This window comes from Chenopodium quinoa, unplaced genomic scaffold (genome assembly GCF_001683475.1).
Source record: "Chenopodium quinoa cultivar QQ74 unplaced genomic scaffold, ASM168347v1, whole genome shotgun sequence".
NCBI classification, from domain to species: domain Eukaryota; kingdom Viridiplantae; phylum Streptophyta; class Magnoliopsida; order Caryophyllales; family Amaranthaceae; genus Chenopodium; species Chenopodium quinoa.
In genome coordinates, this window is record NW_018742359.1 from 2,064,378 (window position 1) to 2,136,466 (window position 72,089).

Genomic DNA, 72,089 nt, shown 5'->3' on the forward strand with positions numbered 1-72,089 from the left:
AGGAACAGACGGCATGCCCCTCTAAAGATAAAGAGTGAAACTCAATGGAGAGTAGCCGACTGTAAAGGTACAGACGGCATGCCCCTCGTAATACAATATTGAATAGTAAGTGCAAACTTTTTTAAAGTAGCTCTTTACTTTACATCATTCAGAAAAAATATTTTTTAAGGTTATCTACGTTCCAGGTTCGAGGCAACGGTTGTCCGTCTGGTGTTTCCAGACGGTAGGTACCGTCCCTGACTTCCGCATAGATTCGGTAGGGTCCTTCCCAGTTGGGAGTTAGTTTTCCAGACTCATTGGCCCTACCAACTGCTTCCATTTTTCTAAGTACAAAGTCCCCTACTTTGAGTGGACGCCTGTGTACTTTCTTGTTGTATGATCTAGTCATTCTCAGGCGATAGATCTCATGGCGTAAAACAGCATTGCCCCTCTTTTCAGGAAGTGAGTCTAATGCCAGGCGCATAGCTTCCCAGTTTGCCTCTTCGTCATATAGCATTACTCGAAGAGTCGGCTTGTAGTGTTCTATTGGAAGAACAGCTTCTGCACCATAAGTTAGGAGGAAGGGAGTTTCTCCAGTCGCCCCTTTTTCAGTCGTCCTAATGGCCCAAAGAACATGTGGTAGTTCATCTGCCCATAGGCCGCCTGCTCGTTCAATCTTTTTCTTGAGACCGTCTGAGATGATTTTATTAAAGGCTTCTACCTGGCCGTTTGCTTGTGGACGGCCGACAGATGCAAAGTAATGTGCAATTCCTTGGTCTCCCAACCAGCTTTTGAGAACAGGCGTCTCAAATTGGGGACCATTATCAAAAACCATAGACATGGGAACCCCGAACCGAGTGATGACGTTTTTCCAAATGAATGAAATTACATCTTTCGTCTTGATTCCCTTTACAGCCTCCGCCTCTACCCATTTAGTGAAGTAGTCAACGGCAACAAGTATATACCTTTTGCCGCCTGTAGCAGGCGTATATGGACCCAGAATGTCCATGCCCCACTTAGCAAACGGTAGTGGGCTGTGAATGGTAGTGAGGTCAGTAGCCGGACGGTGAATTAATTTGCCAAACCTTTGGCACTTGTCACATTTTTTCACCATCTCCATTGCATCTGCTTCCAAAGTAGGCCAAAAGTAGCCCTGCCGCCTTGCCCTTTGAGCAAGCATCCTACCACCTATATGGGAAGCGCAGAAACCAGAGTGAAGATCATCTAGTATCTCTCGTCCCTTTTCAGGAGTAACACACTTTAAGAAGGGTTGAAGGTGCCCCCTCTTGTGAAGTTCTCCCTGTATCATTTCAAAACAGGAGGCTCGTTTTTTCAGTGCTGCCGCCTGTTGAGGATCATCCGGCAGTGTACCGTTTGTCAGATATGCCCTGATTGAATCCATCCAGGTTGAGCTTCTGTCTAGAATTCCAATAGGATTTTCCTCGATGCTTCTCTTCTCCATTACTTCCCAAAACACAGTTCGAGGAGTATCGGAGGAGGCGGATGATGCTAATTTCGAAAGTGCATCTGCCTGGTTGTTTTCTGATCTTGGCACTTGGATCAGATGGAAATCCTCAAGGGAGCCGACTGCTTGTCGGACCGCCTGTAAATATTTTATCATGGCCGGATGTGTTGCTTCGTATTCGCCATTGTACTGACTCACTATCAGTTGTGAATCAGAACAGGCGTCTATTTTCCTTGCCCCTGCCGCCTTACACATGCGGATCCCGGCTAGTAAAGCTTCATATTCTGCCTCATTGTTTGAAGCCTGGAAACTGAAGCGTAGAGCATACTCGAACCTGTCGCCCTCTGGAGATTGACATACGACGCCTGCTCCACAGCCGTTTGAAGTAGAGCTTCCGTCCACATATACCTTCCAGACTTGGTCTGGAACTTGAGAGTCAGGAGGACGAGTCATCTCTACAATAAAGTCAGCAAAGGCTTGCCCCTTCACTGCTTTTCTAGGCTCGAAAGTAACTTCGAGACTCTGCATTTCTATGGCCCATTTGATCATTCGTCCGGAGGACTCCATGGTGGTAAGGGGCCGCTTGATCGGTTGGTCTGTATACACGACGACTGCATGTGCCAGAAAGTAGGGCTTCAATTTTTTAACAGCCATGAAGAGTGCAAGACCAAATTTCTCCACTAGGGGATACCTCAACTCGGCATTTTTCAGTACGTGACTGACAAAGTAGACCGGAAGTTGACAGCCGTCCCTTTCAGCAAGGAGCACCGCGCTTAACGCATGATCAAAGACGGCCAGGTACATGTAGAGATTTTCTTTGGGCAAAGGGCTGACCAGCCTCGGCAAGGAATGCAAGTGAACCTTTAATTTCTGGAAGGCGGCCTCAGCATCCGGCCCCCATTCAAACCTTGCCTTTTTCTTAATTGCCTGGAAAAAGTATAGTTATTTGTCGCCTGATCGACTTAGGAATCTTCCCAAGGCCGCCAGACAACCTGTTAACTTCTGAACCTCTCGGACGGTACGAGGCGACTGCATGTCAATGACCGCCTGTACCTTCTCAGGGTTCGCCTCTATTCCTCTCTGGTTGATAAGGAATCCGAGAAATTTCCCAGACTCAACTCCAAATACACATTTCTTGGGATTGAGCATGACATGGTGCCGCCTGAGTGTGGCGAAAGTTTCTCGGAGGTCCGTCAGATGATCTTTCTGAAGTTTAGTCTTGACAATCATATCATCAATGTATGCCTCGACGTTTCTCCCAATCTGATCAAAGAACACTGTGTTTATCATTCGTTGGAAGGTAGCCGGGGCATTCTTAAGACCAAACGGCATGACCGTGTAACAGTATAATCCCTGATCAGTGACGAAGGCCGTCTTCTCCTGATCTTTCTTCCACAAAGGAATTTGATGAAAACCAGAATAGGCGTCCATAAAACTCATCAAGGCATGGCCGGCTGTTGAGTCGACCAGGTTATCAATTTTAGGCAGAGGGTAACTGTCTTTGGGGCACGCCTTGTTCAAGTCTGTGTAGTCTACACACATTCGCCAGGTGCCATTCGGCTTTTTAACAAGTACCACATTTGCAACCCAATCTGGGAAGTAACATTGCCGAATGAACCCTGCATCAAGTAATTTTTTGACTTCGGCGGCTGCCGCCTGACCTCTTTCTTCACCATGGTTCCGTTTCTTTTGTCGTACCGGCTTCTTTTTCGGATCCACAGCGAGTTTGTGTACTGCCAGATCAGGACTAATGCCTGGCATTTCATGGACTTCAAATGCAAAGATGTCCTTGTATTCTTTCAACAGGTTGTGAAAGTCGTCACCAAGGTTTCTCAGAGCAGTCGTCCCTACTTTGACTGTTCGGTCAGGATTGGAGTCGTCTAATATCAGGTCCACATGCTCACCAGCCGGCTGAGGGCGGAACTCATCCGGCCGGTCCTCTGCCAATGATTGCTATTTTCTTGCTTTTTTTGCGGACTCAGTCTGGGGTGCCTTTCTCTTTTTGTCGCCTGTTTCTTGAACAGGCGCACTTTCCTTGACATTGTCAAGGTCTGTTTTTTCTCCACTTGACCCAGTGGCCATAACAGTGGGCTTGACATCCGAGAGATAGCACTCTCGGGCCATCCTCTGATCTCCCCTTAGGGAGCCGACTGTTCCATTATCCCTTTCAAACTTAAGCAGCATAAGTGACGGGATTATAACAGCCTTGGAATTATTCAGGGTTGGTCGACCCAGAATCATGTTGTAGGCCGAGAGTTCCTCTACTACTAGGAACCGGACTACCATGTGTCGTCCTTCCCCTTTTTCGCCCAAGCGAATGGGTAGATCCACTCGTCCCAGTGGGTGGACGACTCCTCCTCCAAAACCTATTAAAGGGTGGGAGGCCGGATGTATGCAGTCCGTCTGATATTTCAGTTTTGACAGACATTTGCTGCTGATGAGATCTGAAGAGCTCCCGGTATCTATGAGGATTCGGCCAACTCTCTGGTTAGCCACTTTACATTCAACAACGAGAGGGTCGTCATGCGGTCCCTTTATTCCTCCTAGATCCTCTTCAGTGATGACAATCTCAGGAAATGTATATTTGGACGGCCGTTCTTGGTGAACGGAATTTACATCTAACCGCCTTATATTATCTTTGTTGCCCCTAATAGTGGGGCCGCCTCCTGAGAAGCCGCCTGCAATGGTGTAGACGACTGCATCATCTGTATCGGAACTGTCGGCCTGTTGATTCTTTTTGGCCGACTGCTTTTTTGAGGAAGTATTCCCCGTAGATTTCTTGACATAAGTGTCAAGATCACCTTGCTCAGCCAGGCGGTCTAGGTACCGCATGAGACTGATGCAGTCATTGGTGTGATGACCAATGTCATCGTGATAAGCACAGATTTTGTCTTGGTTCCGGTTGCTCACAGAACCCTTCATGGGGAGCGGCTTCTCAATTGAGAGCCGTCCCTTTATTTCTTTTAGGATAAATTGGTTATCCTTGTTAAACACATACTTTGGGGAGTATGGTTTGAATTCTTTTTTCTTTTTCTGGGCCGGCTGTTTAGAGGAATCAGCCGCCCAAACCTCTTTTCTTTTTTCATCTTTGTTGGACGACTGTTTCTGTCGTCCCTCTCTTTTGTCGAACCTCTTCCCGTCCGACTGTTTCATTGTACACAGATCAGTCGCCTATATATAGGCTTCTGCTTCAATCAAGGCCTCTTGAAGAGTCGCCACCCTTTTTCGAACTAAATCAAATTTGAAGGTAGACCCGTCTTTGAGACCTCTAAAAAAGTCAGTATAAGCTACCTCATCCGGTAACCCTTGAATCTGTATTCTCATCAGGTTGAACCGCCTGATGTAGGAACGAAGCCCCTCCTTTTCACCCTGCTGAATTGTTCCCAAATCAAGGGTCGTTTTCTTCGCAGGGATGTTCATAGCGAAGTTGGAGGCAAATAAGTAAGCAAGTGTCCTGAAGCTGTTTACACAACCAGTCGGCAGGTTGCCGAACCATTGCTGTGCAATTCCCTTGAGAGTCGCTGGGAAACACTTGCACCAGGTGGGATCATCCAACCCTTGAAGGTACATCAGGTTGGTGAATGCCATCAGATGGTCTTCTGGGTTAGTAGTGCCATCATAGGCGCCTACTAAAACATTTTTTACTTTGGCCGGCTGAGCGGCTTCAGTAATTTCCTTGGAGAAGGCCGACGGCTGTTCACCAAGTCTAAGCAGCCGTAGCTGCCAGTCCATAGGTTGGACGTTTTTTGCTGCAGGTCCACCAAATGGAGGTGGCTGCATAAAATACTGTTGTTGCGGCACAAATGGCAAGTTTGGTACCGCCTGGGCACTATGAAAGCCGGACTGACGGGAGGTGCCGCCTGACTGACTCTCATGGTACGACTGAGTTGGCCTCATCGAGGCATTTCGCAAACTGTCCTGAAAATTTGAAGTAGAAGCCGACTCTGATAATCGGTCACTCTTCTTCTGCTCTAGCAGGTGCCGAGCATCTGTGAACGTTTGCTTTGACCCGTCCGCCTGAATATGACGAACCGGTTTCCTATTTCCCGTAGGATAACGGAGTTTTGTGAAATCAAGAGCAGACGGCTCCCGCTTCTTGAATTTAGGATGGGGAGTCGCCTATCGCCCTTGAACTGGCTTCCTCTTTAGTGAAGTGGAAGGTTTCTTGGCCGACTGCTCCTTGACTGAAGCAGGCGGTTTTTTGTTGATCAACTCTTGGATCTCTCCCTTGAAGTCCCTCATGAAGGTCATGAGTTCGTTCCTTGTGATGGGAGCAGACCCATCAGTCGGCTGTTGCCGAGCAAGCGGTGCGCCTGCTGGCTCGCTTCCTGTTTGAAGATACTCCCGTTCCCTCATTTCGGTATGACGGGTACGTCGGGCCCTTAGGGTCCCGTCTGGAGCTGTATGAGTTTCAACTTCAAATTCACTTTCGGTATCATGGTCCGACTGAACTTGAGAGTCGTCTAAGGGACGCCTCTCTTCTGGAATCGGTACAGACTTGGATGCCATCTCTGAAGTACTCTCCCCACAGACGGCGCCAGATGTTTCGGGGTTTTCTGATGTCCTGCGGGAGAGTTACAATTCCGAGACTGGAACCGGACGCCTGTACCTGCAAAATAACGGAGACTCCTGAGAGCTCCGCCTCCAACGGTCAAGTTAGTATCCGATTAAGGAGTAATCAATACAGCAATTAAAGTAATTAGATCTCTCTAGGTGAGAGTGTTTAGTGTTGGTAATCTGCGTTGTTAGCGTGATTAGCCGGTTGTCAATAACTCTGTTCTTCTCTGCTTGATCTCTTAATTATTCGGTCCCTGATTAATGAGGATTAATCGGGTATTTATAGCCTTGGGAAGCGTGCAACTCTCTAGGTTTAAGGTAAACCTAGGGCTGATCGGGCCTCTAGACTGAATTGGGCCTTGATGGCCGGTTGTCCCATTTGGCATGGGTGGACACGTGGCGTGTCTTAAGTGGTCCATGGAGGACGTATCTGTGATTGACACGTGGCAAGCTCCTGTTGGCCTTTGTGAAGGACACGTGGTGGAACCTGGTGGGTCCACTTGTCAGACGGTGATTGGTGGATAAAAATCCCCTAATCACCCACCTTTTTAAAAGTATGACTAAACACTTTTGAATAGCGTTGAGACAATTACGCCCCTTAAAATGTTTATTACAAATTTACCCTTATACTTTATATTTGTTAAATTTTTACGAATAGTGTTGACACAATTATGCCCCTTAAAATGTTTATTTACTTATTTACCCTTAAATTATGTTTGTTCTATTTTTATAAATAGTGTTGAGACAATCATGTCCCTTAGTATGTTTATATACTTAATTATTTGCCCGCATTAATATTAATTGGCTCTTTTTAATTTTTTTTTAAATCTTATGAATAGTGTGCAAAAATACGCTAAAAATATTTAGTTACATATTTCCTTTTACTAAAGTTGTGACATAAAGTCAAACCAAAAGAGCTCTCAAGTAAGGCTAGCAATGGCACGCGCATCGCGCGTATTAGCTTCCCTAGTAACTTAAAATGTTTAAGCAAACTCTTATGAATAGTGTGTAGACATTTACCTCCCTTAAATATTTGTTAACTTAATTGTCCTCATTAATGTTAATTGTCTCTTTGTTTGAACTCTTATGAATTGTGTGCAGACATATATTAACACATGAAATATTTGCTTACATATTTTCTCTCATTAATGTTAACTGCTAACAGCTACATTTGTTGCATAAGGCCAAAGCCAAAAGAGTTCACTGGATATGGCTAACTATGGCGCATACATTGCACGCGTTTTCCACTCTGGTTATTCAAAAGTTTGTGAAAAGTATAATCATTATTTCAAAACTAAGGTATTAACATTTACTTCTTCCATAATTTTTTTTATTCACATAACATGTTTGACTTAATTTTTTTTTTAATTATTATAGTTATATAATACTCCCTAGGAGTTGTTAAAAATCGCCCACAATTCTCTACTCAAAGCCCACAATTTTTACAACTTTGACACTTTTGCCCTTTTTTAATTTTTACCCAAAACGAAATTTTCTCTCACAAAAAATGTGGAGCAGCACTGGATCTCCGAGGGACACCAAAGAGCCGTCACCGTCGCCGGAAAACGAGGTACTTTGCGTTTAAAAATTACGAATTGGTGGCGGACGTTTGGCCTGGACGCCGCCGCCATGAGTGTGGCGCCTGACGGGGACATCGCCACCGTGGAGGTGGCGCCTGGCCGGGACGCCGCCACCGTGGCTGGGGCGCCTGGCCAGGACGCCGCCACCATGGTAGTGGCGTTTGGCTAGATCGCCCTAACCATGGTGGCGGCGTCTTGGCCAAGCGCCCCAGCCACGGTGGCGGCGTCCCGGCCAAGCGCCACCGCCACAGTTAATTGATTTTTTTTATTTAAAGTTTTGTTTTTGTTTATGTTTTTTGTTTTGTTTTGTTTTTTTCTTTTTTTTTTGGTTTTTAAATTTGATAAATTTGAAATTAAATATGTGTTAATAATTTAAAAAAAAACAAAATTTAATTTGAAATTATGTTTTAGATATGTGTGAATAATTTATAAAAAAAATAAAAAAAAAACAAAATTATGGTTTAATTTGAAATTATGTGTTAATAATTTCAAAAAATAAACAAATTTATAATTTTGTATGTGTGTGAATACTTTTGTATATAATTACGTGTTAATGTGTTAATTATGTGTAAATTTAGAAATTAAATGTATTATGCGTTATGTATAGAAATGAAATTTAGAAATTACATGTGTTAATTTTTTTTTTTTTTTGTTTTTTAACTTTGATAAATTTGAAATTAAATATGTGTTAATAATTTTATTATAAAAAACAAAATTTCATTTGAAATTATGTTTTAAATATGTGTTAATAATTTATAAAAAAAAACAAAATTATGGTTTAATTTGAAATTATGTTTTAATATGTGTTAATAATTTCAAAAAATAAACAAATTTATGTTACAATTTTGTATGTGTGTGAATACTTTTATATATAACTACGTGTTAATTTTGTGTTAATTATGTGTAAATTTAGAAATTAAATGTATTTTATAGAAATGAAATTTAGAAATTTAAAATTTAGAAATTACTTCTGTGTTAATTTTGTATCAAAAGTATTAATTTAATCCTTATGTAATTATATTTATATGTCATTGTTGCAGGATTATGGTGGAGACGGAAATGATTATAGTGGGATTTTTGTACATGATGGTCCGTTCGAAGATGCTCAACACACGATTGATTGGGCAAAACAGGTTGCAATTAGATCAGGTTTTTGTTTAGTAGTAGCAAGTCATAAATCTCAACGGGAAGGTAGAATGGATCGCATTTTGAGATGCGACCGTTATCGCAAAAGGGAGGAACGAGATTTCAGTCAAGCGATTCGGTTTGATACAAAGCGGAAAGGTTGTGGGTGTCAGTTCAGAATAAAGGTTCGACAACAGCAAAGTCGTGACGGTTGGGAAGTAAAGGGTTACGGTAAATGGGGGTATCACAACCATGAGATGATAGTATATGAAGTGGGTCATCGACAGCTAAGCAGCCTAAGTCCTGCTGCGAAACTAGTTGTAAAAGAAATGAGTGATGCTCAAGTGAAGCCTGCTAAAATATTAGCATATGTGTTAGAGAAATTTCCTGAAGACCAGCCAAACCGAAGACACATCTACAACGTCAGACAGAAATTGAGGTTTGAACAGTTAGAGGGAAAGAACCCTATACAACAGCTTCTACACCCCGCACAAGCACGTGGTTACCTATTCTGCAGGTTTAAATCTGATGAAGACACATCGGAGGTGACTTATTTATTCCTTGTGCATCTTGATTGTGCTAATATGATCACGTCTCGGCCATCTGTGATTTTGATCGATTCAACGTACAAGACAAACAAGTACAAGTTCACACTAGTTGAGATGGTTGGGATGGCTCCAACGAACCAGAACTTTCTGATTGGTTATGCAGTCATCAAGGATGAGACGGCTACGAGTTACTATTGGGTGTTGGAGAAGTTGAGATATTACATCGGCCCAAATGTTCAGCCATCAGCCATCGTCAGTGATTGTGAGGGAGGTCTCTTTACCCCTATAGCGGAGCTGTGTCCGGAGTCGAGCCATTTACTGTGCACATGGCACATCAACAACTGTGTGAAAGTCAAAGCCTACAACTTTTTCAACAAGAATTTAGATTCAGCAGAGAGATTGGTAAATGGTAAGTGGCGGAAGATCCTGCAAGCTACCACGGAGGCAAAGTACGATCGAGCCTTGGAGCAGTTTAAAGATGCGTACCAATGGTGCCCGGGAATGGTAAACTATGTGATGCAGCAGTGAATACCTCAGAGGAAAAAGTTTGTCAAATATTGGACAAATCAAGTTCTTCATTTTGGAAACACTACAACATGTAGAGCGTTCATAGAGGTTTGAAGGACTGGATTGATTCTTCCACCTCTGCTCTGGATACACTGTTCGAGAGAATAAACAAGGCAATTGACACTCAAAAGAACGGCATCAAGAACTCTCTCGAGGACTCTAGACGGCGACATGGCATGATGTATTGCCATTTTATATTTAAGATTCTCCATGGTCGTGTGTCACACTACTGCTTGGGGTTGATTCTGAGCGAGCACAACAGGATGAGGGAGTTGGGTGATGAAGTGGCTATTCAGTGCGGATGTGCTATATAAGTGACTCATGGACTACCTTGTGCATGCACCATTCACCGCGTAATTACGCAAGATAAGGCGTCGTTACATGTTGATCAGGTTCATCCATTCTGGCGTACGATCGTTATTGGAGAGCATGCTGTTCCACAGACGGTCCACCATGAACAGGAGGAGTTGGAGCAGTTTCGTTCAATGTTTGACCAAGTGTCCTCCAGTCACCCTTCAATCATTCGTGATGCTACCCACGTACTTCATGACATGTTCAACACACCATGCTTGGATCACGAGGAACCTGAAGGGGTCGAGCGACCTAGAGGTCGACAAGCACGGCGGAACAGGAGTGCGTTTGAGTACATTCGTGGTCGTGGTCGTACATCGTCATCAAGTGGTAGCTAATCTTCTTCGTCGGTGAATATGCCCGGCACCGGTACAGTACTTTACTTTAATTTACTTTTTAGAATGTTTGTTTAGTTTACTGTTGACTTGTTAATTGTGTTTATTGATATGTGCAACAGGAAGAATGGACATTGAACAGTTTCCACATAAGGGCAGGATCCCTAACATCATCATGGCATACTTGGACGGGTGGAATGATGTGGTTGCAGATGGTAACTGCGGATTCTGGGTTATGGCTGATGTGTTTCAGATGGGTAAAGACAACTACGGTTTAGTGCGTCAGTTGATGTACAGTGAAATCGCCTCAAACCGAGATGTTTATCACCATGTGTACGACCAAGACTTGGATAGGTCTCTGCAGCGTATCCGGTGGGGAGGAGGACCTTACGATCAAAATTATTGGTTCGACGCGCCAATTGATCTCTTTGCCGTTGCAAACATCTACAAGTGTGCAGTCATGCATTTCGGGCTTGGTTTGCATAGTCGAGCTTATTATCCATGTACCACGGTTCTCCCTTGGTGTTCGCGTGAGACCGTCACCAGACCGGTAAGAGAGTTTGCTATTGCATTTCTGGGGTCGTCATACAGACATTTCATCCGATTGGACCTGTCATCCGATTTTTCGGTCCCACCGATCATACCTCCGTGGTACACCATTCTTAGAACAAGCGTAGAGGGTTGGGATGCGCTGTATCATGACCGGATGTAGCAGTGGAACAACCTAGCTGCCTTTTAGTTTTTCACGCGTATACCTACTTTTTCTACGTAACCTTGTATTTTTATTGCTATTTTTATTCTATTTATTTATTTTTCGTATTATAATTTGACTAAATTTATATCTTGCATGCACACTAATTAGATCTTACGCGTTACAAACTAAAAAGATAATGTCAAATTTTAAAACTTAAAACAATAATTTCAAATGTTACAAACTAAAAAGATAATGTCAAATTTTACAAACAACTATGATAATGTACAAAATGTTCTATAAATAAACTGCCCACAGATCAGTAATTCCTCTGTGATGCCCACTGCCTCTACTCAAGGGCCCGTTCCAGATCATCAATAACAGCTCTGCCTGATGCAGTCGTCATGTTGTCCCTCTCCTCAAAAAGTCTGTGTCCCTACTGCATCATCTTTCCCATCCACTACACACAACAAAACACATGAAATTCAATAACGACGTATTATATATAAAAAAAGCACAACAACAAATGTTTTATGAGACATACCGCATCCACGGAAGTGGGTGGTGGCACCTCATCATCATCGATGTCGTCGCCGTGGTGGAGGTCTCTGATCAACCTCGGGTGCAAATACTGGTTGTACCATTCTATGTAGTGCTGGTCACACATGGCAGTCACCTCAGTTGGCGGCCGCTGCAGCTCCGCCGTCCATAGGCGGGAAACCATTGGAAACTGCTCCCACGTGGCAATCATGCTTCCCGGCCATTGGACGACGTACTCCTTCGACGACGTAGATCGGACCGCCTTACTAGGCCATGCTAGTGGAGGAGGAACAATTTGGACAAATCCAAGCTGGCGAAGACATCGCTGTGGCATGTACGCCTCTACGATCTCACGATACTGAATCAGTCCCGTGTAGAGGGTCCTGGGTACCCTATTACTAGGGTTTTGGCCGAAAGGCATCCAGTTCACCTGCACATTTTTTCAAATTAGTAAGATTCGTATAATAAATGCACCAAACTATAAAATAATTTAAACACTTTACCTCTAATGGGGACATCCTATCAAGCAATAACCGTATCGATCGCATGTGGTCAATGGACTTCGTTTCGAACCGCGGACTCCACGCATAGGCACGTGGCTGCCCATCCCTAATAGGAACCGGGTCGCAGTGTGGTCGAAACGCAGGAAAATACTCGTATATCCAGGTCTGTAACAATGTCAGACATCCAGTGATACCTGCCACATCAGCCCCACTCGAGAATCCTAACTGGTGATACATATACGTCAACGTAGCCGACCCCCAAGAAAACTGGCCTACTCTGTCGGGCTCACACGCGTCAACTATGTCGCGTGGCCTGAGCTTGTTTTCGCTCTTATCCGGAAACAAGGTACACCCGAGAAGAAGAAAAACATATGCAGCCAGCTGTGTGTCCTGCATCCTACGTGCAGTGGGGTCCAAACATCGCTGCAAAACGACTGCGATCTTAACACCTTCGTGATCCCAAACACCAAGTGCCGCTGTGTACATCACAACCCTATCCACCGCCAACAGCTCCGCTAGTAAATCTGTCTGATCCGCATCAGTGACAACAGAAAGTCGGTTTCCCTCTACAGGAATCCCAAGGATGGCCTCGACGTCATGCAACATAATCGTCATCTCACCGAACGGAAGGTGGAAATAGTTCGTATCCGGCTGCCATCGCTCAACGAAAGCCGTGATCAGCGTTGAGTCAATCCTTTCGTGCATGGTGGCAGGAAGGTGACTCACTCTAGTGCCCCTCAATTAGCAAGCATCTCGCTCTCCTCCGGCCAAGCATCAGCCCAACTACGCAAAAAGTTACAAGTCTTTTCCCGGGTTTGGCATTTCAAAATGCCCGTATCCAAAGCCCTCTCCTGGCCCTCCTAAATACGGGTCGCGATGTGTCTTAGAAATCTAGGAATCACACTCCCGTCTACAGGTCCCCCAGCCACCTCACCCCTCACCACCCAAGAATCATTAACGGCCCTCGACCGTTTTCTGCTAACCGCAGACACAGTGGACGCAGATGATGTGTCAGATCTACTAACAAATCTACCATCTCTACCCTTACGCACATCTACCCTATGCGTCTCATACATATCATCAAGCCTCTGACTGAATGGACCGTAATCATCATATGGTCCACTCTGATCGTCCACATCCTCATCTACATCCTCCTCCTCCTCCTTCTCCTCACCATCATCATCTTCATCATCCTCATAATAGTGCACCCGTTCTCTGCGAGCCGAGGCCGAAATGCCACGAGATCTAACGTGTCTAGGCCCCGAGCTCTCCATTGAGTAGATTGTACTTCTAATAACGTCCATACTCTTCCCCGCACGAGGTCGAAAATGCGATGCCTAACTCCATTTAAATAACGAAAAATAATAGCAATTGTTATTATTATTATTTATACTAATAATCTATTTTTAAAAGTATCAACAACAAAAAATAGAAATACCTAACCAAAAAAATATCAAATAAACAGAAAAAATACTAACAAATTGACATTAAAAAGAAAAGTACACAACATCGAAAAAAAATTTAAACAAATTAGAAAATACACACAAAAACAAAAAAAAAATACCAAAACATACAATATGAACATACAAAAAAAAGTAAATAAAAATAAATAAATAAAACAACATACAAATAATTTAAAAATAAATATAAACATAAAAAAAACAACAAATTTGAAAAGAAAATACAAACATAAACAAAACAATATAAACATAAACTAAAAACAAAAAAAAATATAAACAAAAACAAAAAAACCAAAAAAATATAAACAACAAACAAAAAAATCAAAAAGATAAAAAAAACAAAAAAAATAAAAAAAAAAAAACAAAACAAAAAAATAATAACCAAAAAAATTGAAACAAAACCAAAAAAAAATAAAAATAAAATAAAAGAAAACTAAAAAATAATAACCTAAAAAATAAAAAATAAATAAAAACTGGAAAAAAAATCCAAAAAAAAATTAAAAAAAAAACCCGGAAAAAAATAATAGAATAAAAACTGAAAATAAAAAAAAAAAATAAAAAAAAGTGGCGGCGCCTTACCTAGACGCCAGGCCCACGATGGCGGCGTCCACGTCAGACGCCACCGCTGTGGCCTAGGCATCCTGCCCAGGCGCCGCCACCATGGGCCTGGCGTCTGGGTAGGGCGCCGCCACCATGGCTCCCACCATATCAAGGTTTTTTTTAAAAAAAAAAAATAATTTAAAAATACCTTTCCACCGCGTGACCGCCTTCCCTCGGTCACCGGTGCCGCCACTTCCTTGCCTTGCCGCCTCGACATTTTAAAAAAAAAAATTAGAGAGAGAAAATGAGAGTAGAAAGTAGAGAGAAGATGAGAGTGTGTTTTTTAATTTGTGGGCAAAAGTGTCAATTCACTTCAAATTTATGGGCTTTACGTAGAGATTTGCGGGCGATGTTTAGCAGTTCACCTTTTTTTTTGTAAAGTGCCCTGTTAGGATGTGCGCGTAATTTTAGGCAAAAAGTAAAATAATATATAGTGTTTGTGGTTATAAATAAAACATTTGGAAAAGTAAAAGAGAGAAATATAAATGGGGGACCACTAAGTATAATATAAGAAGGAGAATATTATATAATGATGGTATGGTAAAAAAGAAGAGAGAGAAATAATGTGTGAGTGGGTTTCTAAATTTGGTAATGGGGCATTTATAAAAAAAAATGGCCATTTTTCGGAAAATGGAGCAATTAAAAAAACAGAGGGAGTATATATTTAGATTAATCACAATGTTTATTTTTATAATTTAATTATATTACAATTTTACTAATAGACAATTAAAGAAATTAATGGTCAAATTTGAGTCTTGGCAAATGTGCCAGTCAAATTGATGCATTTAAAAAAAAAACATAAGGAGTAAATCATACTCCCTCTATTTTCAAATACTTGCTCCATTTCTACTTTTTTCTGCACTATTCATTTGTCCTACTTTGACTAATGTTTGTGATTTATACATAAAAAAAATATATAATTTTGTGGGTACTTGTTAGAATCGTTTCAATGAATAAATTATTTATTTTCAATTGTTAGAATTTATACGTTTTGATAACTTAAGATATTATTGATCAAAGATTAGCATCGGCATAGGTGTCCAGGAGAAATGGAGCAAGTATTTAAAAACGGAGGGAGTAACTCACAAAATCTATAACTATATACTCCTTCTATATGTTATTACTTGCTCCATTTCTCCCTGCGCGGAATTTAAGGAGAAATGGTAGAAAGTAATAAAATATGAAAGAAGTGGAGTTGGTGGAAGAATAAAGTGTGATAGTTGAGAGGAGAGAGAATGTATATAAAAGTATGATAGTTGGGATAGTTAGGGGTCTACTAGGAGAGGATAAATTAGTAAAATATTATGAAAGGTATCCAAAATAAAAATGGAACAAGTAATAAAATACGGCCTCAAAAGAAACACGTGCCAACATTAGGTTAAAAAATTCCTACTCCAAGTCTTCCACATCTTTAATATTAAGAAAGAAATAATTACAATGTGCAATCTTTCCCTCGCAAATCAATAAGTCTTTTAGCAATTACTTAAAGAAAAATAAGTTGTTAAATTATTAAAAAGTTATTCATATTTTATATCACACGGGTACGTTCTAAAATTTACGTTTTAGAAAATTTTTAAAAAATATGAAACTTTATCACACTGTTATATAAGGGAATAATTTGTAAAAAAAAATTTGTTGAATTATAAATTGTTGTAAATTTTAATAAAATATTATAAATCCGTGTGTTGCACAGGAATTAAATTAGTTTTATTATTATAGTTATATAATATATCTTTATATTAGTCACAATGTCTATTTTCATAAATTAATCATTTCATTACAATTTTTACTAATAATCAATTAAAGATATTAATGATCAAAATTAAGTCTCGACAAATATACTAGTTAAACTGGTACATTTAAAAAAAAATAAAAAAAATAAAAAAAAATGTCGTAACTCACAAAATTGAATCCCCATATTATCCGTGGAATGTACAAAGGCAATATCACAATAGCAAGACAAAGAAACCTTATCATAAAGCTAGGTTCCAACATGACGATGATCATTCCATTCCATAAATATAGTCCAGAGATTCTCTTGCGACCTCTAAAGCATCTTTCAAACTGTTTTTTTCACCACTCAATGTGCAACACCCCTATCTACTTTGCAAAAGCCAAATCTCATTTTCATCAATTTTTTTTTTTTTCTAATATTATAATATCACACTCTCCAATATTACCAACCTTTGTTCCTTACATTTGTTTTTCTTCTCACTTCTCTTCTTCCTCTATTAATCTTCTCACCAACTTTTTTTTTTTTTTTTTTTTTCCAACTGATTAAGAGCTCAGGTAATTACTACTTCTTTTTTTTTGGCATTGTATTGCATTTAGTGTTGTACTTGTTTACGTATTAAAAGTAGTGATTTAATTAGTTAATGACATGGTAAAAGTTAGTTAAAAGAAATTAAAAAGGTTTGCATCATTTTGCATTTTCTATAGTGTTGTACTGTGAATGACATTCTTTTTGTTCGTCGTAGAGAGATTCGATCCCAGGTCTTAAGTACCACTCCAACGACTTTCTCGGGTTTCCAACTGTAGAATTTTATATTTTTCCAATGTGATATGGTTTTTGTGCTACCTTCAGATTGAAAGTGGAAAATGGTGATATTTTAGTCAGAAGCTAGATTTTGTTCATCTGATTGTTCCAAGAGTTTGGCATTGGCCAGATCCATTTAGGATTGTTATTGTTGTTGTAAATTTAAGGGGGGAGGATGATCAGTTTTTTTAATTTTGTGAAACGGTATCATTTTCGATTTATACTAACATTTTGGTCAAAGAAGTTATGATCAGCTGTGAAGATCAGTTGGCTAAAGAAGAAAGAAGTTAGTACTACTTTGTATTAATTTAGCAAAAAGACTTTTCTTGGATTTTTTTGCTTTTAATTAGAGAACAAATAAAGAAAACAAAGTACTAATGCCAATTTGATACTATTAAGCATTAGTGGCACAATTAATGGACTTCAATTGTGTATGTTTTTAGTTATTCTGATGTCATTTTCTCAACTTAACTACTTACTGAAAAATTTGAGGCATGTCAATAATCCCTCAAAGTCTATACAGACTTAAATGTGCCCCTTATCGAGAAAAGCATGTTTTTCTATCCTAATGAGTGAGTTTAATTGCGTAGATGACTAGATCGTCCTGTTATCTTTTACCTGTACATATATCTTACTCAGTTGTGGATACTCGAGTAAGATATATATCCGTGTGCAAGTGTACAGCTCGGCTATATTATGGAAAGTTTTTATGTTTGTGGTCCAAACTGAAATGTTAGTCCATATCCAAGTTGAGATATTAAGGACGACTAACATTTTAGTTTGCATTCATTCTATATTTCAATGTATGATTATAGAATACATGATAGGATAGTGTAGGCTAGTACTGTGTTATAAATTGATGGTTGTAATCTGAGACCGAATTTTAAAACATATGCTGACTTTCATTGTCGCTGATACAGAGTAATCTACAGATATAATCCTCTAATATTTGTTTTTGATATGTTTGTTTCGTAGGGAGGAGTGACCAAACATGGCACAAATACTTGCACCTAGCATGCAATGTCAGATGAAACTCTCAAAAGGTTTGACAAGTTCATTGACCCCAAGCCCTTGGACTTCCATATTGTTAAAACAAGGTCAAAAGGGATCAGTTAAGTGCTCAACCAAGCTTAGAGTATGTTCTTCTCTCAAGTCTGACAGCGGCACCATAAACAGGGTGGAGCAACTACTCAATTTGGACGTCAGTCCATACACTGACAAGATTATTGCAGAATACATTTGGTAAATAGTTTTCCTGACGTGACTTTTGATACTGTGACGACTTAAGGCCAGATGATATTCTTGTAGCATCAAGATGAATATACTTTTAGTTATATAGTTATCCTTGCTTTTTGTTCATCAGTAGCATGGCTTGGTTGGTAGCTCGTAATGAATTATAGAACTAATTGAATTGGAATTTGCTCTGGAACAGGATTGGAGGAACTGGAATTGATCTTCGTAGCAAATCAAGGGTACAGTGACATTGACAATGTAGCTTGATAGTTAATCATAGTTTAGATACTGCAGTTACTTCACTATTTTTTCCTAAATTAATGTTTGTTTATATACCAGACTATCTCAAAACCTGTTGAGCATCCATCTGAGCTTCCCAAGTGGAACTATGATGGTTCAAGCACAGGACAAGCACCAGGAGAAGACAGTGAAGTAATCTTATAGTAAGATTTTTGGACAACTACGAACCTTCATAATGTTTCACATATTTCTGGTCTTGTTTTCAAGCAAATTATGTTTCGAGGATTGAGGTTTTCAAGGATTTGATGATTAAGTTATTGTTGTGTCACTCCGCTACAGCCCCCAAGCAATTTTTAAGGATCCATTCCGTGGTGGTAACAATATCTTGGTGAGTTTAATATAAACAGAACTGCATAGTCAAAACTCATGATGTTACCTGAAGTTTACTCTTGTAAGATTGCAATTATAATGCTCTATGCACTATATTTCTAGGTAATCTGTGATGCATACACACCTGCAGGAGAACCAATCCCAACTAATAAGCGACACAAAGCTGCTGAGATCTTCAACAACCAAAAGGTTGTTTCTGAGGTTCCATGGTATGGATTTTCCTGCACTGACAATAAGTATTCTAATTACACTCATAGTCATCACTTTGAAATCCGATGTTGAAGTTATCTGAAAGAAGTTGGCCACTAAAAATGGAGAAACGAAAGTGAGAACTTGTAAGGAAGAGACCTGTCACTTCCATATAGTTTTCATTAACCATTGCACGGATCTTCGTACAGTAGGGCAGAGTTAGGGGATGACAAGATGGTAACAATATCACCTTCATTTTCAGTAACTTTCATAGTCTGCCAGATGATTTTCTCTTTAAAGATGACCCCAATAGTGCTTCAGGTCGAAGCATGCATATTGCAAAATTATTCAGGGCTCAACATTTATAGGATTCCAAATAGCTTGACAATATCTTAAATTTAATCCGTGTCTCCTTTTTTTCGCTCTATTTACTAATTGTCCCTCTACAGGTTTGGAATAGAGCAAGAATACACACTGCTTCAACCAAATGTTAATTGGCCCTTGGGATGGCCTGTAGGAGCCTATCCTGGTCCCCAGGTCTGTCACTTACCTCCATTTCACCGACATTTGTTCTGTTTATAGAATTTTGTTTACTTACGAATTGTGATTTTTGCATTTTTAGGGTCCATACTACTGCGGTGTTGGTGCTGAAAAATCTTTTGGACGTGACATATCTGATGCTCATTACAAAGCTTGCCTGTATGCTGGAATTAACATAAGTGGAACCAATGGGGAGGTTATGCCGGGCCAGGTTTCCTTCTTACACCCTTGTAATTTGGCTATCATCAGTAATTCATCACTTTTTATAGCTAATTATCTAACCAGCCAAATGCTACATTTACTTGCTCCTGCAGTGGGAATTCCAAGTTGGTCCTAGTGTTGGTATTGATGCTGGAGATCATGTCTGGTGTGCCAGATATATTCTTGAGGTATTCGCCTGAATTTTGTGTTTTTTCATTTACACTAGTCCCTTCAGTTTATATTGTGCCAATCACTATAATGTTTGGTTTTTGATGACATATAATTCCGGTTATTGTGGATACTTACAAGTAATTACAATAGGATAGTTATTTATGTATCCAAGTCTCGACTAAATTAATTTGTACTCAATTATCCAAAACATCTAAAGTCTGAACTATACCGTGGTGTGCAGGAAAGAACATAGCCATTTTGTACTAGCCTCTTATTGAAACTGACTCGATCAGAACCAATTTGGTCCAGTAAATATGACCAACTAATCATACATCAAAGACATTCTAATAGTGTTTAACTGGTTTATTTTCCTTCAAACAGAGGATTACTGAACAAACTGGTGTAGTCCTGACACTTGATCCAAAGCCAATTGAGGTACTACCATTATCTTTTTGTATTAGTGATCAGCTCTTTGTTAAGCATATATAATAAATTTAAACATTTCTCCAACACCTACCTTTTCGACAGGGTGACTGGAATGGTGCAGGTTGCCATACCAATTACAGGTAACTTGAAAATTTCATTACATTTTTCTTCTCGTATCTAGTGATGGCATAATCTTGTAAATATGTTAATTTAACCTGTTGAAATATTACAAGTTTTTTATAGTAATGAATGCAATTGTTGTTTTATCTTAGTACAAAGACGATGAGAGAAGAAGGCGGATATGAAGTGATAAAGAAGGCTATTTTGAATCTGTCTCTACGCCATGGAGATCATATCAGTGCATACGGAGAAGGGAATGAAAGAAGGTTGACTGGGAAGCACGAGACTGCAGACATCAACACATTCTCTTGGGTATATATCCATCTTTTACTTCGCATTTGGTTTTTGCTGTATTCAGGTGAATATTTGTTTATTATTAATCTGTTTTCAAAGTGTTAACATTATGCAAATAACTTGTTCAGGGTGTTGCCAATCGTGGTTGCTCAATCCGTGTAGGTCGTGATACAGAAAAGGAAGGGAAAGGTAAAATAGTTCTCTTAGTCATACAATCGTTGCAACTATGACGTGGTTTTAAAGGGTTGTGAGAAAGTTGCATTAAAGTAAAGCAACCGTCATAACATAAACCTTGTACTAATGTCCTGATTCTTTACAGGGTACCTAGAAGACAGGCGACCCGCTTCAAACATGGACCCTTACGTGGTTACAGGTTTGCTAGCTGAGACAACAATTCTTTGGGAACCCACACTTGAAGCTGAGGCACTTGCAGCTCAAAAACTCTCTCTTAATGTGTAGTTCCATTATCAACAAACCCTTTACTAATTACAAGGGTCAATATTGAATGTTTCATCAATGAACATTGTATTTTTTAGTTTTTTAGTATCTTGGGGAGTGTGAATGCTTTCTCTCTTGATCCCAGCTGTTGAGCTGTTTGTTTTGGAGTTGATAAATAACAATGTCATATTATGATTTGAGGGTTACGCATCTAAATTTTGCTTTTATGAAGCTACAAAACGGTTTTCTTTTGGTATAACTTATGAGGTTGGAATGTTAGATGCACTTGTGATACATGCATCCAATGGGGTCGGATCAATTTGTTTGGTTAGAATTCAGCCATTTAGGCTATGGTTCAGGCATTTTAGGCTGGATAATCAAGTATGGGTTAGTTTTGTCAAGTCTACTAATCAACAGTTGATCAATTTTACTTTTGTTTCTGCTTAAGTGAAGTACTTTTTCAAATTAATTGAGTGTTCAAGCTCTTGCAATGGATTAGACATCAACATTTTAAAGCTATTATGTTTCTTCCCTAACTTCTTCCATGACCATGTAATTAGTTAATTAATTAGTTGGATGCATAATATGTAATGGAAACAATGAAAACAAATAATAAAGAACAATGAAGACAATACCTTTAACTTGATTAGTGAGTGTTCATAGAAGAAGAATGGAGAAAAGTTATGGAGAAAGAATTAGGACATGAAACAAAATTGTACTTTCTAATGAAAAAAAGAAGCATAAGGGAGTACAATTAGCCCCTTGGAGTATTAACGTCCTTCTAAAATTTAAAAATAAAATAAAACAATATAGTAAAACATAAAGCAACATTTACTTTTTATTAAAGGTAATTTACATTGCATAAACTATCTAGAGAAGGTTTTGAGTCCGGTCTCTAATACCAAATAATAATAATCTAATACCTAACAATAATTATCTAATACCAAACAATAATAATCTAATACCTGATATTATTTTCTCCTTCACCACTGACCCTCTTCTTCTTCCATGGTTACAATATTTTATCTCTCCTCAACCCTTAGATTTCACATCATACAACAAATTGTTGCTATTATCCAACAATTTGTCGGTTCCTATCCCAAATGAGTTGGGACAATGTTCTTCATTGATAAGATTCAGGGCAAATAAGAACAAGCTCACTGGGGCAATTCCTCGAACAGTTGGTGGGCTACTAAACATTAAGTTTTCAATCTTGGAGATAACCTATAAGTTTGTAAATAAAGATTAAATAAAAATTTATATTCCTGTTTTAGGCATCATCAACCATCAATACGGAGTAATTGGCTGGAGGAGCGAGAGAGGAGGCGGAGAGTGAAGGATTTGGCCGCCATTGATGGGCGGGAGGAGAGAGAAAGGGGAAGGAAAACTGGAGAATGAAGATGGTGGACTCACGGTGAGTCTGTCTCACCAAAAACTTTACCAATTATCTATGTTTAAATTGAATTATTGATCTATGTTTTATTTTAAGGGTGATGCTATATGTATCCTTTAGATCTAAGTATAAGCACTTGATATCTTTCCTAATTTGGTAGGAAATATTAATTTAGGATTGCATGACAAAACCGTGCGCAAATCAATGCAATTAATGTTATTTAGGGCTATATATAACATTTTCCTTCTTTTAATACTAATATTAATTATTGAGCCCAAATAAGTTTTAAGTTGTTTAAATTTGACCTTTTTCATTTATTTTGCGCAATTATCAAAAGGTCGTTAATGTTCAAATTTAAACAACATACTCATGAGCCAAGTTTGAACAATAATAAAACCTAAATAAGCCAATTTTAAACAAGCACTATACAAATTAGCTAGCTCGACTCAAGCTAAATTTGAAAATTTCTTGTGAACCCATTGTGTCTCTCATTCATCAATAGATTCCAAATCTAAGTACATTTATAACTGAGCAACTGTAATGGACCGTGTGGATTCTCAAAATCATGAGATCAAGGTCAAGGAATTGAGGCCCAGGTTTCGTTACTCTGATCTTGCCAATATTACATTTTGTTGCAAAGACTAATAAAATGGAAATAAGTCAGGTTCAGTGCAAACTACAAACAAGTACTACTTCAACCTTACATATAAAAACTAGTGATGGTTTAGTACAATGGAAAGCCGGTGGTTAACTGCAACTTGCAATGAATTGTAGGGTAAACGAATACATAATTTTTACAAAGAGGCTCTTACACGAAGATGAAGAAAATGTTAACGCCAAATGAATCAATATTTGAGGATACTGAATCAATATTTGAGGATACTGCACGATACATTTGCCTACAATTTATACAAGAATTACAACTCCCGACAAACATATCTCAGCTCCGCAAAATTTTCCTCCCTGCTCCAATCAACAAAGCTTTTCTTACAACCCCTGTTTGAAGTCCACAAATCACTGCTACAGTTCCTCCTAAAAGAACCCATTTCCAGTCTATGATGCCCAACTTTTTACATGTTCGAAGGTCTAAAGATTGACTCTGCTCGTTTTCACCAGAAGCTACCTCAGAGGTATCCCCGTCAAAGGAAATATGTGTAGTAATGCTTGCCATCACGGCACACCTGGAAAGGGATACCCCCGGTTTCCGAGCATTTTGATATGCTCTCATGCCGGAATGTAGTTTCTTAACAGCTCCCCACATTCCATGCCTCACACCCAATTTCGCCACATCTTTAGGGATACCCATGTCCTCATAATGAACCAAAGTAACTTCACAGGCTGTCATTTGTCCATCTCTAAGAGACTTTGCTGCAATTTTCACCAGTGAATTATAAATTAATAAAATATACCTGCAGAATATAAAGGCAATAATATTGTAAAGATATTATTATATAAAGGTGAAAGATTGGATGCACTCACCAGGTTTGATAACCCAACTAGAAAAATAACGATCTACACGCCTTGGCTTATCACGCTTGGGCAAACTTGTATACGGGACCCCCTAAAAATTGCATTGAGCAAATGAATATCATTAATTGAACTCTATCAAGTGACAAAATTTTCCATTTCATGCATTTGATTTATGTTAAGATAACACTGCTCCACACAAATAAGACAGCATAAAGTAAATCAAGAGGAACTACTAATGGTATGCAGCACAGAAGGCATTCTTCTGAGTGACTTCAGATCTGTGAAACAGCCAACAAATATAAAGCCCCACCGTTGTGGGGCTATGGAGGTCTACAAATGAAGAACTACTACTACTACTACCTTCCCTAATCCATTATTGAGTATATGAGCTCTCCCTACCGCCCTAACTATGTTCCTCTAACTATTTGTTAAATGAGTCACGCTTATGCTATAGACCAAAAAATCCTTACACGATCTCTAGTCTCGACTTCAATCTCTAGCTATCTATCTATGGTGTAAAACGCTCCTTCCTAAAAGGTGATTTGAATGTTTAAAAACTTAGTTCATATGGAGTAATCATCCAGGTGGTGACAAGGTTCATATCCTTCAATGTAATTGCCTACTATCCTCTTTATCCTTCAACCTTCCCCACCACTGGCTGAACCAGTTAAGAACAGGAGGGACAAATGCCCTCTAATTTTTTTTTTTTTTTTAAATAACTTGAAAACAAAGTCTTGTACATAGTTTGTAGGCAAATATGCTCTAGCCAAGTGGTTTGTATCTTCCCTTAAGTTTTTCATGTCTTGAGTTCAAATCTCCTTAAAATTAAATTTTTTTTTTTTTACCTTAAGCATTTTATAATTGCAGAAAGATGACAATCCCTCAAGCCCCCAGAAGAAAATTCCAAAGATGAAAATGATCAACTAACTACATTAAACAAAAAAAACTGCTAAAGATGAATCACACCCATTAAATTTTAAACAATCACAAAGATGAATAATTTCCACCTTAAGTTGCATTTAAAATTTCATTTAAACTTCTTAAATTGTAATTATTTTTGGCACTCTTATTTCTCATGCTTCAAGCATTTTGAACCCATAAGGTGAAATTCTTGGGTACATTATAAGTGAGGGTTTAGTTCTTTGTTGGGTAATACCTTTTGAGTAACAAATCTTATGCCTGAAATATAAGACTTTAATAAGTATCAAGAATATTATGTGATCTAACATTTGTATTTAATGTTTTTGACGAAATTTGAAAGTCACCCATAATGAAAATCTTGGCTCTGCCACTGTTCCTCACCTATGAACTTGTTTAACCTTCATTGACTTGCATGGCACAGAATTGTAGCTTGAGACAAATAAGGAGAAGAAAGGAGAGAAGCAAATTGAAAATTCAAATCATTTGAACATAGATAAAAGACCTGAAAAAGGATAACAGGTTTTGAATGCACTTCCTTCATCTAATTTTTTCATACAGGCTCAATTCTTGTCCTACGCTTGAGAATCCCAATCCAATAAACAATTAATCTCCTTTATAAATTTATAGCAAACCATTCCACGTGGAAAATTCTTATTGCAAATAATTCTCTATCGACATAAATAGGGAGTCAGTCATAATATATATGACATAATATATGACATGATCCATTTCAGACTATTAATGTGCAAGAAATAGAGTAGCACTTGAAATGAAGCAAGCCATTTTCCCTTTGATGGTCCCTTCGCTCCCCCACTTCAACTTTTCATTCAATCTAACCATACACCTACATTTCTTTCTAAATACCCCCCCCCCAACATTGTTTTTCTCATCAATCCTTCCCCCAGAAAAAGTTTGCTATCATCCGGTGAGAATTTCCATCAGTATTTGTAATGCAAGAGCATCTCCGTCAGCAATACTAGTCTATTGATTACAAGACCCGTAATCCAACTCAATTGTCCAATTATGGCACAATTTCTCAGATTACGGTTTTCCTACTAACCCTTAGGGAAAATTGGGCCATTCGGTAGATTTATAGATCTTTTGAAGAGTTTGAAGACTAGATAGGATTCATAGAGAGAAGGTAAATTTGATCCCCTCTAACTTTTTCTATCTTTTGGGTGTTAGGTTGGGACGCCACATACATGTATTTCATGCCTACTTTACTTCTACCCCCTCCATATAGGTTTCACTGAGCTGCAAATGATATATTAGGTTCAGTTCTAGGACGGTGGTGGTCGAGGTTTATGGTTGTGGGTGGTGGTCAGAGTTGTGGTGGTGTTCGTAGTAGTGTGGGAGGCTTGAAGAAAGGGAATAGGGGGGAATCAAAGTAAAAGACTTTTGTTGGAATGAAGAGTGTAAAGAGAATAATTAAATTGTCCTAACAAATAAGGGAGTGAACCATTTTGATTCATTTACCCTTTCCTAAATATCACAAAATAAACACCTTCTAATAGCATACAAACTTCCACGTGTACCTTTTCTTCAAAAAATAAAAAATTAAAATAACAATAATATAAAGGAAAAAATGAAACTAATAAATCCACCCTTGACTCATCTTCTCAAAACAATCCCACCTTTACGTATTCCGGAAACAATCCCATCTTAACACCCCATATTCTCAAAACAAGCCTTTTTACCTTCAACCTGTTTTACAAGTTAATTTTTTCTTTTTTCCCTTCATCTTCCACCTCAACCACCATGACCATCTATCACCACCAAACTTACCACCTTCTCACCCATCCATAACCACCAAACTTACCACCTTCCCGGCTTCCCCCCTTTCCCGGCTTCAAAGTGTGGCTGCCCCAATCACATTCCCTCCCCCCTAGCTTTTTATCCTCCACCACTCACCTCCTAAACCTGCACCACACCCCACTCATCTTACTCCCAGCTGCACCAACCGCACAGCCCACAACACCAAATAACCACCATCACCACCAGCTTAAAATGTCAGCCGCAACACCCATCTCGCACCGTCAGTTTCGCCCAGCAACCTGCGATTATCGAAGCATCGCAGCTCCCGCAATCACCAATTCGCCTCCTAATTTCAACAATTCATTACAGCAATCACCACCCGTAATCATCAATTAAAGTAGTTCGCCTCCTAATTTCAACAATTCCGGGCTTTAATTACAGCAATTTGTCACGGAGCATCTTCAATCTTTAATCTTCGGGGAGGGGGTAACGTTTTTCGAGGGGCTAGCCGGGCTGGCTTGGGTTAGGTGAGAAAGTCATGGTGGTATGGTTGGTTGTGGTTATGGTTGTTACGGAGGAGTGGTGGTAGCGGTGGTGATAATAGTGGTTACAATCGAGGAAGGGGAGGGAATCGGGGAAGACAGTGGCTGGGTCCAGCTGTTCCGGCGAGTGGCTGGGTCCGGCTAGTCCGCTGGCGGCTGCTCCAGCAACGGATTTTAACTCCGGCTGGGGAAGGAAGAAGAAGGGTTATTATTTTTTATTTCTTTTTTGTTTATTCCTTTATTTTTAAGAAAATTATAAGGTGACACGTATCATATTACCTTCAAAAGCAGGTTACTAATTTCACAAACTGGTAAAAGACTTGTTTTGAGAATATGGGGTATTAAGGTGGGATTGTTTCCAGAATACGCAAACGTGGGATTGTTTTGAGAAGATGAGCCAAAGGTGGGATTATTAGCTTCAATTTTTCCTAATATAAAATCCTTAAAAGAATTTGACATCAAATTTAGAGAGCAACATCATGACCGTTATTGATAGTATACCGACGGAAAAGTAATTCACTAGACTATACCTTTGTAATGCAGTAATAAGCCTTTCCAGCCTCCCATATTCTCCGGCCAATAATATATTCTCGGTCACTACAGAAGAAGGGGAACTGCACACACAAGATACCAGTTTATAATATACTCTCTCAAAATTAGAGAACTTTGGCATATTTTGGATCAAATAAAAGAAACGAAAGATAAATATACCTTCTTAATCCAGTGAACAGTCATTGTTCCTGTATGAGAGCAATCCTCTAATATCTTGAAATATGTAAGCATAGGATCCCATTTTGGACGAAACTCATCATCCCAAAAAAAATCTCTCACCAGCTCAGCAGTTGCATCCTCAAATACTGTTCGACTACGATATATTGTTGGGGCAATCTGACAAACATTAAACACTTAAACAGATTTAAATCTTGTCTTTTATCTTATGAAGAAATAAAGAGAAGAAGAAAAAAAAAAGATCAGAACAAAAGAAATGACCACTATAAACTTAGTGTAGGTTTCCTTATGTTTGTGATAACTATGAGTACCTCCAACTTAGATGAATCAACAAAATAAGGATCCAAGGGAATGTAAATTCAAAGGAATAAATATATTTTCTCATACAAGAGCATACTCTTATGTAATTTAAAAAAAAAAAAAAAAAAAAAAAAAGTTGTAGAGCTTCCGACTTGCTGGAGAAGCTTGTAGCACCGAGATAGTTACGGGAGCAAAAACGGGTAGTGGGATGGAAACTCATCATCCCAAAACAATAAATTATAAATAGTTTTAAAAAAAATTAAAAATAAAAAAAGGGTGTTGCGTTGATATAACAAAATTAAACAAATATCAGAAATTATATATATATATATATATATATATATATATATATATATGGAGTGGATCATGTGAAAACAAGGCTTAAGCTAAAAACTGAAAACATCAAATCTTGACCGTAGATTATAATCAACCACTGACTCAATAAATCTAACGGTTGGGGTTTTTTTTTTCCACAATTTCAGACTAAAGCATTTAATTTCTCTCTCCTCCTTCATTTGCACGCGTAACTTTCTCTCTCCTCTCTTTTCTCTCTCTCCAAATTTCTCCATTCTTCTTCAAATTACATTCTACTTCTTCAAATCACAGTTGTAATTCTTGTAATTACTTCGATTTTTCATCAAATTGGTTGCTATTATCATCTACGATCTATTAAGTGAGTAAATCGTTTATAATTTTGCTATTTTTTTTTATCAACTTAGTCTTATTTGAGAGAATTTTGTTTATTTTAGCTCTGAATTAGTGAATTTATATTTGTAATCACATTAATTTCTTCATATCATTGTATTTGAGCTATCATGTTATATTTAGGTTTTCTATTAATGTTGAAATTTTTTATTTTCTATGATTTTTTGAAATCAAATTGATTTTACGATCTGAATTTTGATTTTCGATTTAAATTTTAACTTTGTCGGAGTAGTTTGAGATGCATTTGTGTAATTTTTTGAGTTTTTTTTTTTTATTATGATTTTTGTCTAATTTTGTGAATTTGGTCATTTTTTTATCGGGAAATTTTCGATTTGATTTGGATTTTTCAATTTCATTTTCATATGAGTAGTTTTGAACTGTATTTTGTTCAATTTTGCTTGGTTTTAGTAAATCAGGTTTTTATGTGTATTTTTGCTCAAAACTCTGTTCTTGTTGTTGTTCTTCACCTATTTTTAACACAATTTTTTGTGTTTGTGATCCTAGTAAATTACGTTTGAGTAAATTAGAAAAGCAAGGTCTGCTTGTATTTATTTTCTGAATCAGTATTTGTCTAGTGTCTACTGTCTAGTACCAATAAATGAAAGAAGAATTAATTTAGTAGACTATAGAGTATATGTTTAGCATTAATGGCAAGAGCCCCATTAGAAGCCTTGTCTTGTGATATGTTGATATTCGTTTAGTCGTACTCATAAATTGTTATGGCTTGGCTTAACAATTACCTGTAGTGTCCAACTCCGACGTGTTGCATTTTAAGGTTTGGAAAAAAAAGATGACCAAATTAAATAAAGCATCTATGAGTATATGAGATTTCCTTGTAATATTATGACCCCACCTTATTTTGGGAGGAACTTGTTGATGTCGTTCCCAAGAAAGTGTATAAGGTGTGCTTTTAAATATTAGTCTGTTAGTCATAGTTGTGGTTATGAAAAGATACAACTGATGCTAAGGATAGAGTATGTGGTTTCTTTGGTTGTTGTCCATGAGTGAGGCAAATTCATGTTTGATTGTTGCCTCATTTTATGTCGAGTTCGGATTGGGGTTGTTTAATCGGATTTGGTCATAGTTGTTTACTGATAAATTTAAATTGAATATGCTTTGCCGCTTGTTCTTGCATTGTTTGATTGTCCTCGTTCTATTCTTCTATATAAACAACCTCTAAATTCTAAAATAGTCCCTCATCTGTTATTTTGGTCACATTGCAGTTGCCCATCAACCCCTTTGTTTAGTTTGTTTGTGTAGATTGATTTGATAATGGATATAACAAGTCATATATTTCCACATTATAATCAAATCATTGAAGCAGATTTCTTTATATAAAGCACTTTATGATGATCAATTTCAATAAAGTATATACAAGTATGGGGTATAAAGTGGGATCATGTGCTAGATTACTTATTGTTATTGACCATCTACTTGCATTGAAACTAAATCACTCATTTTTAGTAGCATATGAGTAGCCAGCTGAAATGCTTAATGAAGCTAGTTTATTGTTGACATATGGTTAGACTTTGTTGTAAATTTGTTATAGTATTTTTTTTATTTATCTTTAGTGATCTGATATAGTTGCATTAACTGGTCAGAGGATTCTTAGGAAATTGATTGACTCTGGTTTTTTTTTTTTTTTTTTAATTGATTCAATAAATCTGATCGTATCAATTCTCAAGACAATGAATGAAACATCCGAAGTTGATCAATGATCATTTTTCCCCGTTGCTATTACATGTGTGCTTCTTGTTTAGTTGTTTTCTCAGCAAACAATGAACTATTAATTTATATTAATTTCTCACCTTTTGTTTATTTTCTTTTGATTTATTTAGTAGATTTACTTGGATATGGCATGAACTACAGGTGGTCCAACATTTAAAAGGAGGAGAGTGAGGTCTTCAAAGCTTAGGTGGACCGATTTTTGTATATAGTGACCTATATGTATATGTGGTCAAAAATGATATAGTTCCTTATTTTTGTATATATTGACCTCTGGGTAAATGGTGTATATATATAGTTACCGTATTTTTGTATATAATGACCTTAGCATCATGGAAATGTTGTAAAATTTGTTTCAGTCACCTTATTTTTGTATATAGCATTTTTTATTTAAATGTTGTCAAAATTGATGTAGTTACCTTATTTTTATATATAGTGACCTTTATTTTTGTATATAGTAACCTTTATGTAAATGGTATTAAATACTCAAATTCGATATAGTTACCTTATTTCTGTACATAAGGACCTTTATGTAAATGTTGTCAAAATTGATGTAATTACCTTATTTTTGTATATAATGACCTATGTGTAAATATCGTCAAAATTGACATAATTATTTTTATATATAGTGACTCTATGTAAATGTCGTTAATTTAGATAAAGTTACCTTATTTTAGTATGTCGTGACCTTTAAAACAGTTGAATTGATTATATGTAAGGTTGGAAAGATTTTAGGGCGTTTTCAGCATAAGCCTTAATTTCAGCGGAACCACCCCGTATATATATATATATATATATATATATATATATATATATATATATATATATATATATATATATATATATATATATATATATATATATATATGTATGTATGTATATATGTATGTATGTATGTATGTATATATGTATATATATGCGTATGTATATATACGTATATATATACGTATGTATATATGTATGTATGTATACGTATGTATATATATACGTATATATATACGTATATATATATATGTATATATATATATATATAATCATTACCATAAATTTTAAGTGAGCTGCATTACTTAATAGAGAATGAAAAATACAGCCAAATCATTTATACCTTGTAATTTATTGAAAAAATGAAGGTAGCAGTCAAAAGAGTAAAGGAAAAAAATAGCGAAAAAGCAAAAGTACAACTATCAAGCACTATTGAAGTATCAAACAACTTTTTAGTTCACTACATCATACATCCTGCGTTTTGTATTAGTTAGCACATTTTGACTTTTGACACTATTTAGAAAGGCTAGTTTGAATAGCTTTTGTGATTTTAGTCATTGTTTCGGGTGAAATCAATGGGTCTTTCGTCTGGACCTTTCTAGTAGGATGAAGCCTGGACCTTTCTAGTAGGATGAAGACTGAACTCGGCCCAAGTGATGACTGGGACGAGGGTTAACTGGTCTCGGGGGTTGTGCCGAGAAAGGCCCTTCCGATGCCGAAGTCAGTAGAGTGTTTTAGAGAGAGAAAGCTATGCAAGAGAGTTAATGCTTGAGGCTTAAAGTGAATAAATTGAGAGAGAGAGAAGTCAAGGCTTTTATACCTTACTTAAATGGATAAATTGGGCCTTGGGGCTTGTCAAGGCATGTATTAGGAGAGTTGAACCTTCTTTTGGGCTTTATAATTGAATCGTTTGTGGACCGGCCCAATTGGAGTAAATTGGACCCAAACAATTTGCCCCCAGACCCGATTCGGAAGTTTGACGAGTTAGGTTTTGACTTGTAAAATGGAGGGAAGCAAATGATTAATTAACATTTAATTTATTGAGGTTATTGAGGCAATAATGGCAATTTGGAGTTAATTGGGAATTTGGATGGTTTAGTGGGCGGTTAATCAGAGAAGAAGAGGGATAGGTGGAGCATTGAAGTGGAGTTAGTGGGGGTTTTAGTGGTGCGAACTACCAAAATTCCCACTTGTGGAAGGTATTTAGGCCACTCGTCCCACTCTCTCTCCTTATTTCGTTTTTGCTAATTTCAACTCTCTTCTCAATAATCACCGTTACTAAACCCTTTTTCTTTTTTCGCTCTTATTCAGCCTCGAAACTGAAATTTGTTGCTCCGAACTTATAAATCGGCAAATTTCGCGTCTCGTCAAGGTAATTTTCTTTGAATTTTCTTCGATTTTCTTGCTTTTACGAGTATCCCCCTTTTTTAGTTTTCTCGCACCACCACTGTTAAAAATGGCCAGCGACCGCGGAAAGAGGCCTATGGAGGCTAAGCTGAATGTAGACGAAGAAGAGGAGGTCCCGCAATTGATTCTGCGGCGGAACCGACCTCTGGCGATGATGCCGCCTCTCAGCAGTCAGAACCCTAGGGCTAGGACCGGTGCTGCCGCCGCTACCAGCGGCTTTGACCTTGCCGCCAGGGCCTCGGGAGAGGCCAGCACCTCTTCGGCTTCGGCATCGAGGCCACTACCCCCCGAGGAAAGAGAATGACAGGATGCTCGTGAAAATCGCAGCAATATGACGTCCCCACCTTATAAATGGTGGATTGACAAGGACGCCGAGTTCTGGTTCGGTGAGCAGCTTGAAATCTGCTACGGTATTATGGAGGAAGATGGGTATTGGTGCCAAATGCCCTCTGCGGATGAGAGGATTCATCGACCTCCGCCGGGCTATATTGGCGTTTACACCCGTCAATTGCAGTACGAGCTTCGATTCCCGCTCCATTCTTTCATAACCAGAACGGGTACAACATGTTGTGTCTGTGAGCATTCGAAGGGTGATGACATATCTCTTAGGTGTGTCTGTTCTATGGGTTTACGTCGAACGTCCATTGCTTCCGCTGTATGCACAAGTTGGTGCCGAATACCCAAGCGAACAGATTTCATGGCCTTGGCTAGTGGCAAATATAAGATGAAAGAGGCTTCCTTTTAGTGTGGCCGAACGACACCTCGGACAAAGACTAGAAAGGTCAATGGATCTGGGTAAGGGCGCCCTCAGACGAAGACCACCCAAACTACTTCGGTGCGGTATCTAAGAAGGCCTGAACCCAGCATGCCCAGTCCGGATGAGTTCTCTTAGGCAGACCTGGATCAAATGAAACTCTTCGGCAGGACCACAGTGCGTGGGGCTAGGGGCTAGATGAAGAACGTGTCTACTACTTGGCGGCCTTGTTGCCACTACATCTTCCAAGAGAAGATGTTTGCTATTGTCGGCCTCACTCGAAAGAACCAAGGTGGTAAGGAGCTCGGCTGGAGCCGAGGACTTTATTATTTTCATTTATTATTTCCTTCGGCGAAGCTAACTGTTGTACTGCCCTTTCAAAGCTGTATGAAGAAAACTCGGGCAATAACTACGAGTTGCTCGGGATCACTCAGGAGAGGAATCCGACCACCAATACTCCTAAGATCACCGAATCGAAGGATCGGCCACTCTCCCTGAAAGCTAGCAGATTCCAGATTTTTAGCGCAGCCGAGTATTGTGCCTCGGTGGAAGAAGGTTGACCCATTTTTTGTTCATTCTGCTGAAGAACAAGCCCTGCGGCTCGTGCTTCTTTGCAACTAGAACTCCCAAGCTCACCGGAGCTTCTAGTAGTGGTGTTAGGCCCTCTACTCCTGTTGCCGAGCCAGCTGACACAGCCGCTCCAAGAGTAGAAGAAGACGAAGACGAGCATCTGCTGAAGACGAGCATCTGCTGAAGACTTATAACTTGCCTAGCCTGTTGTTGTTGTTGCTTTGTTGTTTTTTTTGTACTTATATAGCTCTTTGCCCCCTGTTCCTTCTTCCCGAAGAAGAGGAGAACAAGGACAAGTCTGCTGATCCCGTCTAAGAAGCATCTTCGGACGAAGAAATGGTCGGGCTAAAGAGGAGGGTTGTCATTGGACCAGGGCAATTTCAGGCTGCCCAGTTCTGCTAAGAAGCCTCGGCTAGAGGAGGAAGACAAAATAGAGAAGCCGGAGGAGGCCAAGGAAAAGACCCCCCCTCCTCCTGAGGCCCTTATCGAGGAAGAGGTTCAGCAGAAAACTCCTCCTGAGCCGCAGGCCAACGTCTAGGAGACTAAGTCTGAAGAGAAGACCTTGCCCTCGTCCCCACCTTGGAAGGACTTTTCACCGATGACATTCAGCGTGAGGCTGATGCTCTTCTGTGGCATCAACCCGAGGAGGATGTGAAGATTTTGAGTGAGGGCTTTGATGATGGTGAGGGCTCGAGGAAGGATGCCTTCAACCTTTATAGACAATTCCTTTCGAACCTTCCTGACATGGGGTTCGGATCAGCTCCACTTCTCCATGTTCCTAAGGGTCTCGGGAATGCCCTCTAGCCGTATCGCGATTCTGCTATCGCTTTCTTCGGCGACCTGTCCGGCCATTCTGAGTTGGAGGAGGCCAAGACTTGGTCAATCAGGGCCACTATTGGGATAGCCGAGCCCAGTGTGAGGGTGAAGGGTGCCTGATCCTTTCGTTGAGAACTAGAAGCTGTTGATGCAGGTATAGTCCCTTGATTTTCTGACTCGCCAAGCTGAAGCTAAGGCTCGAGAAGTTGAAGAAGCTGCAAGGAAAGAGAAAGAAGCAACCAGAAGAAAGAGTCCGAGAAGGCCCTTGCTCAACCTGCCTCGTCCTCAGCTAAAGCTGGAGCTAAAAGTTCTGTTGGTCAAGATGCAGCTGCCTCTCGTCTAGATCTTGTGAATGCTGAAGCATAAGAACTCGGTAGTCATCTACGGAGTCTTGCGGATCAACTTGCTCTTAATTTCATATATGCCGCATCTGTTTTTGCCTCTAGTACCTTTTTGCTTCAACTTGCCATTATGTACAAACTCTCTAGTTCGGCAGCAGAGCTTTTATCCGTCTTCTGGACAGCTGCTGATTAGTATTTGGTTTGCTTGAGTTTATTGAACTTGATTTTATGTAGCTCGTTGATCCGAGCATAATTTGTTTGCTTGAAATGCATTGTTTTCTTTTCCAGCTGCCTTGCTTCTTTTACTTAGTCTTGCACTTTGCTCTTTTCTGTTAATTTTGCAAAAAATTTCTAAGTGTTGAGTTTTGGCTTGGACCTATTTGGTCCCCACTTGCTGGAAAAGCAAGATTGGCTGAGTGCTTCTTGCCCCCAGAAATCTAAAGTGTCAGTCTTTGGATTTCTAAGGTGTTTGCTTGGTTTTACTCGCACAGACGAAGTTTTTCTTCGTTTTCCCTGTATTATTTAGAAAAAAATTTTGAAGTTTCTGTCTTTTTTCTTTGCTCTTCTTTTTTCTTTGAAGATTCTTTAAGTTCGTTGCTCAAAAGTCTTAGACTCCGAGAGCAGTATTCTCTCGATCCTTGAAATTTTTCGAGGGAAAGACTATCCGAGGCACAGTGTTTGGCAATGCCTCGGATATAACTCCTCTTAAGCACAATGCCGGTGGCTATGCTTCATATTTGTCCACAGCCTCTTTGCCCCAAGTAACTGACTTGTCCGAAGTACCGTGCCTTCATATGGCTATACTTCGATTGTGAAATCATTGTTCCCTGTTCGGCAAGTTTGGCGGCAATCCGAAGTACAGTGCTACTATTGGGCTATACTTCGGACATTGCCGAAGGAAAACCTTTTTTCAAAAAACATAGAAGACAGAAAATAGAAACTTGAAAAATTGATAAGACTGGTGGCTCGATGGCCTTTTATTAATTTCAAAAAGATGTACTTACATAGATTGTTCTTCCCCGAAGGGCTTATACATGATATTTTTTCAGCACATCAGGGTTCTAGTGGTTCTTCAGCTTGGTTCCCATCTAACTGACGAAGTCGGTAGGTTCCAGGTCTTAGTTCATCATAAATTTCATAGGGTCCCTCCCAAGTGGCCGAGAGCTTCCCATGAATGCGGCTTTCTTGCACTGTTGCAACATTCCGAAGAACCAAGTCCCCAATCTTGAGTGGTCTTGCATTGACCCTTCAGTTGTAGAACTTGCTGATTCTTTGTTTGTATGCAGCCACTCTGTCGCCGAATCTTTGACCTCTTCTGAAAAATCGAGAGATTCTTCCATGAGTTGTTCATTTTCTTCGACGCAGAAGTGGTGCACCCGCAGACTTTCTATGCCGATTTCCACTGGAAGAACGGCTTCGGATCCATACACCAGCTTAAATGGCGAATGTCCCGTAGCCTCTTTTTCGGTTGTTCGAAGTGACCAAAGGGTTATCCACTTGGACTTTTGATCCCTCTTCTTGAGTGCGTTAAGAATCTGCTTGTTTGCCGCTTCGGCCTGACCGTTACTCTGCGGATGGCATACTACAGAATAAGCCAACTTGATGCCGAATTGATCAGTGTACCACCTTAGCGGCAAATTGTCAAATTGCCTCCCATGATCGAAGATAAATACCTTCGGAATTACGAAGCGGGTGATTATATTATTCCAGATAAATTTCTAGACAGTTTGCTATGTGATGTTCGAGGCTGCCTCAGCCTCGATCCAATTTCTGAAATAGTCTATGCCGACTATCAGCCATCTTTTTTGGTATGGAGCAACAGGATACGGCCCCAAGATATCCAGACCCCATTCAGCAAATGGATAACTGGTGCGAATTTTTGACATTTTTCGCATTTTCTAACCAGCTCCTTAGTATCTAGGATCATAGTGGGCCAGTAGTATCCTGCCCTTAATGCCTTGTGGGCCAGTGTTCTCCCCCAATGTGGTTTCCGCAGATGCCAAGGTGAATTTCCACACATTTCAGTAGTGGGGCTGAGAAGGATTTTTTAAGCAGCTCTCCTCTGAAGACGAATCTTGAGCTGATTTGCTTTAGTTTGAAGGCTAAGATTCTGTCTTCAGGAATTTCTCCCCGAAGTTTATAAGCTAGGATGGAATCCATCCAGCTCGGTTCATGTGCGACGCAGCAGACTTCAGGTGCTTCGTCGACACTTCTTTCTCGCCGCACCTCCACATAAACAAATCGGTTCAGCTCGATTAGAGTTGAACTTGCAAGTTTGGAGAGTGCATCAGCTCGTGCATTCTAACATCTTGGGATCAGCCTCACAATTATCGTTTTGATTTTTGCGAGGTAAACAATCATCGAGGGCTCTTTCGCCTCGTACTCGCCTCGGATCTGATTTGCAATGAGTTGAGAGTTTGTTTTTCAAGCAGACATGCTCAGCTTCCACTAATATGCACAACTCTAGGCCAGCAATCGCTGCCTCATATTCTGCTTCGATGTTCGAAGCTCGAAATGAAAATTTGAGTGCATACTCGAAGGACTTGCCTTCGGGCGAGGTAAGTACTATCCCCGCCCCCGAACCATTTACGGTGGAGGATCCATCCGCAAAAACGATCTAGGTCTTCTTTTCTTCATCTAGCGTTTCCAGGTACGAGCATTCGGCCAGAAAGTCCACTAGAGCTTAGGCCTTGATGGCTGTCCTCGGCTAGTAGCTGATGCTGAATTCATTGAGCTTGAAGGCCCACTTTGCCAGCCTACTAGATTTTTCCACTTTACTGAGGACTTTTTCAAGCGGCTAATCAGTTAAGACCACTAGATGACAATCAAAATATGGCCTCAGCTTCCGAGCGGCTACCACTATTGCATATGCAACTTATTCGAGCAGGGGGTAGCGGGTCTCGACATCCGTCAGAGTGTGGCTGACGAAGTAGATCGGCTACTGGACTGTCTTCTTCTTTGAGCATAACCGCGCTTATGGTGGTAGGGCTAACTGCCACGTATAAGTATAAAGTTTCTCCTTAGTTGGTGAGCTAGGTGCTCACGGAGCTGCTTGAAGGCTTCTTTTTGCTCATCTTCCTAGATGAGCTCTTTGGTTTTGGGGAGTTTCAACGCTTTGAAGAAGGGTAACCTCTTGTCCGAGGCTCTGGAGATGAACCTGGACAGGCTGCCATTCTCCTAGTGAGGCGGTGGACATCCCTCTTTGTTTTTGGTTCGAGAAGATCGAGCGCTGCTTGTACTTTGGCGGGATTGGCATCAATTTCCCTTTTGCTGACCATGAAGCCTAGGAACTTGCCTGACTTCACGCCGAAGACACACTTCTTCAGATTCAGCTTCATTTAGTTTCTAAGGGTGGCGAAGGTTTCGCCAGGTCCGCGACATGGTCTTTGTCCTCTTTGCTTTTAACGATGGAATCATCGACATAGACTAACATGTTGCGGCCTTTTTGCTAGGCGAAGACTTGATCAACCAGCCTTTGATATGTTGCTCAAGCATTTTTCACTCCGAAGGGCATCATTTTGTAGTTGTACACCCCAGCGTTCGTAACGAATGCCGTTTTTTCTCGACCGTCAGGTTGCATGAAGATCTAATGATACCCCGAGAATGCGTCCATAAAACTAAGCATAGCATGGCCACTTATCGAGTCGACTAGCTGACCGATCCTCGGTAAGGGATAGAAGTCCTTCGGACAAGCCCTATTTAAGTCCGTGAAGTCAACGCACATCCTCCAGAAGTTTTTTGACTTCGACTACGATGTCTCGATTCTTATTAGCGGAGGAATTCCACTTCTTTTGCTTAATCGGTCGACAGGTGGGGTCGACGCTCAGCTTGTGAGAGATCAGGTCAGATCAATCCCAGGCATGTCTGCTGCCGAGAAAGCGAACACATCTCTGTTGTCCCGGTCCCGAAGGAGTTGATAAGTTCAACTCGGATGTTCGAATGGAGTCCGAGCCTGATGCTGACATATTTTTCTGGGTCTCATTCGGTCAACTCAATTGACTCAGTCTGCTGATCAAGGTCCATTGCTTTAGAACCGGACTCTTCACAATCTGGCAGGCGTCCCAGCTGGCTTTCCAAATCCTTAAGTCCGGATGAGGAGCCAGCCTTTCCTTTCCCCTTAGGTTTTTCTTGGCAGGGGTCCCTGGGGCCGAAGCACTTAAGCCATTCTGCTTCTTGGTGCTTCGGTCTTTCTCTTTTTCTTTTTCCTCATCATCTTTGTCTTCACGACGCTCTTTAGATGGCTTGAGGTAGTTGCATTTTCGGACAGCCTCTTGGCTTCCCTGAATTCTTTCGGAGTGGCCTTCGTTAGAAACATATATCATCATTTGATGGTACGTGGAGACCACTCCTTGAATCTCATGGATCATGGGTCTCCCCATGATCACATTGTAAACATATGGAACGTCTATGACCAAAAATTCGGCCATCACGTTCCGAGCTGCTCTGCCAATGGTGACGGGAAGTGTGATTTTCCCATCCGGATATGTCGCAAAACCGTTAAATCCAGATACCCGGTAGGGTACTGGACTTAGGTCCTTAGACTGCAGCTTCAGCTCATCGAAAGCATCCCGAAACAGGATGTTTGCTCCGCCGCCACCGTCAACGAGGGTTCGCCAGACGTTGGGTTAGCAATCCCCGTGATGATTACCAGCGGATCATCATGGGGGTATGCCACCCCCCGGCAATCTTCGGCTGTGAACGTAATGTTTGGCACCGGAGACCGTGGACCTCGGATGGAGGCATCGTTGACTTGATGAGACCCCTCAAGTGGCGCTTTCGAGCATTTCGGGAGCTCGTCCCCCCAGAAATGACAAGGATGTCAGGATGCTCTTTATCCTGCGACTTGTCTTTTTTTCGGTTGAAATCCAAATGCAGACGAGAGTCTTACTCGGCTTTTTTCTCTTCGCGGCAATCCGCGAGATATTTTTTCAAATAAGCTTTTCGGACCATATCCTCAGTCTGATCCCTGAGCTGAATACAGTCCTCGGTGTGATGTCCAGGAGACTCATGAAACTCACACCATCGGTCTTTAATTTTGTTTTGATGCCACGATGGAAGTGGCCTCAGCTTCTTCCACTTCTCCTCGTTCTTTGTTATGTTGTAAATTATAGCACACGGAAAAGCGAGAGGAGCGTAGGATTCGTATTTCCCTACAAATGGGTTTGTTTCTTTTTTTGGCTCGATCGCCGAGGAAGGTTCTAAGGCTTTCGCCTTCCCTTTCCTCATACCCTGGCCCTAAAACTGTTGTCCTTTTGCCCTACCAGTCCCAATTTGAGATTGGGACTTGGTTTTGTTCTCCGAAGCATCAAGAGCTTCCTTCAGGTCTGCGGGGTATGCATGACCATGAAGTCGAAGAACTTTCCGGCCTATAGCCCATTCCGCAGCGCGAAAACGGCTAGCCCTTGGTCCAGACTTGTAATTCTGAACGACTCGTTGCTGGAGCGAGTCAGCTAATCTCGAAGACTTTCGTCCTCCCTTTATTGCAGACTCATCAGCTCTATAGTTGTTTTCTCTCAGCGATTCACCGTAGAGAACTTGCTCTTTTCAACCTATTGAACCTTCTTTTACTCCCTTGGTGATCAACGCTTGTGCAACACCTTTGAGAGTAGTTGGAAAGTATCTTCGGACCTGGGATTCAGGTACATGTGCCCCTCATAGGAGGCAATGTGGTCCTTTAGATCCGAAGTACCATCATAAGTGATGTGTGTCGGGATTTTCACTGTCGCCACATGTCCTTCCATAAATGAGGAACTAGAGGGAACCATCACTGTCTTCCCCTTGTTCCCGGTCGTTGGGACCTCGCTTCCCCCTTTCAGAGAGGTAAAAGTGGTTTTCGTCCTCGGCTGGGACGGTACAGGGTAAGGTGCAGTACCTTCGAGGCGACTATGTACGCTCCCTTCCCTAGGGCCAATACGCTCGTGAACGTTTCGACGAGCAGACTCTTGCCGCGTGGATGCGGTGATGCTGCTTTTGAAGCTCCGGGGTTCGGACCTCTCAAAGAAGGGTTTCTTTTTCTTTCCCATTCAGTTCTCCAAGTATCTTCGTCCCAATGCTCGAGCTCCTTACAAGATGGAACTCGCTCTCCCTCCTCTTGCCCTGTTCTCCTCTTTAGATACCTTGACTGCTCTATGGAGTCAGCGTGCGTGTACCGAGGGAGCAGGAGGTGGGAGATGTTGATTCGCTTGAGCCTTCATGAAGTCCATGAAGGTAGCGAGGACTCTTGCCATTTCCTCCGAAGTGGGACCCATTTGGGCAACCCCATTGGACGAGTTTGGGAAAAGCGGCTAGGAGTTGGACTCCTAGCATTTTACCGGCTCGGCCGCCAAGAGTTGGACGGCTGACCCATGTTGCGAGGTGACCTGTCGGAGGCAGCATTCCCCAACGAGGTAGCCTCGCAAGATGATGAAGAAGGTGGTCCCTTCAAGGGTGAAGATGGAATTGGGACTTTCTTCGAGGAAGGACCATTCTTTTTGGTGCTCTTGGCACTCTTTCCGCTCTTAGTCATGTTGCTAAGATGGTGGATTTTTGGCTTGTTTTTTAATGTCTTCCCCACAGACGACGCCAAATTGTTTCGGGTGAAAACAATGGGTCCTTCGTATGGGCCTTTCTAGTGGGATGAAGACTCGACTTGCCCAAAGTGATGACTGGGACGAGGGCTTCCTGCATAGCAAACACACGTAAACTGGCCTCGGGGGTTGTGCCGAGAAAGGCCCCTCCGATGCCGAAGTCAGTACAGTGTTTTAGAGAGAGAAAGCTATGCAAGAGAGTTAATGCTTGAGGCTTAAAATGAATGGATTGAGAGAGAGAGAAGTCAAGGCTTTTATACCTTAAATGGATAAATTGGGTCATGAGGTCAAATGGGCTTGCCATGTTAACCGGGCCTTTCATTGACTTGGCATGTATTAAGAGAGTTGAACCTTCTTTTGGGTTTTGTAATTGAATCATTTGTGGACCGGCCTAATTGTAGTAAATTGGACCCAAATAGTTATGATAGAGCATAATCATGTGGAACCTTGTTAGAATTGTCTTTATGTATATTGTCATAATATTAACATTTTAGAAATTTTAATTATTAATAATAAAAGATGTTAACCACTGGTGGACCACTGTACTAACATCACTCGAGCATCCAAAACTCCTATTCTTTTGACGTTTATCGGTGACTAATAAAACCCCAATGGAAAATCTATGACTTTTGTTCCAAATCAAATACCTCTGTTTTTTTTTATGTGCAATTTTTGCCATTTTAGTTCGCTTACAATTATGTGCAACTTTCTATTTTCTTACTATTTTTAGTAAACAAAAACCCTGAAAATTACAAATTTACTCTTACTTAAAAATTCAGATTTTCTTAATGTTACCCTTTTCTTATTTTAATCACAATAACTTTTTTGTCTAATCTAAAATCATTAACTTAATTTTACCCACCCATTTACTCATCTCCTAGACCCACCACCCATTCACCCTCTTCATCTCTTTCACCCTCCCTCAAGAGTCACGACCACCGCCCCTCCCACCACCATTCTCTCTCCTCCTTCACAACCACCTTCCATCCCACCGGCTTTCTGCTCCCTATGACCACAGCTTTCTGCTCCCTATGACCACCGGCTTTCTCTCTTCATCTTTTTTTTCGCTTTATTTTTTTTTTTTTTTTTTTGGATTTCATTTTCAGCCTAACAATGGAGGAAGATGTTCCAGTAAGTTCTAAATACTTCTGCATATATTAATTCCTAAGTGCTATGTTACTAGTAATTAATTGTTCCGTGTTATTCTTTCCAAATTGTAAAAGTGGTTTTGGTCTATTTTCTTTCTTTCTTCATCTTTTTTTTCTGGGTTAGAGGTGGGTCTAGGTGGTGGGAGGGCTGGTGGTGGAGGGGAATGTTAGATTTCTGGGTTTTTTGGTTAAGGAGGGGGCTGCCGGAAAAAGGAGGGAAAGATGTGAGGGTGGTGGTGGTTTCGTGGGGTTTGTTGTGGTGGTGGTTTCGTGGGGTTGGTTGTGGTGGTGGTTTTGTGGGGGTGGTAGTGGTGGTGGTGAAGCCGGCGGTGGTGTTGGTGAAGGCGTGGTGGTTGGTCTTGGTGGTGGCAGTGTGTGGTTTGATTAATTATCCAAACATTCTCTCTCCACCTTAATTACATACTCCTATAATATATTAATCACCATTATACTTTCTTAATCTTTGCCCTTCAATCTTTTGCCTCGTGAACCGCAACTTGTGCCAAAGTTGCACATAAAAAAAACGGAGGTAATATCTAAAATAACTCTTTATTTTTGTTTTTCACAAACATCAAATTGAATGAGTTCCAGTGGACTGAATAAGAGATATTTCAGGTTCGTGCTCTGCTTGGCTAGTAGTTCGTATAGAGAGAGAGCAGTAGGTGAAGTGAACCTTAGTTAAATTTTCAATCTCCTGTAGGGGGTGGCAATAAAGCAGTACCCAAGGCGTGCCTGCCGTACACCCACATGGCCACACCTTACCCAATTCTTAGCCGTCTCCATTAAGATCAAGACGTCCCGAATACATATCTAGTCATACCCAACCTATACCAGACCCATCCCCCTGTGTAGGAAACGAAGGAATTGTGCATCATAGTTGATAAGCATCTAGCACTTGCCAATAAATGAGATGATAAAAAGTCGGCAGCTAGTGGTGGGTAATTGGTACCTTCATATTTATGGGTGAGTTATCTCATATGATTTTCTCCCTCCCATTCACATCAACCTAGGCGTGCCTTAAGGTGTCATAAGCAAGCTAACATAGAATTCCAGGCTTCTAGAGTTCCAGCTCATGAGACCGTTAAAGAGCCTAACTTGAAGTAGAAAATGTGAAATATATAATCAAACCTACACGTTAAAACTCTCGGACGAGGTTTTTGAACAGAACTTCAATAAGCGAGAGGTGTAAGCACCGCGAGGTGTGAAAAAGTTTGGTTTGAAGTAGATAATGTGAAAGAAGTCGGGTTAGGTGAGGTTGGGTCAAGCCTATTTCACATTTGAGCCATGCTAAATGATTGTGTCAATACAAGTCAGAAATCTTTATCGAGTTTTATTCGACGCGATTTTGGTCGATTTTTTACACCTCTAACAGTGAGCCATAACTTTGATAGTTTGATATAAACCCTCCTTTTCCATGTGATAATTTCACTAATAAATAAAGCCGAAACTCGCGACCAGGCCATAAAAAAGTGACACTCGGCATTTCAAGTTTCCGCCAAGTATCGCGTCATATAAGCGACTACAATGCATAAGCATGCCACGTTTGATGTTAGGTAAGCGATATCAGATAAATTTTTTAGGATAAAAAAAAATAGTTAAGAGTTTTATTAGATAAACTTTAAATCTCTCACATATATAAAATATGTTATAATTTTCAATACATATCTTATAAAATTTGTTTTATAAATTGCTTTAAAACAAGATAAATTTATGTGATTTTAAACCATTTATTAAGATATATGGTTTAATTACGTATATATCTAAATTTGTATTGATTTTTAAATCTGAAACATAATAGAATAAAATACTCCTCATGTAAGTTTAAAATGCTAAACATAATAGAATAACGATATATGTATAGTTCTCACCTTATATGAGTCATAATTATGTAATATCCAAAAAAATACGAGTATTATAAGTTTAACACCCATAAAATTTAAAATTTAGCACAATTATAAATACTTACATGTATTATACTCTATTGATTTATTTATATTTGTCTAATAAAGACAGTGGCGGATCCAGGATTTGGGTAATGGGGGTACGAAATTAAAATTAATAAGAAATACAAAGTAATATGTGAAATATTATCATTTTTCCCAACTAAAATTTGAGTTATTAATTCATTTCATAATTGTATAAGTCTTTGCATGTACGACGTACTCCCCCGACAATGAGGTTATAGAAGATTAACTTAATATATACTGCGTGTGAAAAAGAAAAACCTCTAAGAGACCGGTTTTTGGTGGAAATCGGTCTCTTTGGTTAAGAAAGTATGATATACCGCAGATATAATATAAATAGCATCTAAGAGACCAGATTTATTAATAACGGTCTCTTTGATTATGACAAAAAAGGGTAGACAAGTAGACAACTACTCTAGCGGGTTGATTTGTCTATACAGCGGTACTATAAGAGACCTGCTGTATCATACAGGTGGTCTCTTTTCTTTCAAGTTTTTTGTTTTTTATTTTTATTTTTTTTAATGGGGGGGGGGATGGCGGTACCTCTGTGTACCCCTCTAAATCCGTCACTGAATAAAGATCACTACAATGTACAATAGTGTATAAATTATTGATGTTGTATGTCTAAATTTCCTAAATTATTAAAAGGGATTATATGGCCTTTATAAAGTACTTTGTAAGTTTGTATGTAACAAGATTTAACATTTAAACCAAAAAGTTTATCCTAAAATTTTATCAATAACCCGGCCGGAGCATCCCAGTACAAGATACGTTTAACAAATGATTATTAAGATTTTAGGCACATTGAGCGCACCTTAAATATAATAGGCATCCAAGGACCTTTTCACCTCAATGTGCCTTGCTCCTTTAAAAACTAAGGTTTGACTTACATGTTAAAATGGCAAAAGATTTCCTTTTTGTTTTTTAGGAAAATTTTCAATCACAACAAATATTTTGGGGTTTTGTTTCATTTCCATTGAAGTAATTTTTATATAATTACACTGATTTAAACATATAACCAAATTTCCTTTCTTCCCCTAGGAAGACAGATGGGGAGTTCTTTTACTTGACATTCAAGATGTTTTGTTTCTCTTATTTAAGTTAAGACATAAGAGTACTTTCTCACTCTTATTCCCTTTTAAAATTATTTAGGGAATCTGAAATGAATGAATTGGCATTGAGGTGGTTTCTGTCTATTAGACGTTCTCCATTAAAACGTTATGAAAAGTAATTTATACCTCGGGCTCATGACGCCATGCTTTGTATGACATATTTGATGTTGTGCGTTCCATCAAGCTTTGCCAAGAAAATTCCCCATCCTTTTCTTCAAGAATATGCAAGAGGTGTTCTAGGTCATTCTCAGTGACAATATCATGTTCAAATTCTGAATCTCCAATATCTCCATTACTATTGCTGCATAACAACAATATTACAGAATATCATTATGATGAGTTACATCAGAAGCACCACCACTTCCTACTTTCGACAAGTTACTCAAAACAAGTGAAAACAACGTTCATATGGTATACCTACAGCATAACATTTCAACTTCAACACTACATATTTAATAACTTTTAGCATTCAATAATAACTCCCATAACAGAACCAAAAAGTGAAAGTGAATGAACATCCAAGTCCATATCTACAAATTAAGAGAACCGATTAATATAGACAAGTTGATTTTCATCTTCTTATATATCAAAAAACTGTCTTTTACATCCTTTAGCCAGTTTTCCCAATTTATTATCACCATATCAAGGGATAGCTATTGATTCAAAAGTGAAAAAAGTAGTTAAGTATCCTCTTTTTTTTCTTTTTGACAGCCACTCCATAAAGAATGAAGAGGAAAGAGCGGTTAAGTATCTTTTAAATTTTTGTCTTGAACCAGTCACCACAACAATGTTTCAGATTACTTTTGAAGAAGCCCAACTCACCGCTTTCAATTGCTTTATACTCTGCTTGCATCTCTGAAGCCACTTGAACATTGTACCAATTTGAACCCTACCCAATGACCATCCTGTCAATACCCTGCCTGCCCTTCCATCTAACCCCCTGCCTTATGCAAGTCCAATATCCTTTACTAATGTTGAAGGAACCATCCACCACAACTTCACCGCCTCCAATTTTTCTTTGTGTGATATCTCTGACCTTTAGTTCTGACACTTTGCTACACAAATTCATCCTACTTTCTCCTCACATTACATCTAAATGATTCCGAAGTACCCACCTACAGGATGGAGATGCACACAAAGATCCCTTCCTCACCACATTGAATCTTTCTTCTTAGAAAATAGAGGAGCATACCTTTTATCCATTCCCCAAAAACATATGAGAACACCAATCCCTGAAAAAACATATGGCTGAAGCAGGATGTATACGGTATTCTCATTGCACTCCCTAAATAGATGATTAGGTGACTCCACTGTTCTTGCACAAAGGACACAAGACTCATCAATATCCTATCGTCATTTCCCTAAATATTTTTTAGTTGCTAAATTATTATGTTTAGCCTTCCACAAGAAAATTTCCCACTTCAAATGCAATGTTGTAGTCCAAAGTTTTATCCAGAACTAATTCCCTTTTCTTCCCCTCTCCAATTCTCCATCCCTCACCGATAACCCCTACAACATTACATTACATTACATCCTGATGTAACAGTACAATCCCAAAATGAAGCAACCCCCTGGTTTGGCTCACACTTGGTCTTTACATAAAAAATAAAAAATAAAAAAACACTTCTACTCCTCAATTTCAGCCATGCCATCGATAATAAGTAACTATTTTTCACTCCATTGTTTGAGAGTATTGAGACTACTTTGAGGATTCATGAGCTCTTCTACCTTAATTAAATGTCTCTTGATGATTCCAACCAATACTTCACCAGTGGGTTATCCATTTCTCCTTCCAAAATCTAGTAGTTCTTTCATCCCCCACTTGTTTCTGTACACGCTAATAAAGGCAGCAGCATTTCTAAGTTCTAACCACACATTTGAAACCAAACCACCTAAGAAGTTTCAACTTGCCTTCAAAGCCTCTTCAAGAATATAAGACTTATAGAGTGTATGAACCCTCAAAGCAATTATACTAAAAGTTGTATCCTATTGTTTGTTTATAGGTCAAGAATATTTATTTTAGGTAAGGAAAAGGTGCCCCGCTGAGCCAGAAAACCTCGGAAAGACCCCTTATGAGTAGGGAAGAAGGGTAAGGGATCTGGGATCCCCACCCCCAATGTGCCTACGGCAAAGATTGATCTCACAACCTCATGGCTGTGGAATACAATTTTTACCACTAGACCTAAAACTTCTTGGTAATTTCATTTTAGTACTCTCCTAAAATATACTGTCACTAATTAAACCTTTTTTCCGAAACATTTCTTATCACTACCCACTTAATTTGAACGAATTGGTTAGAAGATAACAATGTAGGCCAAAAAACTCAAAATTTTAAACCAACACAACATTTGAACATTACAAGTTAAACACCAGCATTAACACAACAAGTGGAAACATGATCTTAAGTTTATATAACCAACCATTACATCTACAAAAGATTGCAAATATTTAACTAGAACTAGCCTTTGACCTGAGCCAAACTGCAAATAATATTTTAAAGCAAACCCCTTATCTGTTATTTTGAAAGTAAATCAGCAAAAATTAAAATTCACAATCTTCATACTAATTCCCAAGCAAAAAAATAATTCATTCAAATAAAATAAAGGAAAAACAAATCAAAGAGAATCGATTTTTTTTCCTAGTAGCATAAAATTTTGGAGGGAATTCTGCCAAGTCTTGATAAAAATAACATTAACCAAAATTTCCTTGAAATTAAACAATAATAAATTAAAACTCACAAAAATAAATCAATCAGTAATACTTTATATATATATATATATATATATATATATATATATATATATATATATTTCCAAAAGAAAAACTTACTTAGAAATTTCACGCCCTAAATCAGACACCGAATGAGAATAATTGTTAGAAGATGATAAATTAGAACCAACAGCTTGTTTAGCATTCCCTTTCAAAGAAGACCAAAGAGTTCGAAGAACAGAAAAGGCAGAGAGCGCAGTAAAAGCAAGCCAAAGACGGCGAGCGCCGAACCCAGGCGGAGCAGCAGCAGCAGCAGACCATAAGAAACGAAGCTTGCTTCGAAAGCCGAGGAAGATAATACCAGTCCAACGCGGACGCCATGACCAACCAATGAGCAAGCCGATCATTACGGCTAGCCAAATCGGAACTGTGCAGAGTAAAATGTCGACGAATGTTTCGATTATTGCGGGCTGTTTTATGATCTGGAGGAGATCATGGAGGCCGTTTCCGGACTCCATGAGAAAGGAGCGGAATCAGATGAATTGGGGTTTTGTTGTTGATGATCTGATAATTGGATTTGGGGGAGAGGGAAATTGGGGAAGGTCAAGGTCAAAGTGTGCTTGCAGTTGTTGAGTTCCAGCATGCGTCTTTGTTTTGTTATTGTTGTGTGATTGTGTCTGCAGTTGTTTGTACTCTGGATTATGTTTCGCCATACGGCATATACTCTCTCCTTTCCTTAAATATTTTTTTATGGGCTGTTATTCGGGAAAATTCAAATTTATTACCAAGATAAATCAAATATTGGCCTTTTTTGGTAAAGAGCTTTTAGCTTATTTTGCCCTATTAGAGGTTTGATCATTTAAAAAAATTAATTTGAGTGTTTGATAAATAGCTTATTAAAAGAGATTTTTGGGCTAAAAAAAACTCTTTCAGAAAAATTGTCAGGAACTACACGCTTAACAAGGGTAATTGTAAACAACTACTCGCTTAAAAATTTTATCAATAAAACTACCCTTAAATTTAAAAATTTAGAGTAGCACTACCCATTTCAACTTTCCGGCAACAAACTCCGGCGTGTGGGCCCCAGTTGTTCAATTCCCTCCAAAAACACACGACACAATTACAATCTACCCCTATCTTCATTTACTACTCCAACTACCTCTTCTCTGTCATTTCTCTCTCCTTCCCCTACTTTGTACTCCAACTGGACCACCATAACCATCCTTTTTCTTCGTTATCTCTCTCCTTCAATCTCTTTCTTTGTTTCTTTTTCTTCCATTCTCTTTCCTACACAGCAAAGACATTCATTTAGCTCCACCCATTTTCTGTCATTGTCAGTTCAATTGGTCGAAAAAAACGTAAAAATGGACAATACACAGTTGGATGAAGGTGAAAAGGGGAAAGCTAAAGCAGATACAGTAATTAAACATGGCAAAAGAGGGAAACAAAGGTACGATGCAGTAAATTGTCCCAAAATTCTAACTCCATACCTATTTGTTTGTATATATATGATTGCATGGTAATATTTTATTCCTATTTTTTAGAACCCTAACTTTTAAATTCGTTTAATTGGCAGTCAAATTGAACTCCATGTAACTAATTATAAGTAATTAAAAAAGTAATTCACTTTGTAATTAATGAATTAATTTTGACAATGAAATGGTGTAATTGGTGTGAGTGGTGTAATTGATTTAATTGTGGGGCTCCTCCTGAATATGTGGACATGAACATATGGGTTAGTGGGGAGTTTGTATGTAATAAGGGGAAAACTAAATACATGGGGGGAGGGATGTTTATGAAAATTCATGCCTTTATACATCAAATGAGTTGTAGTAGTTTGAGGAGGGTAGTGATGTTGGGTTTTTGCGGTGTCCAACGCCGTGCGGAAAGAAAACCCGATAACTGAATCGCATGCATAATAATTACAACATAAACAAAAGCATGCAAATAAACAAAACATGAACACATAAAGAGAAGAAAGAGAAATAAACTCACCCTAGACGCGTGCTTCGCTCACTCAATAAGCTCGGACTTGAAAGCTTCAAGCTCCGCAAGTGCGAAACCTCCGACGGCTCACACCCTTGCTCACTGAACCGGATGCAGCCCTTACCCCGTATTTTAAACGAGGCTAGACCAAAAATAACTTAGAGTTTACGAACTAAGGTTTTCTTGCTTTTGGTGATCCCTTAGAGTTCACCAACTCAAGTGAAAATCCCAATACCTAATGATTGGTATTTATAGGGAAATGTCCCAAAGATTTCCCATCATCTTTCAATGTGGGATAGTTGGTAAAATGCCAAAAGAAAGAATTAATTTAATTCTAAATTAAATTAAAATAGCAAAACAATCATCAAACAACAAGTGTCATAAGGAGAGCGAGGGAGTAGGTGAGGACCACAAAGGGAAGGTCCACCTTCCCTTGCTCCCCAAGGAAAACCGCCCCTCACTAACCGGCACTACTCATAGCGCGCCAGCTAGCGCCTAGCCTTGGGCACCAAGGCACGCCTTGTTGGCGGCCTGGTGCTCGGCTAGGCCTGCCAGCTTGCTCGCGTGCGTACTCGGCCCAAGCAGCAGCACAGCCCGCGCTAGAATCCTCGCTAGCATACGCGGGCTACTAACGCTGGGCGCTGCTCTCACTTACGAGGCCTGTTGCTAGCCTGCATGTGCTAGCTCGGCAGCACACACCCAGCCAAGCAATGCGATGCTTGCTGGCCTTGCGACCAAGCATGCGCCATGCTGCAGCAGCCCGACTAGGCATCCTAGCCTGCCTAGCCTTCACATGGCTAGGCCATTGCGAGGCTAAGGCTTTGGTGCACGTTTACTTGTTTGACTGATTTTTCCGTCTCGTCGATTCCTAAATTCGACTCGACTTACGACGCTCGACTTTGACGCTCTAAGCTCAGAACCTGACATCTTAGTTCGTAAAATCTCTATCGACTTTTTTAATCCTTTGGATTAATTCGTCGCTTCGGTTCGGTTACACGATTGGGTGTGACCCGAAGGGCTCAGTCAAGAGCAAGCTGTAATATTAATTATACATTAATATTACTAATCGGAAGCGGCCTCCAGCTAGGCATTCCAATCACTTGACCTCATTGAATAATTAGCTTTCCTAATTAATTCCGAACCCTCTATCCGAATAATACACTTGTTCGAAGACACCATTACTTTCAATCTCCCACTTATCCTTCCGGACAAGTGCGCTGTTTGTGTATAGCCTGTTTCCAATGTCACTTAATGTCTTTTCATGAACTGTAAGGTAAGATTCTTCGTCATCCTTATTACGTCCAGAAGTGTTTCTTGATTTTCGAGTTCAACTGTCAATAAGCTGATGATTTCTAAAATCCATTTGAGCACGACCATGCATTTTCACAGTCTCGCTCTTCGAGAGGCCTTGTAAACAACAAAGACATGTTCCCTACTATTAATAGGGGGACGTTCCCAATTTTGCATTTTTAGGTTCCCTTACTAAGAGGCCCTAGCTGCCCGAGTGTTGCCTTTATAATCCCCTTGTACGGCAGACGTTTGACAACATCAAAATTGAATAGTACTCAAACAAGAGAACTTACAATACTCATGGTTGAGGAAAGAGGTTATGATAGCGTTAATGAGTAATATACTTATGACGATTATTAAATCTCTTAAAGTATTCGCATAGGTCGATCAGGTGTAGTTCCAAACCAATACTTGTGCAAATGATTTAGGAAATTCTTTTCCTTGTAGCACAAGAAACGGTACTATAAATCATACTACACACTAATCTCACGTGATCATTAGTCGTCCAACTTTCAAATGACCTTGATTAGGGATAATTTTGATATGCTATTTAACGTTCACTTAATAGGTGTTTCTTTATCCAAGACAAAGTCTTGATACCCTATTTTGAATATTCTCAAATCGAATGGACTTATTATTTAATTCTAAACCACAACTAAATAGAAATGGAATAATAATTTGCAAAAAATTAAATTACTCCAAAAATGAATGGTTTAACTTAGTGTTTTACATTAAAGTCTCCAAAACATAAATTAAAATACATAAACAGGGAATTTAAAGCCAATCTTCGACATGCTTAATTCCCATTGCCTCAACGTGTTTGTTGTGTTTCACTTGAGGCAAAGGTTTAGTGAGTGGATCTACATTGTCATCCGTTCCAATCTTGCAAATTCTGATTTCACCCTCGGACTTCTAATCCCTTATCATGTGAATTCGCCTCATGACATGTTTGGCTTTCTAATGCTCCCTTGGCTCTCTAGCCTGAGCAATAGCCCCACTATTATCACAATAGAGGTCTATTGGTCCCTTCATTGAGGGTACAACACCAAGTTCACCAACGAACTTACGAATCCAAACTGCCTCCTTAGCTGCTTCTAAAGCTACCAAGTATTCGGCTTCAATTGTAGAATCTACAGTCGTGCTTTTCTTAGCATTCTTCCATATGAACGCCCCTCTATTAAGACAGTATACGTATCGTGATTGTGACTTGAAGTCGTCTTTGTCAGTCTGGAAGCTTGCGTCGGTATAACCTTCAACAAGCAAATCCTTACTCCCTCCATAAACCAGAAATTTATCCTTTTTCCTTTTCAGGTACTTTATGATATAAGTCTAATGCGCCTCTCTTGGGTTTGATTGGTATCGGCTCGTAACGCTCAAAGCATACGATACATCCGGCCTTGTACATATCATGGCGTACATGATCGATCCAATAAGCGAAGCATATGGAATCTGACTCATTCTCTCTCGCTCATCAGGTGTGTCTTTGGACACTACTTCTTGCTGAGAGTTATGCCATGAGACATGGGTAGGTGGCCTCTCTTGGCTTCTACCATATTGAATCGTGCCAATACCTTATCAATATAAGTACTTTGGCTCAATCCAATCATCCTCTTATATCTATCCCTATAGAAATTGATGCCCAATATGTACTGTGCCTCTCCCACGTCCTTTATTGAGAAACACTTTCCAAGCCAAGTCTTTACAGACTTCAGCATTGGAATGTTGTTTCCAATGAGCAATATGTCATCGACATATAAGACAAGGAATACGATATCACTCCCACTGACCTTTTTGTAAACACAAGACTTATCTGGATTCTTGATAAAATCAAACTTGTTAATGGCTTCATCGAATTGCAGATTCCAACTTTTGCTTGCCTGCTTTAATCCATAAATGGACTTCTTAAGCTTGCATACCTTCCCAACATTGTTTGGATCAACAAAACCTTCTGGCTGTGTCATGTACACAGTTTCTTCCAAAATTCCATTGAGGAAAGCGGTTTTGACGTCCATTTACCATATCTCATAAACATAATATGTGGAAATTGCTAGGATAATCTGGACGGATTTAAGCATGGGGACTAGCGAAAAAGGTTTCATCATAATCAACCCCGTGAATTTGCTTGTAACCTTTTTCCACCAGTCTATCTTTGTATACATATACAACTCCATCTTTGTCGGTTTTCAACTTGAAAATCCATCTGCAATTGATAGGTGTGTAACCTTCGGCCAAATCAACCAAGTCCCATACTTGATTTTCAAACATGGAGTCCATCTCGGATTTCATGGCTTCTTGCCATTTTGCAGAGTCGGGGCTCGTCATAGCTTATTTGTATGTCGCTGGCTCATCTTCATCCATAACTAGGATGTCTTGATTCTCGGTTAAGACAACACTGAGGTATCTGTCTGGTTGAGATCTTGGGCTTTGCGACCTACGCAGGGTAATAAATTGAGCATTTGCATTGTCATTTTAACTTTGAACATTGTCGGTTTGACTCTGACCAGTTTCAACAGCTGCTTCCAAAGCACTTTGTTTGTTAGTTTTGTTAGGTTGACTTTGTTGCTCATTTTCTCAAACTTCAGCAAGTTCATGAAGTTCATGAGCTCCTTTTCTAAAAAGACACCATCTCGAGCAACAAATACTTTGTTCTCAGATTGGTTGTAGAAGTAATACTCCTTTGTTTCTTTTGGATATCCCACAAAGAAACATTTATTAGGTTTTGGTGCAAGCTTGTCAGACATGAGTCTTTTGACATATGCTTCGCAACCCCAAATCTTAAGAAAAGACAACTATGGAGGTTTCTTCGTCCATAATTCATATGGAGTCTTTTCGACAGCTTTTGACGGAGCGCGGTTCAGTGTTAGTGCCGCGGTTAGAAGTGCGTGTCCCCAAAAAGATATAGGAAGATCGCTAAGACCCATCATGGATCGAACCATGTCTAACAAAGTTCAATTTCTCCTCTCGGACACTCCGTTCCACTATGGAATTCTGGGAGGTGTTAGTTCTGAGAGAATACCATGTTCTTTCAGATGGTCGTCGAATTCGTAGCTTAAATACTCGCCACCTAGATCCGATCGAAGGGCTTTGATTTTCTTACCAAGCTGATTTTCCACTTCACTCTGAAATTCTTTGAATTTCTCAAAGGATTCAGATTTGTGCGACATAAGGTAGACATAGCCATATCTACTATAGTTGTCCGTGAATGTGATAAAATAGCGATAACCATTTCTTGCGGTTGTGCTCATTAGTCCACATATATCTATGCGTATAAAACCTAATAAGTCACTAGCCCTTTCTCCCAACTTGGAGAATGGCTGTTTTACATCTTACCAAGTAGACATCCTTCGCAGTTTTCAAACGACGCTAAGTCGAATGAATCAAGAATCCCTTCATGTAGAAGTTTCTTGACGCGTTTGATGTTTATATGGCCAAGACGACAATGCAACAAGTAGGTTTGATTCTACTTGGTGGTCTTAGCCCTTTTGGTGGTATCATTAACATTATAAACCTGTTTGTTTGGTGAAAGCACATAAAGACCATTATCTGAATATGTCGTACCATATAAAACATTTTCAAGATAAAATGAACAACTATTGTCTTTTATCCGAAATACAAAACCCTTGGCGTCCAACGCCAAAATTGAAATAAGGTTTTTGGTAATGTTTGGAACATGATAACAATCATCAAGATTTAAAACAAGCCCAAAGGGCAAAGACAAACTGAGTGTTCCAACGGATTCGGTTGCAATCCTTGCTCCATTGCTACCCGAAGTTCCACTTCTCCCCTTCACTATCCTTCTACTTTTCCTTAGTCCCTGAGCATTGGAACAAAGGTGTGAGCCGCATCCGGTATCTAATACCCATGAATCTATACCCATGAATCTTTGCTAGTAAAGTTAAGGTCTATAACATATATACCTAATCCATAAGTAACGTTGACGTTCTTCTTATCCTCCTTGAACTTGAGGCAATCACGTTTCCAATGTCCCTTCTTCTTACAATAGAAACATTTGAAATCGGATTGAGAAGATGCTACCTTCTTTTCCTTGTTGCTCTTGGTAGCTTTTGACTTAGGCGGAAAGGTCTTCTTACCTTTCCCCTTGTAGCCCTTCTTCTTGCTCGAGCGCTTGATTGGCTTTCCCTTCTTGACCATAAGCATATCATGCTTCCCCTCATCCTAGAGTGTTTTCTCGGCCTGCTTCAACATCCCATGAAGCTCGGTGAGGGTTCTTTCCATGATGTGCATATTATAGTTCATCTTGAACTAATCATAGCCTTTGTGCAGCGAATGCAGAATAATGTCTATTGCCATCTCGTTCGAGTACCCAGCATCAAGCCTTTCCATGTTCTCAAATAATCCGATCATTTAAAGTTCATGTGGGTTGACCGACTCTCCTTTCTTGAGCTTGCTCTCAAGGATCTGCCTATGGGTCTCAAACCGCTCAGTTTGGGCCTGCTCTTGAAACACGTTCTGAAGCTCAGAAATGATTTCAAAAGTCGACTCCTTCTCAAAGAAAGTCTTTTGGAGATCTGGAGACATTGTGGCCAACATGATGCACTTGACATCTCGATTCGCAGCGTGCCATCGGTTTTGTAAACTCCGTATTTTTATAATACTTTTTATATATAAATTATTTATTTTATTTATTTTTATAAATTAAAATGATCCATTTCATTTTAAAAGAAATTAATTATTTAAATATTATGTCAGTGTGCATAAAATAATATGGGTCATTAATTGAGGCAATAAAAGTGTTTTGAATTGGGTCATCTTTATTTAAATAGTTGGATCAACTTGTTGGGAAATTGAGGACACTTAAGAGCCCAACAAGTTGGCCCCAAAGGAAGAAGTTAAGGGGGTGTAGGATTTAGTAATGGCAGTTTTGTAATTATGAGTTTTGTTTTAAAAGGGGAGTATAACTACTTCAAAACCTCAAGATTTTTCACTCTGAAATCATTATTGTCAGATTTCACAAAAATCCCAAAAGTTTTCTCTTCATTTTCTCTCTCCTTTTTCTCCTTATTTTTCCTCTCCTTTTCCTCTTCTTTTTTTCCCTCTTCTCCCACGCCTCTCTCCTCTTTCCCCCTCACGCACGCCGGCAACCATTGGCGGTCAGCAGCAGCAACCGGCACACCGCCGGCCACCTCCCTCTCTCTATCCTTTTGTTTTTGTAGTTTGGTATTATTATTGAGAAACAAAAACTCTTTCTCTCTTCCTAATTTAATTCTATTATTTTTTATTGATTTAAAGCATGATTTTGATTATATTTTGGTATTGATTTTGGGTATTTGATGTTGTTAAATTATTTATATAATTTTTGGATTTTTATTCAATCAAAAACCCCAATTTATACCCTATAATTTGGGAATTTAATGTTTATGGTTAGGGTTTGATCCTAGGTTGTTGTTGTTGTTTAATTAATGGTTTAAACATGTTTTTAATGAGTTTAGAGCCCTCAAATTAATGCTGGAATTTATTTGTGCACACTACTTTTTAATTATTGAGTTAGGGTTTGATTACCCATAAAAGGGAAAAAGGTTTTAATGAATTAAATATGATTTCCTAGTCTATTAGTGATGTTTTATATTAAATAAGTATGTTGGAATTCTATTTAAGTCATAAAAATTAAGTCTTTTTGAAAGGATTTGAAGTGCCCACTTAAAGAAAAGGTTTTATTGCTTTTATGTCATTAAATTGGGTTAATTAGTAAGGTTTAAAGTGTATTATAGTTGCTGGAAATTTGTGAGAATAGTAGATTAATTATAGTTATGTATTCTTATTTGTAGGAAGTTTCGAGTTAGGTGATTTCTAGCGAGTGTGGCCGAGTTTAGGCATTTTTCAAGGTACGTATGTGCACAAGAATATTTGTGTATGCGTAGTATCATGTTAGGATTTGTAAAGTATGATTTAAGTGATGAATTAGTAGCATGTTTGGTTGATTATTGCTTGGAATTGATGTTGGTTGATCATGAATTGTTATGCAAGCTTGTGAATATGTTATTTGAGGCATGATACAAGTTGAATATGTATGAATCATGGAAGTATGTTTTATTTTCAAGTATCAAAAAGGCATGTATTAATAAGCAAGGCTTATATATGAATTAAAGAGCTAAAGTTAGAATTATTGATCATGAGTCATGAATTTATTTCTCACTCATTTATTATGGGAGTTGAGTCAACAAGTTAATTTATTTATTTACTCGCTCATGTAAGTTGAGTTTGAGACAAGGAAGTTTAGTAGTGCATTTTATGCACCAAGGTAGTAATCGTGCAATTTTGAGAACAAAAGCTAGGCAAGGAACCTTAATTAAAATAAATAGTATGTGCTCACTAATTAATCCAAGAATGAATTGGAAGTATGTGTTGAATGTTGCTTTGTTATTCTAGATTGGTTGGAGTCATCACATGTTAAATTGGTAAATCACGTAAAGTGTAAGAGGATACACATCAAAACTCTTGGAACGTATATACCTTGAGTATGAACATATGGGGGGAGTTATGGGGTTTTATATTTAACCATAACTTCTATAGGGGTATAGAACGCTGTACTTTCTTTTATTATTAATGCGCTAGAATTCCGTCACAAGGTGACATAGTAGGTGCCAATTGGGGTAGCTCCCTGATTGGAAGCTCAATATAAATGGGCTATTTTCAAGGAAGGAAACCCGTTCGATACGTAATCCCAAATTATTATTAATAATTAATATTGCTAGTTATGAGTCAAAGGTAAGTTGACTTGTGATTGTATGGCGAGCATGTTTTAATTATTATTTTTATTTTGATGCTAGGATATTCATGTTAGTGGTGCATATGTACTCATCTTTGTTGATTCGTACTTTTGTGTTTGTGTTTAGCTTTCCTTTGGATTGACCTTACTATGACCTATTTATATGGTAAGTAGAGGGTTGATAACAGGTACTTGAAGCATGAAGAGCATAATGGGATAAAGTGCAGAGAGTTATTTGTTATGTTTCTTAGTTTTAATCTTTTTGAATTAATGGTTATTGTTTATGGATTAACAATATTGTATTTATTTTTACTTGGTTTTTAAGAAGGGCCATGTTTGAATTGGTTCCAACTTGTGAATGTTTTATTCTACTTTTGTTTGGAGGTTGTGAACTCAAGTTTTAGTTTTAAAAGTTGGTTTTTGTTTTTAGACTTCCGCTGTGAGACTTTGAAAATTAGCCTTAGCCGTTATCACGATGGTGGTAATATTTTAGTTATTTCCTAAAAAGGGGTTTTATTTATAGTAAAATGAGTAATCTCTAAAAAGGAAATTTCCAGGGTATTACAGGTTTAGGGCAGCCTGTGTGACCTCCTCATTAAGAGTGTCGGGCATTTCCTCATCAAGGACTGTAGACACCTAAAAATGTCTCCCCAAAACCAAACCCGATGATGAACAACGTTTCACGCAATTATTGGTCGGGTCGAGTATTTAATCTTGGGAGTGCTTAAAACCCATATTTAATCAAACATATTCAATCTACAAATCAGTCCAAGCATTTATTCAAACTCAGTCCAACTCACATTTCAGCCCAAACCCTTTTTAATTCATTTCGTTTTATTTATTAATTAACTCCGATTAGTAAATAATAAATCTCTAAGCCCGAAATAAGTCCGGAATATCCGAAACGACGCCTAATTATCACGTACTTAATGCCTAAGAAAAAGATAAAATGAATGTAGACCGAATTTAGGAAAACTGATTTACTGCACCACGGCAAAAATGTCGCGTCACGACAAGTTTTGTCGAGTCATGGCAAGTTTGACCGTGTCACGGCAATTTGCGCCGTGACACAACAATTTTTAGGTTTATACACCAAATCATTCTCTCTTTCTCTCTTATGCTCTAGCCTAAACACCAGCCTTCCCTATTCTTCCACAATACATCCCTAAGCACTCCCCGGAGTCCATACAACACCCAAAGTTCTATACTTAAACCAAGGCGTGAAAGGTAGAACCGACTGAGGGTTTGGACCAAATCAACTGTACTTTAATTTAGTTTAATTTCAATTTGATTTATTATTCTTTGAAGTTACTAACGTTTTATTCATGATGTAGCAATTTAAAGAAGCGTGGAACGTGAGTAATTTATTTACTCAATTACTTACTTTTATTTTATTTTGCTAGTATCATGATTAGGATTATTATTATGATTTGATTTGACTAACGTTATTATGGCTAAATTGCTTCCAATGTTAATGATGATTTTATTATGTTTATTGATCACCATATTGCATGTTTAATGGGAATATGTAATTGAATATAACGCCTAATAAGATAATTTGGACGACTGGTTTAGGTTCCTTTTTAATCTTGTTGTTTAATCAAGTGATCACAATATTTTAGAATTATATGTTGCATTAATATTCAACCAATTTATCTTAATAATAGTTTGGTTAAAATTGAATCTTTGTTTGCATGCCTTTGAGATCACATGAATACTTTTCACAATAAGAATCGAGTAGAGGCCAATACAGGCGAACGTGACTCCATGACTCACTTCGTACCATCATCCTCAATCCTCCTTTCGTGATTCTGAACCATATGGAGTCAGTAATCTCATGGATTATGAATTGGGTGTAACCTTCACAGGTCAATCACTGTTGCCTATCGTTGTCCCTTATTTGTGGTTGCCTTAAATGATCCGTGAACGGTTTACAAGTTCCTTAAAAACTTGTTGGTGGCTCCCTACTTTGCTTTGTCCCTAATCGTATGTCAATTCCTACTTCCTATGAGTACCAAGCATATTCACAACATGCTTAAGTAGGCGCACTTCGAATGACGCCTACAATTTGGCGACTCCACTAGGGATGATTCTTGGTTATTTATCGATTTGAGTGATCGGTATTTAATTGAGATGAGTGGATGAGACTTGAAAGATTCTTGAATCGTATTCTTGTGATTAATTTGGCTTTTTTTGCATATGCATTGACGTTTTAACGTCGTATTTAGGTTCACCTCGTAGGAAAAATCGAATAACCTGATCGCGAACGAAAAAACAGAGGCACTGGTCAGATTTCCTGACTACCGCGCCACTGCAAAATTGCCGTGTCGTGCCATGTAATTGTCACGCGGCAATCGGTACCATGACATGGTATTTCCTGCCGTGTCGCGGTCTTGAAATCCTTCCAGTGGCTCTGTATTTTTCTCGTTATTATCTTCCTTCGTTTTTTCTGAAAAATCGTATGTGTTCTACGTACGTTTTAGCCCTGGGGGATTTAAGCTCTATCAACCCGAAAATGTTCATGACAATAAGGGTTTATCCGAGTTATTAAATCCACCCAGACAATGGAGTCAAGTTCGATTTTATCACGAACTTGCGGAGCCGCCCGTTGGCATACACCCACAAGGGAGGCTGCCTTGCTAACGCGTCCAAACTCTTAACCATGGTACCCTTTTGACACCAAATAAACCTGACCATAGTGGAACATAGAACTTGACCGTAGGTTGCGAACTTCATTGCATTGTTATGACTACGTGCCTTATGTGTGTATATTTGATCGTTTTGATCCTAACCTTAATGACCATTCTATGTCTATGGTGTTGGTTTATTTCATGACTAACGAATGTCAACAGACCGTATTCACTTAGTTATTAGGGAAAACTCTAAAATTGACAAAAATGGAAAAAAATCGCACAAACAAACCTAAAACTGACCACTGTGCCACGACAAAATTGTTGTGCCACAGCAGTCAGTGTCATGTCACAAAAACTTGTAGCGCACCATGGTACAGTTTTCCGTAACGCGACAGTAGTACCGTGGCACGGTACCTAGGTTTGAGTCCAGTCAGTCCTGTTTTGGTCTTCCGTTCTATTTTGGTCCACGCGTCAGTCGTCTTGATACTGTTTACATGTCTATCCATACGATTATACCACGCGTCTAATAACATCACTTAATCACTTACGAGTCAAGTTGAGTCCACACACTTTTTTATTTTTGACTCGAGTCGTGCACCATATCGTTTATGATCGTACACTAGGTTCATGCATGTGTCTCCTTTTTCCGTCACAATAAAGAATGAGTGGAGTTTTCTTATCTATTTATTTTTAACAAAAAATCTCCTCTCTTTTTTTCTTTCCTATTTGGAATGTTGAGTCAAACCATTAAGCAAATTTGTTTTATTTCACAGTACTTGGTCAAGAAGCAGGGGTAGATTGGTACGATTTGAGTCGCTGCCACAACAACCTCTTATACCTAGGAGGCATACAAGGAAACCACCACAATCGTCTTCACGAAATTCATCTCCATCAACATCTCCTATTTACTTTCAATTCATTCCAATGGCCACTAAGGAAGATATTGAGGGCATTCACAAGTCTATCGAGGCACTTTCTGCCATGATGCAGAAACTCACTACCCAAGTCAATACCATGGAACAAACTAAGGTCACTGTTGCTACAGTTGACAAGATCAAAGAGCAAGTGAGCAAGATTTCTGAGAACTTTACCTATGTGGAACAACCTTCCATTGCTTTGGTTGTAAAGGACAAGCTTCCTGAAAAGTTCTCCACTGCCGACATACCTAAGTTCAAACCTACTGAAAATCTAATGTTTCATTTGAAGGCCTTCTCGGCAACCATGGCTCTCAAGGGATTGGATAGGGCACTCTTTCCTATAGTGTTCCCTCTCTCTTTAGAGCATGCTTGCCAACAATGGTTCTATTCTCTAGATTCCAAGTATACTGCGAATTGGGAAGATGTCATTGAAAGTTTCATGAATCGTTACTAGTGTAACATTCAAAACAAGACTTCCGAACGTGAGCTTTCTATCCTGAAGCAGAAAGAAAATGAAGGGTTCACTGCTTATTTGAGTAGGTGGAGAGAAACAGCTGCGCAAATGGTTGAGCCACCAAAGGAGAAGGAAATGGTTGTCTCTTTATCCAAAATTTGACTAACAAATACAGGGCTTCTGTGGCTAATTTAAGCTCAAAATGATTAATGAATCTCCTACTAAATTCCACATCCAACTTAATTAAAATTAATCTGCACGCTCGCACTGAGCAGCAACATGCGGGCTGCGTAAGCAACCCTGCTAGCCGAGGGTGGTGCTCGAGGGTTGGGGCCTCGTTTCACATGCTCATGCCTCGGAATTTCATTCCGAATTTTTGTGTGTGACTTTAAAATTAATTCTAAATTGATTTTAGAACTAATATTGAGCAATATTGAAATAAAACAAGTCCAACTTAATTAAATTCAATTTTAGTGCACAAACCAAAATTAATTCAAAAACCATTCTTTATATTATTTTTGGCTCAACTTGATGCTACAAAAATTGAGGGCTATTCTCACAATTAATTTAACCAACATAAATTAATAATAAGATTTGACAAAATAGTTGAATAAATAACCAATCATCCAATGAAATAATTTATCCAACACTTATGCACATTTGAATATTGTAACCTTCCAATATGAAAAAAAAATAATATTTCAAGCGCAAGTATGAACATTTAAGATTTTAATCAACTTCCAAAATGATTAAAACCAAAAATTGGTTTAAGATTCAACCATTTAAACCATTAAAGATTGAATCTTTAACATTTTAAGGGCTTCAAAAATCATCTTCACCACAAACTTTCACACTACAAGCAATTTATTTGCAAGAATGTGAAATTTCAAGTTTATGAGAAATTAAGAGCTCACCTAATTAAGCAATTAATATGACTTCATAAACATGCTTAATAAGGTGTAAAATTGTAGAAGATTAATGGTATAATCAAACACATAATCCAAAAATTGCATGCCATAATTAATCAAGGTTTAAAGATTTAAAAATTTTCGTTAAAAACGAACAGCCCTTCGAAAAACACTTTCTGTGTGGATTTTGGCTATGGAAGGCCATTTTTAACCACTTTCTGGGTGGATTTTGGCTTCTGTGGGAAAAGAATGATTTAAAACATCGATTCTACCCAAAATGCACTATTATTGAGTCGAAATCGGGGTTCGTAAGCCAATAATAGCATAAATACGATTTTAATCTAATTAAAAACGAGCTCCTAATATAATTAGGATGCTAAACCAGAAATTTAAATCCATTTAAATCACCTTAATTAATTTTTAGTTGTAAAAATTAAATGCAAGAGGCTCTTATACCGCTGTTGGGTTTTGCGGTGTCCGATACTGTGCGGAAACAAAACCCGATAACTGAATCGCATGCATAATAATTACAACATAAACAAAAGCATGCAAATAAACAAAACACGAACACATAAAGAGAAGAGAGAGAAATAAACTCACCCTAGACGCGTGCTTCGCTCACTCAATGAGCTCGGACTTAAAAGCTTCAAGCTCCGCAAGTACGAAACCTCTTATGGCTCACACCCTCGCTCACCAAATCGGAACCGGCCTCTACTCCGTAGTTTAGACAGGGCTAGACCAAAAATAACTTAGAGTTTACGAACTAAGGTTTTCTCGCTTTTGGAGATCCCTTAGAGTTCACCAACTCAAGTGAAAATCCAAATACCCAATGATTGGTATTTACCGAGAAATGTCCTCAAGATTTCCCATCTTCTTTCAATGTGGGATAGTTGGTAAAATGCCAAAAGAAAGAATTAATTTAATTCTAAATTAAATTAAAATGGCAAAACAATCATCAAACAACAAGTGTCATAAGGAGAGCAAGGGAGTAGGTGAGGACCACAAAGGGAAGGTCCACCTTCCCTTGCTCCCCAAGGAAAATTGCCCCTCACAAACCGACACTACTCATAGCGCGCCAGCTGGCGCCTAGCCTTGGGCACCAAGGCACGCCTTGTTGGCGACCTGGTGCTCGGCTGGGCTTGCCAGCTTACTCGCGTGCGTCCTTGGCCCAAGCAGCAGCACAGCCCACGCTAGCAAGCCTCGCTAGCATACGCGCGCTGCTAGCGCTGGGCGCTGCTCTCACTTGCGAGGCTTACTGCTAGCCCGCATGTGCTAGCTTGGTAGCACACGCCTAGCCAAGCAATGCAATGCTTGCTGGGCTTGCGGCCAAGCATGCGCCATGCTGCAGCAGCTCGGCTAGGCATCCTAGCTCGCCTAGCCTTCGCATGGCTAGGCCATTGCGAGGCTATGGCTTTGGTGCACGTTTACTTGTTGTTTGACTGATTTTTTCGTCTCGTTGATTCCTAAATTCGACTTGACTTACGACGCTCTAAGCTCGGAATCTGGCGTCTTAATTTGTAAAATATCTATCGACTCATTTAATCATTTGGATTAATTTGTCGCTTCGGTTCGGTTACACGATTGGGTGTGACCCAAAGGGTTCAGTCAAGAGCAAGCTGTAATATTAATTATACATCAATATTACTGGTCGGAAGCAGCTTCCAGCTACGCATTCCGATCACTTGACCTCAATGAATAATTAGCGTTCCTAATCAATTCCGAACCCTTTATCGGAATTATACACTTGTTCGAAGGACACCATTCCTTTCAAGTGATTCAAGCTTATGATCTAGTGATGAAGAAGGTTCCTATGAACTTTAGTATGTGGTTTAGGATGGCAGGGAAAAGCTTGAAAAATGGTAGGAAAAAGATTGAAACAAAGGAGGACTTGGTGAGCTTGGCCAATAGTAGGGATTATAATGACAGGGTGATTATTTGGGCCTTAGTGGAATAAACAAGCCCACAAACTGTGAGATCCAAATACCAGAGTTATATCCTACCTGGGTCCGCAGCAACAACCTAGTTTCACCAGTACATGGCCAAATCCGAACCAAATCCACAACCTGTTAAACTGAAGCCTGTAAAAGTGGAGAAGTTACCTGTTAGGAGAAGCAGCAGGTTGTCTCCACAAAAGGCTAAGGAAGCAGATGACTTAAATGCTGTTGTGGTCACCCCAGCTGAGTTTAGAAGACACATAAGGGAAGTTGCAAATAAAAACAAAAAAGCCATACCAAACACCCATCCCTTCTCACATGTTAGTCCAGATAAAACCCCCCTCCAACAGATCCTTCCTTCAACAATTGCAGATGCATCTCCCTCCATAAATCTACCTTCATTTGAAAACCCTAACCCAGAGCCTATCATCCCTTCAGCAAGTAGTGTGAAGCCAAGAAAGGGAGTTTAGAAAGGGAAGGAGTTCAGACAAAGAAGGGTGTTCAGAAAGGGAAATGAGTATAGAAAGGGAAGGGAGGGAAGAAAGGGAAGGCAGTAACACATGAAAAGTTTAAATGGATTACTAGTTTAGGTGTAGATTCAGATTGTAGTGGGGAAGGGGACTGGTCTAATTCAAATGAGTCTGGATTTGATGTTAATTTTGAGCATGATGAAGAAGATAACCCAGAGCGAGAAGGTGGTGAGCTATATTTAACTTACTAGGAGGAGGGTACAAGCTCAGATTTGAAGGGGAAGAAGAAACAAAATGCTGCAGATTCAGAGCAAGTGAGGGAAGAAACTAAGAACTTAGGGTCAGTTGAGGAAGTTGACTATGATTCAGATGATTTGAGGAGCTTAAAAGGTTCAGATGAAGAGGTAGACCCTTATCCCTCTTTTAATCCAGATGTTGACTTCAAGACTAAAGTATGGTTGAGTAAAGGCCTTAAATTCCCTAATGTTTATATTATGAGAAAGGCAATTAGGTCTCATAGCATTGAGAATATATATGATTACTATTTGTTGCACAATAGTAAGAACAAGGTGTATGTGTATTGCAAATATAGGTGTGGTAGATGCCCTTGGGATAAGAAACATGGGAAGTTGAGGGAGTGAAAATGTGAGGATGAGAATAAGTGTAGGTTTAAAATCTGTATAAGGCAAATACCAGGGGAAGACACCATGCAGATTAAGAGCATGAACCTAACTCACACTTGTGGCTTTTTTCATGCAAGCACTAAAGTAACTTTAGAGTATTTAGCTGAAAGGTACTTAAATGAGTGGAGATCAGATCCATCTTGGAAGTTAGCTAGATTTGTGGATAAGATGTATAAGGATTTAGGGGTGTATATAGGGTATTACAAGGCGTGGTTTGCAAGAGTGAGGGCAAAATTAATCTTGTATGGTGATTCAGCTGAGGAATATGCCAGGATCTTTGACTATGGTTTTGCAATTCTGACGTATAATCCAAGTTCTTCAACTCTAGTTGTTATAGAAGAGATAGAGAGACCTCCTCCAATTTTTAAGAGGATATATGTATGTTTAGAGGCTTGCAAAGTAGGTTTCAAAAAGGGTTGTAGGCCCTTAATTGGTGTAGATGGCTGTCACCTTAAGGGTGCCTTTCCTGGGATGATTTTGGTGGCAGTGGGCAAAGATGGGAATAACATCATCTACCCAGTTGCATGGGCTGTGGTGGAGACTAAAAACGAAGATAGTTGGATCTGTTTTTTGGAATTGTTGATCAAGGACATTGAGTTTGAAGAAGGACATGGTCTGACAGTGATTTCAGATAGACAAAAGGTAAATTGATTTGTCAATTTCTAGTTTATGTGTTTATGTATAGGTTTAATCCAAATTGTGATGTTTTTTCATGTAGGGGTTACTGGAAGCATCTGAATTGATTGTGCCCAGAGCAGAAATCAGGTTATGTACAAGGCACATTTGGGCTAATTTTAAGCTCTAATTTAGTCGCTCAACATTTAAAGAACATTTTTGGAGGGTTGCTGAATCCACCACAAAGGTAACCTACTAAATCCAATTTAGTGGTTGTAATATCTAATTTTTAGCATGTCTTTTTGTAATTTAGTTGATTTACCATCAGTTCCTAAACATCCTTTATGTGAACTAGGTTGATTTTGATGTTGAGTTGGCATGCATTAAGGAGTTAGATGAAGATGCTTTTAAATATTTGAATGCAATCCCAGCAAGACATTGGTGTAGGCATGCATTTAGCACAACATCAAAATCTAATATGCTCCTAAACAATATTTGTGAAACATTTAATGCTGTTTTGAGGAGTGCAAGAAATAAACCTGTCATCACTTGTTTAGAGTGGATTAGAAGATATGTGATGAAAAGGAATGCTAAAAATGGGAAGGAGCTCAGAAACATGAGGGCAGATTCATGTCTTATATCACCAATGTATTCAAATGGGTGGCAGAATTAGCTACAAAATGTTCAATTGTGCCAGCCAGGATGAATGTTTGGGTAGTGGATCATTATTCTGACAGATATGTTGTGAACCTGAATGAAAACACCTGCACATGCTTCAAATGGGAGCTCAATGGTATTCCATGTCCCATGCTTGGGCTTGTATCATTAAGAAGAGAGAAAGACCTGAGGCATATGTCCATGAGTGCTACACCAAGGCCACTTACCTTGAAGCCTACACACCAAGCATAAAACCTATGCCTGGGATGAAGCAGTGGGAAAGGTCAGATATGGTTCAACCCCTACCTCCTCTAATGAGAAAAATGCCAGGAAGACCATCTCTAAAGAAGAGAAAGAAGGATCAGGGAGAAGGTCAGGATTCAGAAGCTGTCAAAAGGCCAAAGAGAGTGTATAAGTGTTCAAAATGTGGACAAACAGGACACTATGCAAACAAGTGCAAAAATCCTCCAGCCCCAGCCCAAGACATTGACTTAGGTGGCAGGCCATACTCAACTGATGCTTGGTCAGTTGCTAGGAGGAACAAGAACAGGGAGAGGGCACTTAGAAAGGTTTAAAATGCAATACCTGCCCTAACTCTTCATTATGTTTGTATTCTTTGCATTTAGTGACTGCATAATCCTCTTATTGCAGGAACAAGATAAGCAAGATAAGCAAGTCTGCCCCACTTACTAATTCTCAAAGTAGCCAAGCATCACCACAGCAAATTGCAACTCAACCTTCAACAAGCTCTCAAGGGAAGGCAGCAGGAAAGGCAAAAGCTCCCTTAAAGACAAAAGCTCCTCCCAAATCAAAGTTTCCTGTCAAGTCTAAAGCCAAAAAACAAGCTATTTGGAAAGTTTAGTTCAATAAGTTGTTGTATTTTGTTATTTAAAATACATTAAGTTGATGTTCCACTCTAGTTACTTAGAAACTTATATTTTTGGGTCATGTGCTACCAAACAGTGGTTTACAAGATGATTGTGGGGAAGAGCCCCTGTTTTTGAGTTGGAATTGTATTGAACAACTAATTTGGTGCAATTAATCAATGAACAACAATCTTTTGGATAAAAATAAAGCTTGCCTTTCATTTCTTTGTTTAAACCATACATAACAAAAGCACACCATGTATACTAGCCACTATCCATATGTGGTTACAAAACTTGTAGCTAAACATGGAGTTAATGTGCATTCTACTACATTACATAGCCCTAATACAAACTAAATTGCATAATTCTTTGCCACATACATAATAACCAATCCAATTGCAGCATAAACAAACTTTTCCCAACCTAACTTATTACCACCAACCTTTAAATCCTTGGCTGCCACCTTGTATTTCTTGATTAGTTTTTGGTTCTGCTACACTAGCCTTGCATTTTAATCTTGGAGTAAGCTTACTTCCTGTTTTTAGGTGGCAATTTTGAAAGGAAAGGTGACCTTCCAACAACTGTATTATTCCGATAGAGGGTTTAGAATTATTAGAAAGCTAATTCTTCAGTAAGGTCAAGTGATCGGAATGCCTAGGTGGAGGCCGCTTCCAATCAGTAATATTAATGTACAATTAATATTACAACTTAATCTTGACTAAACCCTTCGGGTCGAACCCAATCGAACAACCGATCCGAGACGACGAATCAATCCAAAAAATTTGATGAGTCGTCAGAGTTTTACGAACAAAGACGTCGGATATCGAGCTTAGAGCGTCGAGACCAAGCGTCGCAAGTCGAGTCGAATTTAGAATTCAACGAGACGTGAAATCAATCAAGTTACAAGTTCGAGTTAGGCCGTAGGCTCGCATTGGCCTAGCCATGCGAGGGCTAGGCTATCTCGAGCTAGCATGTGCATCGCAATGCTAGTCACAAGCCTAGCATGCTAGGCGTGCTAGGCCCATGCATGCTAGTTAGCCACCGCAAGCATCGCACCCTTGCGTGTGTGCTAGCATGCCATGCGCCCAACCATCGCAAGGCTAGGCCTTGCTAGCATGCTAGGCGCTAGCGCACAGCTAGCCCAGCAAGCATCGCAAGGCTAGGCCTTGCTAGCATGCTAGGCACTGGCAGCAGCTGCATAACATAGCATCACGCACCAGCCAGCAGCATGCTGGGCATGCTGGGCTGTGCGTGCAGGGAAAGAGGAAACCCATACGGCATACAGAACTAGATGGTAGTAAGAAGACTTTCACTGATGCTCGATATATCATTGAGCAAAAGAGAAACAAGTAACTGTCTGACACGGCTTCAACGCCGACAATGCCAGACAGCTTCAGGAATACCTCGATGAGGTATTCCCCATCTATACATAAGCACCTATCAGGCAGCTAATCCGTCCACACAGGTCCTCAAATGTTAGGCTCGGTGCCGTATGTGCCCCAAGGTCAAGCGGCATATTAAGTCCAACCCCTTGACTAGCAGCTACCCCTGGTAAGAGACTTGGAGAACAACCTTCTGCATTCTCCAAGGAAATAACCGAGGCGACACAGCCGGCCAAGGTTAAGAATGTCTTGGTTGGAGCCTATGACGCCACCTCCAACCCTGAAGATCACCTGATGGCCTACACCAACCTTATGTATCTACAGGGGTTTGATGATGCCACATGGTGTAGATGCTTCCTAGCTACACTGAAGGGCATTGCCCAACAGTGGTTCGGCAACCTGCCGCCTGGGTGCATAAACAATTTCAGGACGCTTGCGCTCCCGTTCGCCTCAAACTTCTCCATAAACATACCTGCTAAGAAGACAAGCATCAATCTGGGCACGGTTGTTCAGGGAGACAAGGAGGGGCTCCGTTCTTCTGTTAGGCAGTTCAATATGGTCAAAATCCAGATCCAAGAACTGCCTGACAAAGTTGCTTTCACAGGCTTTTTCAAGGGTCTGAATGATGAATCGACTTTTAAGTTTGACCTCGTCGAAAAGAGAATCTTCACTCTTCAAGAGGTGCTGAGGGAGGCATAAGCCTATGTACAGGCGACTAAGCTCTTCTCCTCCAGCAAGCAGTCGAACTCAAAGACGTTTGACAAACAAAAAGGGAGTCGGCAAGATCAACCGGGTCAAAACGCTGAAGAGAGAAAGAAAATAAAAGAAGTTTGGGCGGTTGAGGACTCTGATCAGCTGTCCAAAAAGAAGAAGAAAGAATTTAAACCGTCCTGGAAAAGGGAACATTGTAAATGGCTTAATCATCTTAGTTGTAGGATGATAGGCTGATTTTGTCTTAACCTGCTGTGTGTCATTCTTGGTAGTTGCCTGGCTGTTTTAGGCTCTAGTTAGTCTGTTTTGAGGGCTTGCCCTCTGTTTTTCCCCCCTCCTTTTATTGAGACACCCTTCCTAGAAGGTGGTCTTTTATAGGCTAGGGATTTTTAATCTTGAGGGCTTTCCCTCTTTCTTTGGTATTAATAAAATTTCTTAATTACCAAAAAAAGAAAAAAAGAATTTAAACCAAACGTTCCCAAGTACGAGTTTAACAAAGACTGCTATGGAAATTAAAGACTGGGTGGTGCTTGACAAGCCCGCGGAAATGAAAGGTCCGGCCAAAAATCAGAACAAGGACAAGTATTGTCACTTTCATGAGGACATTGATCATGATACCAATGACTGCTACAGCCTCAAGCGGTTGTTGGATAAATTGGCTGATAAGGGAGTGCTGAAGTCTTACATCTTCAAGTCCAAGGTGACCTTGAAGACGGACCCTAGGCAGCCGTAAAAAAAAGTCAGCAAAGATTGATAGTGGTTCGGACACTGATCCGGACATGATCTGCACCATTGAACGCGGCTTTGCTTGTGGGGGCCCAACTATCAGAGGCACCATGGACCATGTCAGACAGATGGATGTCTGCTCGGTCGAGGAAGGCTAGACGTCTGCCGATACCTTTCCTAAGGTCATCATTTCTAAAAAGGACCGCGGCGAAGTCCGTCGGCCGCATGATGACCCCATTGTCATTGAATGTAAGGTGGCTAATCAAAAGGTTGGTCGGATCCTTATTGACAGTGGCAGTTCGTCTGACATTATCAGCTAGAGTTGTCTGTCCAAGCTGAAGTACAAGCCAAGCAGCATGCAC

At 39.5% G+C, this 72,089-nt stretch overlaps 2 protein-coding genes across 2 annotated transcripts; one reads left to right on the top strand and one right to left on the bottom strand.

Moving 5' to 3' along the window:
* Nucleotides 1-16,341: 16,341 nt before the first annotated feature.
* On the top strand, nt 16,342-21,335 carry LOC110696010 (glutamine synthetase, chloroplastic-like). Its single transcript, XM_021873272.1, has 14 exons — nt 16,342-16,590; nt 17,813-18,079; nt 18,270-18,309; nt 18,410-18,513; nt 18,650-18,698; nt 18,803-18,909; nt 19,339-19,426; nt 19,512-19,640; nt 19,744-19,818; nt 20,183-20,236; nt 20,330-20,367; nt 20,500-20,659; nt 20,770-20,830; nt 20,961-21,335. The coding sequence occupies exons 2-14, from the start codon at nt 17,829-17,831 to the stop codon at nt 21,098-21,100; spliced, it is 1,296 nt and encodes a 431-aa protein (XP_021728964.1). The 5' UTR covers nt 16,342-16,590; nt 17,813-17,828; the 3' UTR covers nt 21,101-21,335.
* A 1,809-nt stretch (nt 21,336-23,144) lies between these two features.
* Nucleotides 23,145-49,476, bottom strand: LOC110696018. The gene is made up of 6 exons (XM_021873283.1): nt 48,889-49,476; nt 46,186-46,360; nt 27,872-28,048; nt 27,691-27,774; nt 23,952-24,033; nt 23,145-23,840 (listed from the first exon to the last, which is right to left on the bottom strand). Exons 1-6 carry the CDS (start codon nt 49,284-49,286, stop codon nt 23,413-23,415), a joined length of 1,344 nt encoding a protein of 447 aa, XP_021728975.1. The 5' UTR covers nt 49,287-49,476; the 3' UTR covers nt 23,145-23,412.
* Nucleotides 49,477-72,089: the final 22,613 nt, after the last annotated feature.

Excerpts from the sequence above, each read along its gene's own strand:
- LOC110696010 (XM_021873272.1), top strand. The coding sequence starts at position 17,829 with ATGGCACAAATACTTGCACCTAGCATGCAATGTCAGATGAAACTCTCA. Across the intron at positions 18,910-19,338 it reads GTTGTTTCTGAGGTTCCATG|GTTTGGAATAGAGCAAGAAT; the intron begins GTATGGATTTTC and ends GTCCCTCTACAG. Across the intron at positions 20,237-20,329 it reads TTGATCCAAAGCCAATTGAG|GGTGACTGGAATGGTGCAGG; the intron begins GTACTACCATTA and ends CCTTTTCGACAG.
- LOC110696018 (XM_021873283.1), bottom strand. The coding sequence starts at position 49,286 with ATGGAGTCCGGAAACGGCCTCCATGATCTCCTCCAGATCATAAAACAG. Across the intron at positions 27,775-27,871 it reads CTGTTCACTGGATTAAGAAG|TTCCCCTTCTTCTGTAGTGA; the intron begins GTATATTTATCT and ends TTGTGTGTGCAG. Across the intron at positions 24,034-27,690 it reads CTTATTACTGCATTACAAAG|GGGGTCCCGTATACAAGTTT; the intron begins GTATAGTCTAGT and ends TGCAATTTTTAG.